This window comes from Gopherus evgoodei, chromosome 4, assembly GCF_007399415.2.
Source record: "Gopherus evgoodei ecotype Sinaloan lineage chromosome 4, rGopEvg1_v1.p, whole genome shotgun sequence".
Classification (NCBI taxonomy): Eukaryota; Metazoa; Chordata; order Testudines; family Testudinidae; genus Gopherus; species Gopherus evgoodei.
The window spans coordinates 155476886-155545161 of record NC_044325.1 but is presented as its reverse complement, the minus strand read 5'-3'; the positions used below and the strand labels follow the sequence as shown (position 1 = coordinate 155545161).

Genomic DNA, 68276 nt, shown 5'->3' with positions numbered 1-68276 from the left:
GTTATTACTAAAGGATCAAAGCCACAGCCTCAGTTGCTCCCACCTCCCCACCTGCGGAGGGACCCACTTCAGGCATGAAACCGCCGGATGTTGGCATCACTAGAGATCCATGCATGGAGCCCTGGCACCAGCAAAATCCCAGGCCACAGCAGGATGCGCAAAGCAGCCACAGACTCTCACCCAGTGCAAAATCAGGGACCATAAACTAGGCGTGAAAATTGGAAAGTGCAAAGACAAAGAAGGATGACAGTGGAAATTCCACTAGCAACTTGCTAGACCAGTGATTTTCAAACTGTGGGTCACGACCCAGCACTGAGTCACAGAATGGAAGGCAGTGGGTCACGGCGGCTCTCGTCAGCACTGCCCACTGGGCCATTAAAAGTCCCGTCGGCGGTGCCGCCTGGCTAAGGCAGGCTAGTCACTACGTGTTCTGACTCCGCGCTGCGTCCTGGAAGCAGCCAGCAGCAGGTCCAGCTCCAGGTGGCGGGGGCCATGGGGCTCCATGTGGTGCCCCCACCCCCAGCACAAGCTCCATACTCCCATTGCCAGGGAACCAGCTAATGGGAGAACAAGGGGTGGTGCCTGAGGGCGAGAGCTGCTTGCACACGTCTGCCTAGGAGCCAGACCTGCTGCTGGCTGCTTCGGGGGCACAGAGCAGTAAGCGGTACCAGGATAGGCAGGACGCCTGCTTTAGCACCCCCGCTGCGCCGCCGACCGAGAGCCGCCCAAGGTAAACCTGCACCCCAACTCTGTGCCCCCCAAACCCATAGCCCCCTCCTGTACCCCAAACCCCTCAGCCCAGCCCCACCCCAGAGTCTGCACCCCCAGCCCAAAGCCCTGACCCCCTCCTGCACCCCAACTCCCTGTCCCAGCCCTGAGTTCCCCTCAAACCCAGAACCCCCTCTTCCACCCCAAACCCCTCATCCCAGGATCTACCTCAGAACCTGCACCCCCAGTCCAGAGACCTAACCACCTCCCACACTTCAACTCCTTGGCCCAGCCCAGAGCCTCATCCCACACCCTGAACCCCTCATTCTCAGCCCATTCCACTGCCATCACCCCATACCCCAACCTTCTGCCCAAGCCCTCAGCCACTCGCACACCCCAAACCCCTCATCTCCAGCTCCATTGGGTCACGGGCATCAACAATTTTCTTCAACTGGGTTGCCAGAAAAAAAGTTTGAAAACCTCTGCACTAGACCGCTACAGCTCCGAGCACATCTGCAGAGCGAAATTTGCAAAGCAAAAGCAGGCTTTCTCCAAATGCAGAATCAGTGAGGGTAATATCCAAGAGGTAGAAATACGGGAGGCGTATGCCAGCAGCACACTAGATGGCTGCAAATCCATACGTACAACAATCATGCAAGCTGCACCACAGCAGGATCTGCCAAGATACCACAGGATCACACTGAATGCATGACAGGGATAAAGCAGGGGTGGGAACTGGACGGGTGAAAGGAGAGTCCAAAGCCCGAAGAGGAATGATGGTGGAAATTGGCTATTAATTGGCTCTCCTGCTATGGATCGATGCACAGAACAGACACGCTAACAGATTATCCAGCCACAGGAAGATGCACAACATTAAAACTATCTCCCACCCAATGCAAGATGAGGGACTTTAAAGGTTAGGGTTAAGGTTAGGGTTGGGGGTAGAGTACAGGTTATCTTCAGGTGTAGGGTGAGCATAACTGTTAACGTGTAGGTCAAGGGTGAGGGTTATTGGTGGGGGTGCAGCAAGATTTAGTGTTTGTGTTAGAGTTAAGGTGAGTTAAGTTTCATGGTTAATAGAGAAGGGTTAAAGTGTTAGTGTTAAGGTTGTGTTAGGGTTAGAGTTAAGGGTCAGGGTTCAATGTAAAGGTTTGATTTAGGTAGGTTTGGAAGGATTCAGTTTTGATCGGTAAATATCAATTTCACCAGGCACACACAAACTGAAGACAAAATATTTCCACTCAGGGCTGGCTCCAGGGGTTTTTCCACCCCAAGCAGACAAAAAACCCCCCCAAAAAAACGCAATCTGCGGCAATTCAGCAGGAGGTCCTTCGCTCCCACCGGGAGTGAGGGACCCTCCGCCAATTGCCACCGAATAGCTGGACGTGCCTCCCCTCTCTGGAGTGGCCGCCCCAAGCACCTGCTTGCTAAACTGGTACTTGGAGCCGGCCCTGTTTCCACTGGTAATCACTGAAATTTACATATAGGCAACATAAGAAAAGTGTAGCTTGAGAACTTGTTGTAGTCACACCTTAATGACTTAGGTCATAATGAATGCTGCATAAAGCATGTATTCACAGTGCTGCTAAACCAGCAGGTGCCTGCATTACCAGAGCACGTGCTGCTGATAATTATGCAGCTGTCATAAAGCTTTCACTTTTTGAATCTCATCATCTACTGGTCTTAAATTATTATTATCTGACTCTCCCCCTATAATTTCCCACAACTGTGAACATTGAAATTGATAAAATGCAGGGAAATGCTTAAAAATAAACTTTGATATCATCCATCTAAATTATAAAAAGTCAAATTCTGCCAAGCCTAAATGTGATCAGGGACCATTAAGATTAGGACTGGGGTTAGGGCAGAGCATTATCTTCAGCTGTAGGGTGAGCATAACTGTTAACCTGAAGTTTAATAAAGAGGGTTATTGGTAGGGTGTCAGGATTACCCTAACACTTGTTCAAGGTTAAGGTTGTGTTAGGGTGAGAATTCAGCGGTAGGGTTGAGTTTAAGGGTTAGATTCAGTATCAAAAGTTAAGATTAGTGGTTAGGGTTATATTTAAGGACTAGAGATAAGACTGAGGCTAAAGGTTAGGAGTAAGCATTGGTGTATAGTTTTATCTTAGTGTATAGTTTTATCTTTAGCAGTAGGGTGATCATTTACATTAAATTGAGGGTTAATTTTTAGGGTTGGGGCTGGGGTCAAGGAAATGTTTAGGGTTAAGGGTATATCGGGTAGAGAGCTAGCTTTTTATTTAGATTAGCATTGCAGTTAAAGTAGGGTTATGGTTACAGTTAGGATTAAGAATACAGCAGGAGTATAATGCTAGATTTTGATTTATGGTTGGTGTTGCAGTTAAAAATAAGGTTAGGGATAGGGGTATAGTGCTAGATTTTGACTTATGGTTAGCAATGCCGTTAACAGCAAGGTTAGGTTTATGGTTATGATTGACGTTATAGCAGGGGTACAATGCTAGATTTTGATTTAGGGCTAGCATTGCTGTTAACAGTAGGGATAGGGTTATGGGTTAGGGTTAAGAGTGTATCTGTGGTAAAATGTTAGCGTTTGATTTAGGGTTAAGGTTAACAGTTAAGTTTTATGGTTAATAGTTAAGGATTGCGTTAGTTTTAGAAATCAGGATTAAGGGTTGGGTTAAATTTAAAGGTTACATCAAGGACCATAAAGGTTAGGGTGGGGGTGGGAGTTAGAGTATGGTGTTATCTTTAAGTGTAGGGTGATCATAACTGTTAATCTTAATATTAAGAATAAGGGTTATTGGCAGGGGGAGGATAGGAGTAGGTTTAGTGTTGGGGTAGGGTTACGGGTGGGGGTTAAGGCAGTGATGAGCTGCCAAAATATTAACAGGTTCCCTTCTCCTCACCTCACTAGGGGGTCATGTCCCCCCAGGGGATCATGCCCCATCCAACCCCCCCCATGTTCCTTGACACCCCCCCTCTGGGACCCCTGAACCATCCCCCCCCTTTCCTGTCCCCTGACTGCCCCTTGATGCTCCATCCAACCCCTCCTCTCATTCTTGATGACCCCCAGGACCCCTGCCCCATCCAACCACCCCTTCTTTCTGTCCCTGACTGCCCCTCACCACCTCATCCAACCCCTGCTCCTTCCTGACTGCCCCCTGGGACCCTTGCCCCCATTCAATCCCCCTGTTCCCTGCCCTCAGACTGCCCCCTGACTCCTATCCACCACCACCCCCCACAACCCACTGAACACCGCCTCCCTGCTCCCTGCCCCCTTACCACACTGTCTGGAGCCGGGACCGTGACCGGCGCCAGGGGGCCCAACTCCCCGGGCCGGGCCGGAGCCACTCGACTGGGACCAGCCCAAGCCGGGGGTGCTTGGCCGGAACCAGGCTGTGGCGCTCAGCCGGGGTCAGGTGGAGCCGGACTGGGCCATGCGTGCCGCCCCCGCCCCCAGCCCAGCTTACCTTGTTTCAGGGTTCCCGCGAACATTTGATTTGCGGGAAGCAGGGGAGGAGGAGGAGAAGGAGGGCGGAGCGTTCAGGGGACAGGGGGAGGTGAGCTGGGGCCAGGGGATGGGTGGACAGCTGCCCGAACCTTTGTTAAATTTAAAAGCTTTTTAGAACCGGTTGTCCTGGAACAACCAGTTCTAAAAAGGCTTCTAAATTTAACAACTGGTTTCTGTGAACCGGTTGGAGCTCACCATTGGGTTAAGGTTGCGTAGGGTGAGAATTAAGGGTTAGGGTTGAGTCTAAGGGTCAGATTTATGGTTAAGTGTTAAGATTGAGTGGTTAGGGTTAAGGGACAGAGATAGGGTTCAGGTTAAAGATTAGGGTAAGCATACAGGTTCAGCTTTAGCTGTAGGGTGAGCATTTAAATGAAATGTAGAGTTAAGTTTTAGGTTGGGGATGGAGGTTAGGGCTCTGCTTCGGGTCTAGGTTATATCCGGGTCATTGTGCTCAATTTTGATTTAGGGTTATAGTTACAGTTCAAATTGAGTTAGGGTTCAGGTGAGTATTAGGAATTAGGGGTAGATTAGGGGTTAAGGTTAAGGTGATGGTAGAATTATGCCCCAAAGCTGTTTTCCGGTCACCATCTGGGGGACCCTAGAACCTCCTCCCCCATTAACCCCCAAAGTCCTACCATTTCCCAACAGCCCCTCATTCACCCTCTCACCTCCATAATGAGTGTCACCCCAGCCGGTCACCCAGCACTCCATGCTCGCGGGGAACTCCACAGAGGAGGCCGGAAGGCAGATGGGTTGATAACTTCGTTGAAGCTCACAGGGGTTTCCAGCTCCACCAGCGCGATGTCACCGCTGGACCCGATATCAGTGTAGCTTGGGTGGCAGTAAATCTCCTTGATGGGAAGAGATACCAGACTTTCAGAGGGGTTCAGGAGCTGATATTCCCCTAGGTTCCCATGATAGGCAGACTTGTCCTTGCAAGATACAAGAGGCATATAAAGGCAGTTCACCCAGTAATCAGATGCAGCCAACTCTGGGGTGGGGCCATTGCGTACCAACTGCACAACTGATGGGGATGGTTAGCCTGAGGCTGAGATGCAGCTGCCTCTGGGGCAGGGCAGCTGGGGAACAGCAGCCCATAACACCACACAGCTATGGCTCACCTGGCAATGAGATGCAGCCATCTCTGGGGTGGAACAGCTCGGTAATGGCTGTACAGTGACTCTGCAAGGGGATGGTTCACCTGGCACTGAGAAGCAGCTGCCTCTGGGACGTGGCAGTTGGGGAACAGCTGCACAGTGATGGCTCCTGCCTGGGTTACTCACCCATCCAAGCAATGAGCTGCTGATACCACCCAGCTCTCAGCAATGAGGGACCCTCCACAGATGTGGTTGCTGCCTTCACGGATGCTGACCTGCCAGGGCCAGGACCCATTCTTGGCATCATTACCCCCCACAATGCGGGGAGATCCCATAGACTTCTCAGAAGCTGAGGAGAAAGGTGGGGAGCACAGTGAATAGAACCCAGGAGTTCTGGCTCCCAGCCCCCCTGCTCTAACCCATTAGATGCCACTGCTCTCCCACACCCAGAGTTAGAACCCAGGAGTCCTGGCTCCTAGTGGCCTGGCACATAACCTCTATCCTGTCTTCCCTCCCCAACCTCTGTCTCCCCACCCATAGATTCACCTCTACTGCCCATCCCTGGGGTGGGGTGGGGGTAGGACTGTGAGGCCTTCCGCAGGGTCTGGTGCACACAGTCACAGCATAGTATTCCCTTAAAGGTATAACAGACTTAGTATATTTGCACTTTCCAGGAGAGGGCTGGGCAGCCCAGAACATACATTTCTGGGGGAAATCTGTGGCTGGGGGTATGTTGGGGTCACCCTATGGGACTCTTTCAGGCTGGTAAGAGCCCGGGTGTGGCTGGGTGGCTGCAGCCCACACAGAGACCTAGCTGGGAGTGACCTGCAAGTTGGAGGCTGTTTGTGAGCAGTCCAGACTGGAGGCTACAGCAGTAATGCATCGTAATGGGCACCCCAGGTTACAGGGCAAGGGTGACACAGCTACTCATTGGTCTGGATTGTGCCCTGGGTATGTCACAGACCTGTCTACTGTAAAACCAGCATGAAGTTGTTTTAACATAGGGTGAGGGAGAGAGACAAACTAAAGGCAATGACAGGATGTGGAAACATGAGGTTACAGGTAGAAGAAAAAAACACAGTCTTGTGCCTGTACCTGTTAGCAAGGTGCTGTCCTGTCTGATAGGGTGTTACTCACTCAGTGGTTAGTTCTTCCAGCCCTTATCCAGCCCATAAAGCTGGGATCTACCATTCCTGAGACCTCACCCCCCACTCTCTGCAGGTTCATTTGCTTTTGTGAATCTCCAGCCTGCACCTCAAACTGACAGTGCCCAGAGACTGTCTCCATGGGCGTCCAGTTTTCAGACGCCCCATCAGATCTGGAACACAACATCCTATGTCACTTAGCTCTAAACTCATTCCCCACATAAACATCTCACAATAATTTGACAATCAGCTGAGCCTCAGAGACCCCAGGAGGCCCTTTCAGTGTGCATGGTCGGACATAGACATAATGTCCCTGCCAGCATGTGGCTGGGTGAGTTTGGGGAAGTCTATGTTGCAAGCGCTTAGGGAGTGAATAAAGGGCAGGCAGGGCTGGGATTACTGGGGGTTCAGGCTACCATGGAGGCTAAGTTAAAGATATCATGGGACTGGGGACAAGGTCACAAATATAAAAGTGGCCAATTAAATAAATTAACACAAGCCATCTCAGTAAAACTTTAACACATCCTGTCTTCATTCTGGCACTCAGTGGGAAAGAAAGAAAGAAAAAAAGGTCCCTGTCTCCCATCTCCACTCCATCCCAAACTCACCCTGCACCAGGCTCGTTGCCAGCAATGCCGTGGCCAGGAGGGAGCAGAGATGCTCCATGATCCAGCCTCTCCTGGTCCTGTCTTGGCCAAACCCAGCTGGCTCCATCACTCCGACCAAAGCCCGGCTGGAGAATGAATGGGCCAGGGTGGGTTTTTATAGACAAGGCTCCTGTCTCCGCCCTCCCTAGATCTGGAGAGAACCGGTGTGACCCATCCCCTCATAAGCCATTCAAGGAAACAAGTGCTGCTAAATTCTGCAGGCAGGCAGGGTGCGACCATTCTCATTCTGCTCTGCCTGGAATTGCCCAATAGAGGCGCCCAGAAAAACCAACAAAAAAGTGCATTGGTCAAGGTTACGGTGGGGAGGCCCGTTTTGATTTTAACTTCCCTGTTTTGTTAGCAACTGACTATGCCAACAACAGCTGGCCAAGGACAGTGCCCTGGCAGAGCTCAGGTTGTAATGGGGGTAAGGTTAGCATCGGGGGGTCATAGAATCTAAAGTGAGCAGACACCATTGTGATCAGTCTCACTCCTGGTATAACACAGGCCAGAGACCTGCCCCCAAATAGTTCCTAGGGCAGAGCTTTTAGAAACACATCCAGTCTTGCTTTAAAAAATGTCACTGAGGGAGAACCCACCACAACCCTTGGTAAATTGTTCCAAACCTTAATTACTCTCACCGTTAAAAACTGACACTTTATTTCCAGTCTGCATTAGTCTAGCTTCAATTGCAGCAATAGGATCCGCCTGACTAGCGAGCCTATTATAAAATATGTGTCCCCTGGGTAGGTATTGATAGACTGGGGTGAAGTCACCCCTTCACCGTCTTAAGAGAAATAGACTGAGCTCCTTGAGTCTCTCACTCACAGTCAGGTTTTATAATTCTTGAATCATTCTCATGGCTCTTCTCTCACCCCGCTCCAATTTATCAACATTGTTCTTGAATTGTGGGCGCCAGCAATGGACACGGGATTCCAGCCGTGGTCGTACCAGTGCCAAATACAGAGATAAAATCAAATCTCTGCTCCCACTCAAGATTCCCGTTTATACATCCCAGCATCACATTAGCTGTTTTGGCCACAGCGTCACACTGGGAGCTCATGTTCACCCCGTTATCTTTTTCAGAGTCTCTTTTTCCCAGGAGCAAGTCCCCCATCCTGTAAGAATGGCCAACACTGGTTGTTCCTAGGTGGACACATTTTCATTTAGCCACGTTGAAACACACATCAGTGATTTGTCCTCTTCCTTATTTACCACTCCTCCAATTTTTGAGTCATGTGCAACCTTTATCAGTCATGTTTTCTTCCAGGTAATTGATAAAAATTTTAATAAAATTGTGATGCTACACTCCATATTCTTCATAGAAATAATGTTATAATATTATTATAGCATACTGAAGATGTATTTTATACAAGATGGGTCTTGTGAGATATAATTAGAAAGGTTATGATTTGCTGAATACGATTATCCTATTTGTATGCAAGTATCATTCCTGTATCTGAAGTTAGGAATATTGACTATGTAACAGTTATAAGTGGCTTTACACCTGGGGAACGCTCACCGGACAGAATGCAATCAGCCTGGATGGGCCATTAGGGGAGCAATAGGCCTTTGAAGATGTTAATCTCCCACCTTCCTGAGAAACTTCCTGGGATGCTAGAAACAACCTTTGACTCATGGCTGCTTTGACGCTGCAGAGTCATGTGATCAAGTCACCTGGTACTGGATTCCATGATAGAATACCAGTATTTTTCCACTGGGGCTGGAGGGGAACCACACTGGCAAACAAAGGGTTCCCACCATATGCAAAACCTATTTAAGACAGGAGAGTGATTTAATCAGTCTTCACTCTTCACTGAATCCCCGCCCACGGTGACTGCTGGAAACATCTAAGAAACAAAGACAAAAGTGAGGAGAACAGCCGAGCCCAGACTAGAAAAGGAGTCTGGCCTGTGAAAGAAATACCTAAAACAACATTTAGGGTGAGACATTGCTACTTGTAACCAGTTTCTTTACTGTATTAAGCTTAGTTTGTGTGCTTGTTTTATTTGTTCAGTGATCTGCTTTGATCTGTTTGCCATCCCTTATAATCACGTAAAATCTATCCTTTGTCATTAATAAATTTGTTTTTGCTTTCTCTAAAACCAGTTTCTGGAATTCATAACTGGAGGGGGGGAAATCTGTGCAAATCTTCCTCCACACTGAGGGAGGGGGTGAATTCCATGAGCTTACGCTGTACAATTCTCTGTGCAGAGAAAGACAATACAGTTCCCTAGCTGAGTCTTCCCACGCAGAGCTGATCTCAGTGTCTGTATCTTTCTGCAGCCAGGTGTGTCCCTACCTGTGTGTTCGTTGGAGGAGGCTTGAGGGCCTGGCTCAGCAGGACGGTGTAAGGGAGCCCAGGCTGGTGGAACAGGCAGGATCAGTGGTACCCCAGTACCTCAGGTGGCACCCCGGAGTGGGGAGTAACACCCGGGCTTACCATGCAGTGTAGACATCCCCAAAGACCGAGGAGCTGCATAACCATCACTGGGACTTTGGCATGAATCACTCTGAAGCAAATCCAGATGTGTCCCCCTCCCCGCAAGTGAGCCAAAAAAACCCATGTGCATAGAACTCGCAATGAGGCAGAGGGAGGTGACTATTTATTAGGCTCATATCATCTGGTCCAACTTAAAGTTAGGATCTTTAGAGTTTCCATGCTGGTTCCCACGGCCAGAGAAACTTATCTGAAGTTGAAGCAAGAGTCCCTCAAGTTGCCACGATATCGGTCACAGGAGGTGAGCAGGGATTTGAGCTCAGATTGTCACCCGTCCCAAGGGCATCCTGGAAACTGCAGCCCACAAACTCAGGGGGGATTTATTGCAGTGCTTCAGAGGTGACATGGTCTATCTACATCAAGGGCAAGGAATGGTTGCTGTGGGATAGGAACCCAGTCTAGGTGGGGGACAGATGACTTGGGAGTGCAAATCCAGACTAGTGATGGGCTGTGTCACTGCCTGACCTGTAACCTTTGATGTGGTTGTAGCGCCCAACTTGGGCTGCGCACATCCATCCTACCAGCTGGCAGGTCACACCCTGAATGTCCATGTGCTAAGCAGCCCTGGCTGAGCAGCACTCTTCCTAGCAGCCTGTCTACACCCCACAGCCCCACGCTGCTTTCCACCAATCTTGGTTTCAACCAGCAAGGGTGACCCCAACACACCCCTACTCTCAAATGTCCCTCAAACTGAGGTGCCCAGCCTTCTCCTGGATAACTCAGAGAAATCGTAAGGTTAATTTGTTCTTTTAAAGACACAAAAGCACATCACAGCTTATTAACTTAACGGCGGGGCGGGGGGGGGGGTAGATACACCCTTCCCGGCAAACACAGCACTGAGCTGGTGGGTGATAAAATAAAAGGCATTTATAACAATAGGAGAGAGGGAAAGTGATGTGAATGGAAAAGGACTAAACTTAGGAAGAGTTACAAGGAAATAAAAGTGAAAACAAACATGTAAAAGTCTAAAACTTAATCTAGCAAAATGCAGGCTTCCTATCCTGTTATGCATAAATGAGGCTTCCATTGTTTTCATCCCACCAGGCTTAATTTACCTAAGAGACAGGAACTGCTCTTTCCTTTGTCTGGCCACAGACTTTCAAACATAATATCATGGAGTGTCCATAATTCCCCCATAGCGTTACTACCGACATTTCACAAAGATATTAATCACCAGCATGTCGTTAGCTCTCAGAAAAGACCTCACTCTGTACACACTTCTAATGCAGGAATATCACATGCAATCAGTTGATTCAGTTACTTGAGGTTCAGCCCCCCCTGTCTTTATAGCCCAGTAAATCTTTGCAATGGATCCTTCTGAAAAGTAAAATCTGGACGGAGCTTCTCCCTCCTGCTGGGTGTAGACACCAGGCTGTCTTCTCCCTGACTTGTCAGTGTGAGGTTTGCCTCCGCCCCTAGTTAGGTCAATGGGTCTGTGTGCTGCTTCTATGGAAATAGAGAGAAACATACATACCTTAGTTTGGGAGAGAGTATTATTTACACTGGCCAATTAAATTAACACAAACCATCTTGGTAAAACTTTTAACTCATCCTATCTTGGTTCTGCCGAAAGAAAGAAAGAAAGAAAGAAAGAAAGAAAGAAAGAAAGAAAGAAAGAAAGAAATCTATATTTCAACCCTCACCCTAATCCTCATGACAAACTTTGTCATAACCCCATGATACTCTTAACCCTAATCAAATGATAACCTTAACCCTTATCCCTAACCCCAATAATACCACCTTCTTCCTGTGCTCTAACCTGCTAGATCCCACTTCCTTCCCACAGCTGGGTATAGGACCCAGGAGTCCTGGTTCCCAACCTCATTCTCATTCCACATGCCTAGGGCAGATAAGGCTGGGGTTTCTCTGTGGTTGTCTTACCTGCCTGATTCCAACTTCCCTGGGCACCTAGGAAGAGAAGGGAAGGATATTACTCTGTGTGGAGGCGGGGGAGGTGTGGGTTCTACACAGATATTTCACTGTGTATCTGGGGGAATGGCTGCCAGTAGCTCCACCCACAGTTCCCAAGCTCCACCCACTCTCCTGAAACAGCCCTGCTATCCTCAGCAACAGTTAAAAATATTAGAACTGTTGCTATTCAAGTTGTCATCTGTAGGTTCCAGAGTTAACAATCCCCACTGACCTGAATGGAGGTGGCTCAGGACTGAATGCAGAAATCCAGGCTAAATGGGCAGGGTGATCAAAGAAGGGCAAAAGGGTTGCAAGCCCCAGTATTCACTAGCCCAATTCCCTCCCCACATCAGACCGTATCTCTTTCCCCTCCCCATGGAAGGTAGGGGCCCGTTCCTACATCCCCACTTCACCCTCACTCACCAGAGTCATCACCAGAAATGATAAGGGCAGTGGGCAGTGGAGACAACCCATGATCCAGCCTCACCTCATCCCGTCTTGGCCAACCCCAGCTGTCTCCATTGCACTGACTGAACCCTGAGTGGAGGCTTTTAGAGACACCATCACCACGTCCCAGGAGCTGGCGGATCGGAAGCTGGTGGGAGCCACCCAGCCTACTCTGGCAAATGCCTCTCTGTGATGTGGGAGCCGGGGCACCGGCTGGCTACCCGACAGCCCTCCCTACCCTGCTCCTCGAGCCAGGCCACCTCTACAAAGTCCAGGTGCTACCCAGGCAGGGCGGGTGGCACAGCTCCGAGCTGCACCCCTGACATGCTCCAGGCTCTGCTGCTGCAGGTCCCTGGATGGCGAGCTGCTGAGAGGCAGATGCCCAAGTAGGGATGAGCACAGCAGGGAGCACCTCGGGGAGCATCGCATGACAGCCAGGGTCGGCTCCAGCAGGCATCGCCAGCCAGTGCTGGCCTCCGTCAGGGCAGAGGCAAGAGCTCATCAAGGCAGCCAACCAGCACCAGAGCTCCCACAGCATGGAGAGCGTGGGGCCCGAGTGAGCCGGGCAGCTCCCACCAGCCTCTGATCTGCTGGCAAAAATTTGAAAATCTCTGTGCTCGATGGAAGGCAGAAATTTGGTCCCCTCCATTTGTCGCCTCTAGGGAGTGTAAATATGCTTGCTCACCCCAGGCGCTGCAATGCCTAGTTACGGCTCTGCTTCCAAATTCAACACGCGAGTAGGGCGTGACCGTTCTCATTCTGCTGCGCCTGTAATTGCCCCAGCGCAGGCATCCTATAAAACCAAATAAAAAAGTGCAACCTCCCAGTTTACTGGGGGGAAGCCCAGAGTGATTATCATTTCCCTCTTTTGTTAGCAGCTGAATGGCCAAGGACAGTGCCCCGGCAGAGCTCAGGTTGCAATGGGGGTACGGTTATCCTGGGGGGTTCATAGATTCTGAGGTCAGAAGGCACCCCTGTGATCAGCTAATCTGACCCCTGGTATTATACAGGCCAGAGACCTGCCCCCAAATAACTCCCAGAGCAGAGCTTTCAGAACAACTGCCAGTCTTGATGCAAAACTTGTCAATGGGGTGGAGAATCCACCACGACCCTCGATGAATTGTTCCAATGGTTAATTACACTGACTGTGAAAAATGTATACTTTCTTTCCAGTCTGCAGTAGTCTCCCTTTAACTTGCAGCCATTGGAGCTGCTCGACTGAAGAGCCCATTATTAAATATTTGTTCCCCGTGTAGGTATTTAAAGACGGTGGCCAGGAGACCCCATAACCTTCTCTTTCTTAAGCCACATCGATGGAGCTCTCCGAGTCCATTACTCTCAGGCAGGTTTTCTAATCCTTCTGTCATTGCCATGCCTCTTCTCTGACCCCTCTCCAATGTATCAACATAATTCTTGAATTGTGGGCACCAGAACTGGATACAGTAGTTCAGCAGTGGTCGCACCAGTGTCAAAGACAGAGATAAAACAACTTCTCTGCTTCCACTGTATTTCAATGGGATGGAAAAGTCTCTTTTTCAGTTTCTCTTCCAAACATGTGGGAAACCTCTCTTCCCTGAGCTGGGGATAGAACCCAGGAGTCCTGACTCCCAGCAGCCTCTCTCGCTCTAACCACTAGATCTCACTGCCACTCCCAGAACACCATTGTGGCATTATGAATACTTTCAGGGTAGGGGGACTCTACCAATTCCACCAGATCTGTTTCTGAACCAACACCGCTGAATCTGCAAAATCTGTGTATAACATACCTCTGTCTTTCTGCACGGTCTTTCCTTTTTAGTTTTTGGTTTTTTAAAACCTGTTCTCAAGATATAAAATAGCTATAAATCCCCTGACCCTTTTCCCAGGAGCCAGGGTTTGAAACCCTGTGTCCGGGCCAAATTGTGATTCACTCATTCCCACTTTGAGTCCCTTGCTCCATCCCAGTGTTGGGTGAGCCATTCCCGTGAGGCCTTGCTGTGTGGCTGTTCTCCAGCTGCTCGTCCCAGAGGTGGCTTCTTCTTGGTGCCAGATGGGGATCTCTGTACAGATGGTGGACATTTCTGAGGGGTGTATCCCCACACACCCTTCTGCCCCTCACACCTCCTCCTCCCCTGGGCTCTTCTCTTTCCCCAGGTACCCAGGGATTGTTTCTCCCTATGTGTCTCTGCAGTGCCCAGCCCGACGGGGGGTCCCCCATCTCCATCAGTACCAGAGAAGCCCAATACACACATCAGATATATTGTGCGGGCAGAGTGCTTTTCATTCCACACTTTTTAATCTTTCCATTTCGATTAACACCTTAGGAGCATTAATCTCTGGGGGAAATTCCTATGTGGGGGAAGTGCATTGATTCTCTGTCACTTGGAGTATTGAAATGAAGAGTCAATTCCCCTTCTAAACCACAGGCCAGCTCAACTATCAGATATGGGCTGGATGGGGAACCCCTCAATTCTCTTGGTAAGTGACCCATGCTAGCCCAGCTGCTGCGGGCGGCCTAGGGGTTAGCACGGGCCATGGCCAGAGGAACCAGGCCAGGCTGGAATGCCAGGAGTGAGAATCTAGAGAGAAAGCAATGGCAGGGATCAAGGGTCTGTTACCAAGAACACCAGGAGGTCAGGTTCAGAGAGCCGCAGCCGAATCAGGCGCCGTAGCGATCTCGCTGAGAGAGCGCAGGGGCGGAGCTTGTACCCCCGTCGGGGTTCATGGCCCCCAGTCCTAGTGCTCGCTGCAAGCTACTTGCTGGAAGACTGGAGTGTGACTGTTCCCAGCCCCTCAGCGGACTGGGGTTCAAGACCCCTATGACCTGACAGTTACCAGATATGGGTGGTATGTTCCCTTTGTAACAGACAGACTAGCAGGTAGGGCTTAGATGGAGGATTCCCTTTGTCAGGATCCCGCAACTCTGAACTCTGGGGTACAAATGTGGGGATCTGCATGAAAGACCCTGTAGCGGGGTGGTCACCCTGCTCTGGCCCTGAAGGGGTTAACACAGCACTGGGGAGCCAATAGGAGAAGCCGCCACAGCTGGGGCCATGCCAATCAGAGGCCCAGCTGGCCCTGATAAAAGGGCTGTGGGGCCAGGAGACAGAGGACTCTCTCTCCAGCCTTGGAGGGAGAAGGACCTGGCTGCCAGTGAGCTCAGGGAATGGAGCAGGGCTGGGGAGCTCCAGCCTGGTAAATTCTCAGGCCGTGGGCCTTGCTGAACGGGCCAAAACAGGCACTGGGGTTGCAGATGCTGCAGCCCAGTCTTAGACAGAGGCAGCTAGTCCTACTCTCTTGCTAATGATGAATGGCCTTTACAGTCTGCAGTTTATGCCAGTGAGTGGGGGGCTAGATGATGACTGGCAGTAGCCACTGAGACAAGGAGGGTAGAGGGTCCCCTGCGAGGGGAGACCCAGAGCATGATGAGGTTGCTGCTGGGAGCAGGCATTGGGATTGGGGAGGGACACAGGGGGCCAGAGGCAGATGAACCATCTGCCAGTAGAGGATGCTCTAAGCTGGAATGGAGCTAATTCCCAGGACAACAGCAAGAGGCACCATACCAGTGAGTCTCACTTTGCTACAGACCCCCTAAACTTATATTCTACCAGCTTAGGTTAAAAACTTCCCCAAGGCACAAATTCCTTTCCTTGTCCTTGGATGGTATTGCTGCCACCACCAAGTGATTTAAACAAACATTCAGGGAAGGGTAAGTTGGAGCCCTAATCCCCCCACTCCAAAAATATCCCCCCAAGCCTCTACACCCCCTTTCCTGGGCAGGCTTGAGAATAATATGCCAATGAATTGGTTAGCAAAGTGAGCACAGACCAGACCCTTTGTCTTCTGGACACTGAAAATCAATCAGGTTCTTAAAAGAAGAACTTTATTTATAAAGAAAAAGTAAAAGAATCACACCAACAAAATCAGGATGGAAAGTAACTTTACAGGGTAAATAAAAAGATTTAAAGCACAGGGGATTCCCCTCTGGCTCAGCTTCACAGCTACAGAAATAGGAATAAAACAACCTCTGTAGCATAGGAAAATTCACAAGCTAAACCAAAAGATAACCTAATGCATTTCCTTGCCTTACTTACAATTCCTGTGATTTTAAATGGATTATTCCAGATATATGTTTCAGGAGATGTTGTACCTGCTTGGGTTCTCCCTCTGCCCAGAGAGGGAACAACACAGAGAAAACACAAACAAAACCTTTCCCCCACCCAGCTTTGAAAGTATTTTCTTTCCTCATTGGTCCTTCTGGTCAGGTGTCAATTAGGTTAATTGACCTACTTAACCCCTTACAGGTAAGGCAGTTCAGAACAGCTGCCAAGAAGGGGTTTTATGCTACTCTTCTCTCTATATTTATGACACCCTTTCTAAGAGTCATGTGCTAGCTCTGCCATCACCCCCTATTCTCCCAGGCGCAAGCCTATTGCATCAGAGGCTTGATGGGGCAATGGGGCAGCAGCTGATGCAGCAGCACACATGGTAGTGAGGCTCTGAGGATGGAGGCCTTTGCAAGCCAATGCAGTGCCGGTGTCTTGGAGAGTGTTCAGGTGTATGGTGGGGAAACTGAGGCAGAGAAGGTGGAAAGGGAAAAACAGTCCAGAGAAGTGGAGCTTCAGAGGTAACAGGCCAGGGGAGATAATTAAAGGGAGTGAAGGAAAAGGAAATAACAGACCCTTCCTGAAAGCAGAGAGATTTTGGCACCCAGAAGAGGAGGGTAAAGAGGCTTTGAAGGAGGCCATGGGGTAGCTGGCAAAAAGCCCAAGAGATGGATTGGGGGGGCAGACAATGGAAGGGTAGAGGGACACAATTGGGCATTGAAACAGGTGGGAGAGGGAGGCTACGGCGTGTGTGTGTGTGTGTGTGTGTGTGTGTGTGTGTGTGTGTGTGTGTGTGTGTGTGTGTGTGTGTGTGTGTGTGTGTGTGTGTGTGTGTGTGTGTGTGTCCCTGCTCCCCCTGCTGGAGGAAATCAGGGCCCTTTTCACCCTGGTTACCATCAGCAGTGGTTGCACAGGCCCAGTTGGGATCCGGGCTGTGCACCCCTCAGAGGCAGTGGTGAACTGAACCCCCATCTGGAGGGGGCTTTGATGGGGGCCTGGAGGGATGCGCTGGGGCATGGGGGGTGCATTTCACAGGATCATGGGGACAGCTGCAGCTAGGAGAAGCATGGCAGGCAGAGCCGGCACTAGGCACAAGCAGACTAGGCAATGATTTAGGGCCCTGAGCAGCCCAAGGGGGCCCCCTATCCTCTTTGCCTGTTTTAGTGTAGTGTGGGTGGGGGAGGCCCCCAAAATATTCCTTAGGGCCCCCAATGGGCTAGCACCGGCACTGTTGGGCTGCATGACGGACATGCTATGCACGATGAAGGGTACGGTGGGGATGTAGCCCTGGATCCAGTCAGCGTAGGGGGGCAGCAGGATGTAGACCCCCGGGCGGTTGGGGCGTGCGCATTCCACGCCCCAGCTCACCACCCCGGCCAAGAGCCAGGCGCTGTCCCATTCGCAGACCAAGGGTCCCCCAGAGTCACCCTGCAGACAGCAGAACCATGGAGTCAATTCCTAGTGTGTCCCCTGGTGGCACCAGCTCTGATCCAGCCCCAGTGCTAGGGACTAGCTGGCTCAGGGGGGCAGGGAATGGGGTGTGGGGCCTTTCTCTTCTAGGGGGCACCAACTCTGATCCATCCCCAGGGTGGGGAACTGGCGGTCTCAGGGTGAGCTGGGAATGGGACACGGGGCCTGTTTCCTGCTGGGGGGCACTGGCTCTGATCTGGGATGACTTGGTGTGGGGGAGGGAGTCAGGGAGTAGGATACAGGGTCTCACCTGACACGCATCTTTCTCCCCTTGTGGATACCCTGCACAGATCATATCCTGCTTGATGGGATCAATCCCCTGAGGGTCGTCTGGGTATGAGCCGGTGTTGAAGAGGCTGTTGCAGGTGTCTCTGTCTATCAGGGGAACCTGCACCTCTTGCAGGGTTTTGGGGGCTGTCAGGCTCCCTGAGGACAGACAGACGAACAGGGCCGAGTCACCCCCATGGAGACAAGCCGGTGCACAGCTGCAGAGATCGATCCACGGAGCATTGCTGGACAGCTCATCCCCAGGCACTGATGGGACTCTGGCACCAGCACTGCTCTGTGCTGACCAGCAGGGGGAGCCCTTGACCCTCACACTTCCACAGGTTCCCAGGGGGCAAGTTGTGGGTCAGTCCAGCTCCCCACATTCCCACAGAACCATCATGGAATGGGAAAGGTCTCTCCCTGCCTCAGTTTCCACAGCTGTAAAATGGGGATAACAATCCTGACCTCCTTTGTAAAGTGCTTGGAGAGCTATGGGATGGACAGAACTCGGTATGAGCCCCTGATTTGTTATTACTAAAAGATCAAAGCCATAGCCTCACTTGCTTCCACTTCCCGCTTCGGGCATGAAACCGCCGGATGTTGGCATCACTGGAGATCCATGCATGGAGCCCTGGCACCAGCAAAATCCCAGGCCGCAGCAGGATGCGCAAAGCCGCCACAGACTCTCACCCAGTGCAAAATCAGGGACCGTAAACTAGGGGTGGAAATTGGAGGGTGCAAAACCAATGAAGGATGGCAGTGGAGACGGCACTAAACTCTCCAGATCAGTGGTTTTCAAAGTGCAGGTCATGACCCAGTACTGGGTGGCGGAATGGAAGGCACTGGGTCGCGGCGGCTCTGGTCAGCACCGCTGACCGGGCCGTTAAAAGTCCCATTGGGGGTGCTGCCCGGCTAAGGCAGGCAAGTCCCTACCTGTTCTGACACCGCGCTGTGCCCCGGAGGCGGCCAGCAGTGGGTCGGGATCCTAGGCGGAGGGGCCACGGGGCTCCATGTGCCACTCCACCCTGATCACCGGCTCCACACTCTGGCCATTGGGAGATGGGGGGGTGCCTGTGAGTGAGAGCTGCTTGCGTGCCTCCACCTGGACCTGCTGCTGGCCACTTCTGGGGAGCAGCGTGATCCCTGGTGCCAGGACAGGCAGGAAGCCTGCCTTGGCACCCCCCTGCACCGCTGACCGGGAGCTGCCCAAGGTAAACCTGCACCCCAACCCTCTGTGCCAATCCCCTGTCTCAGCCCTGAGCCATCCCAAATCCCTCATCCCCAGCTGCACCTCAGAGCCCTCACCCCTACCCCGGAGCCCTGACCCCTTCCTGCACCCCAAGCCTCTGTCCCAACCCTGAGCTCCCCCCAAATCCAGAGCCCCCTCCTGTACCCCAAATCCCTCATCCCTGGACCCACCTCAGAGTCTGGACACCCAGCCCAGAGCCCTGACCTCCTCCTACACCCCAACCTCCTGTCCCAGCCCTGAGCTCCCCCCAAACCCAGAGCCCCCTCCTGCACCCCAAATCCCTCATCCCTGGACCCACCTCAGAGTCTGGACACCCAGCCCAGAGACCTGACCCTCTCCCACACACCAACCCCCTGGCCCTGCCCAAAGCCACCTCCCACACTCTGAACCCCTCCTTCCTGGCCCCACCCCACTGCCCTCACCCCTGCACTCCAACCCTCTGTCCCAGCCCTCAGCCACTCCCACACCCCAAACCCCTCATCCCAGCTCCGTTGGGTCGTGGACATCAACAATTTTCTTGAACTAGGTCACCAGAAAAAAAATTAAAAACCCCTGCACTAGACCACTACAGCTCCAGGGTATGCATGCAGAGTGAAATTTGCAAAGCAAAAGCAGGCTTTCTCCAAATGCAGAATCAGTGGAGGTAAGATCCAAAAGGTAGAAATACCGGAGGCATACGCCAGCAGCACACTAGATGGCTGCAAATCCATCCATACAACGATCATGCGAGCAGCACCACAGCAGGACCTGCCAAGATACCGCAGAGTCACACTGGATGCATGACAGGGATAAAGCAGGGGTGGGAACTGGACGGGTGAAAGGAGACTCCAAAGCCCGAAGAGGAATGATGGTGGAAATTGGCTAGCAGTTGGCTCACCTGCTATGGATCGATGCACAGAACAGACATGCTAACAGGTTATCCAGCCACAGGAAGATGCACAAAACTAAAACAATCTCTCACCCAATGGAAGATTAGGGACTTTAAGGTTAGGGTTCAGGTTAGCGTTGGGGGTAAAGTATAGGTTATCTTCAGGTGTAGAGCATAACTGTTAAGTTGAAGGCCAAGGATAAGGGTTATTGGTGGGGGTACAGCAAGATTTAGTGTTTGTGTTAGGATTAAGGCAGGGGTAGACAAGGTGGCACGCGAACTGATTTTCAGTGGCACTCACACTGCCCAGGTCCTGGCCACCGGTCCAAGGGGCTCTGCATTTTAATTTAATTTTAAATGAAGCTTCTTAAACATTTTAAAAACCTTGTTTAGTTATATATTATAGACTTCTAGAAAGAGACCTTCTAAAAAGGTTAAAATGTATGACTTATGCAAAACCTTAAATTAGAGTGAATAAATGAAGACTCGGCACATCACTTCTGAAAGATTGCCGACATCTGCCTTAGAGACTAACACATTTATTTGGGCATAAGCTTTCGTGGGCTAAAACCCACTTCAGCAGATGCGTGGAGTTTAAAATACAGTAGAGAGGTATAAATACACAGCATATGAAAAGATGGGAGATGCCTTACCAAGTGGGGGCTCAGTGCTAACAAGCCAATTCAATTAAGGTGGAAGTGGGCTATTTTCAACAGCTGACAAGAAGGGAGGGGTTAAAAATCACTTTTGTAGTGCTAATGAGTTCAAATGAATCAAGGTGGCCCATTTCAAACAGCTGACAAGAACTCAAGTGCCACAAGGACTCCTTGTTGTTTTTTCAGGTGAACAGTTACGCTCACCCTACACCTAAAGATAACACTATGCCCTAACCCTAACCCCAGTAACTTTATGGTTCCTGGTCGTTTAGGCTTGGGAGAATTTGATTTTTTTTGATAATTTAGATCAGAGGTCGGCAGCTTTTCAGAAGTGCTGTGCCGAATCTTCATTTATTCACTCTGATTTAAGGTTTCGCGTAACAGTCATACATTTTAACCTTTTTAGAAGGTCTCTTTCTAGAAGTCTGTAATATATAACTAAACCAGGGGTAGGCACTTATGGCACGGGTGCTGAAGTCAACATGCGAGCTGATTTTCAGCGGCACTCACACTGCCCGGGTCCTGGCCACCAATCCAGGGGGCTCTGCATTTTAATTTAATTTTAAATTAAGCTTCTTAAACATTTTAAAAGCCTTATTTACTTTACATACAACAATAATTTAGTTATATATTATCGACTTCTAGAAAGAGACCTTCTAAAAAGGTTAAAATGTATGACTGGCGCACAAAACCTTAAATCAGAGTGAATAAATGAAGACTCAGCACAGCGCTTCTGAAAGGTTGCCGATCCCTGAACTAAACTATTGTTGTATGTAAAGTAAATAAGGGTTTTTAAATGTTTTAAGAAGCTTCATTTAAAATTAAATTAAAATGAAGAGCCCCCCGGACCAGTGGCCAGGACCCGGGCACTGTGAGTGCCACTGAAAATCCGCTCACATGCCGCCTTTGGCACCCGTGCTATAGGTTGCCTACCCCTGCTCTAAGGTGCCACAAGGACTCCTTGTTGCTTTTGCTGATACAGACTAACAAGGCTACCGCTCTGAAACCTGTTAACCTGAAGTTTAAGAAAGGGTTATTGGTAGGGGGTAAGGTTAGGGTAAGTGTTAGGATTACCCTAACACTTGTCCAAGGTTAAGGTTGTGTTAGGGTGAGAATTCAGCGGTAGGGTTGAGTTTAAGGGTTAGAGTCAGTGTCGAAAGTTAAGATTAGTGGTTAGGGTGAGGGTTAAATTTAAGGGCTAGGGTTAAGATCGAGGCTAAAGGTTAGGAGTAAGGGTTAGTGTATAGTTTTAGCTTTAGCAGTAGGGTGAGCATTTACATTAAATGTAGGGTTAATTTTTAGGGTTGGGGCTGGTGTCAGGGATATGTTTAGGGTTAAGGGTATATCGGGGTAGAGAGCTAGATTTTTATTTAGATTAGCATTGCAGTTAAAGTAAGGTTAGGAAGGATTAAGAGTATGGCAGGGGTATAATGCTAGATTTTGATTTACAGTTAGTGTTGCCGTTAAAATGTTAGGGATAGGGGTATAACAGGGTATAGCGCTAGATTTTGACTTACAGTTAGTAATGCCATTAACAGCAAGGTTAGGTTTATGGTTATGATTGACATTATAGCAGGGGTACAGTGCTAGATTTTGATTTAGGGCTAGCATTGTTGTTAACAGTAGGGATAGGGTTATGGGTTAGGGTTAAGCGTGTATCTGTGGTAAAATGTTAGTTTGATTTGGTGTTAGCATTGAAGTCAATAGTAGGGTTATGGTTAGGGTTAAGGGTATAGCAGGGGTATAGTGATAGATTTTGATTTAGGGTTAAGGTCAAGAGTTAAGTTTTCTGGTTAATAGCTAAGGATTAATAGGTTTAAGGATTATGTTGGAGATAAGGTTGTGTTAGGTTAGAATTAAGGGTTAAGGTTAAATTTAAAGATTAGATCAGGGACCATAAAAGTGAGGGTTGGGGTGGGAGTTAGATTATGGTGTTATCTTTAAGTGTAGGGTGATCATATCTGTTAATATGAATTTTAAGGATAAGGGTTATTGGCAAGGGAAAAGGAGAGGGGTAGGTTTAGTGTTGGGGTAGGGTTAAGGGTTAGGGGTTAAGGTTAAGATTATGGTAGAATTATGCCCCACAGCTGTTTTCCAGTCACCATCTGGGGGACCCCTAGAACCTCCTCGCCCATTAACCCCCAAAGTCCTACCATTTCCCAACAGCCTCCCATTCACCCTCTCACCTCCATAATGAGTGTCACCCCAGCCGGTCACCCAGCACTCCATGCCCGCGGGGAACTCCACAGAGGAGGCCGGAAGGCAGATGGGATGAATAACACTGTTGAAGTTCACAGGGGTTTCCAGCTCCACCAGCGCGATGTCACCGCTGGACCCGATATCAGTGTAGCTGGGGTGGCGGTAAATCTCCTTGATGGGAAAAGATACCAGACGTTCAGAGGGGTTCAGGAGCTGATATTCCCCTAGGTTCACATGATAGGCAGACTTGTCCCTGCAAGACACAAGAGGAATATAAAGGTGGTTCACCCAGCAATTAGATGCAGCCAACTCTGGGGTGGGGCCGTTGGGTACCAGCTGCATAATGACAACTGATGGGGATGGCTAGCCTGAGGCTGAGATGCAGCTGCCTCTGGGGCAGGGCAGCTGGGGAACAGCAGCCCATAACACCACACAGCTATGGCTCACCTGGCAATGAGATGCAGCCATCTCTGGGGTGGAACAGCTCGGTAATGGCTGTACAGTGACGCTGCAAGGGGATGGTTCACCTGGCACTGAGAAGCAGCTGCCTCTAGGACGTGGCAGTTGGGGAACAGCCGCACAGTGATGGTTCCCACCTGGGTTACTCACCCATCGAAGCAATGAGCTGCTGATACCACCCAGCTCTCAGCAATGAGGGACCCTCCACAGACGTGGTTGCTGCCTTCACGGATGCTGACTTGCCAGGGCCAGGACCCATTCTTGGCATCATTACCCCCCACAATGCGGGGAGATCCCTTTGGCTGCTCACAAGCTGAGGAGAAAAGTGGGGAGCAGAGTGAATAGAACCCAGGAGTCCTGACTCCCAGCCACTGCTGCTCTAACCCACTAGACCCCACTCCCCTCCCAGAGTTGGAGAGAAAACCCAGGAGTTCTGGCTCCCAGCCCCCCCTACTCTAACCCATTAGATGCCACTGCTCTCCCACACCCAGGGTTAGAACCCAGGAGTCCGGGCTCCTGGTGGCCTGGCACATAACCTCTATCCTGTCTTCTCTCCCCAACCTCTGTCTCCCCACCCATGAGGTCTCAATTCTAAGGGCTGTTTCCCAGATGTCCAGCCAACCACTCACCTTCCAGCAAGGGCAGCAGTCGAATGGCCAGCAGACAGCTTAGACCTCTGATGCCCCACATTTCTCCAGAGGCACCTGGCTCCAGTGGTGTCTGGGACAGAATCCTGAATGTGAAAGGGAAAGCTGAGGGGGGAGAAAATACAGATACCTCGGCAGTTTCGTAAACAGAGTTATAAAAATAAAGAGCAGGTGGTGAAAGGTGACAAAGGGAACGCCCCTTCCGAGAGCTGGGGAGAGAACCCAGGTGTCCTGGCTCCCAGCGTCCCCTCCTCTAGCCCACTAGACTTCATTCCCCTCACAGAGAGGGGCAGAGAACCCAAAAGTCCTGGCTTCCCCCCTGTTCTAATCCACCAGACCTCCCAGAGGTCATTCATTGGGGTATTTCCTGGTTTCATTCTCATGCCATTAAGCCTGAAACAGTTTCCTGTTCAAAGCAGATACAAGGTTTAATATTTAAACCCAGATGGAGTTGAATATGTATGTTAGCCATGAGCTCTGCTCAGTCCTGTCCCGCAGCCCCCTGCTATCCCAGCCCGGGGCTTCCAGTCATGTGATCTCCGGCTGGATCTATTCAATGACCCTTTGCTACTTCTATCTGGTCTCCTCACTTTGGTTGGTTCTTCCCCCACAGCCAGAAAGCCAGCCACTGCGTGTCTGTGCTCACCTGTTCAATACTGTTAATCCTATAGGACAGAAGTGGGGCCTAGTGGGTTGGAGAGGGGGGTGCTGGAATTCAGGACTCCTGGGTTCTATCCCAGCTTGGGGAGGGGCTGCCATCTGCACCTCTCAGAACTTACCTGCCTCATGGTTTTATTGCTCTCTTTATTAACGTGATACGTAGCCTGTAAATTGCAGCCAGTGACTTTGCCTTCCCGGTCTGGGCTTTGGTCGCAGCCCTCAGAGGAGTTGGCTGGAGTTGCGGGAGCCGGTATCATGGGTGTTCTCAGCTGCCCGCTGCCCGCTCTGATTCTGGTCCTCATGCTGCCCCTGCTGGAGGGTGAGTGCGGACTCTGTGGGGATCCTGGCATTTGACACCTGTGGGAGTGTGCAGGCATGAAGGATGAGGATTGGAAAGGACTAGAACAGGGATGGGGGGGGGACTGGGAGCCAGGACTCCTGGATTCTCTCCCCAGCTCTGGGAAGGGAGTGGGTTTCTGTCCCTCATACCTTCAAGCCCATAAGGAATGATTTGCTCTGTAGTAACCTGTGGCACTCCCTGCTGGAGGACTCTGTCCTCTGTGGGTTTAGAGAGGAAAAGGCCAAGGGTGGGGTTCTCAGCATTTACACTTGGCAGGGGAGGATGGAAGTGAGGGGTAGAGGAAAAGGGAGATGGTTTTGGATGGGCTGAATGAGGGTCTGCGGGAAGGTTAGGTGGTAGATTGCAAAGGAAGGACAGAGAGATGTAGGACTTAGGGGGCAGAGAGGGGATGGATAAATGGGGTTGGCGTGGATGTGTGGGGCATGGGGCAGGGAATAGCTCATTGAGGTTGAGCAGGGGATGCACAACCATGACTGAGAGAATGGGCCCTTCCCCCATCACCCATTGGGGGGAAGTTATGGGGCAGAGTACCTGGATTTAGGGTCCAGGCTGTCTGTGGAGAATCTCAGTCAGAGGGGAATAGCCTGTATCAGACTATGTCCCCCTACTTGCCCCACTTCCTGGGTGGTGAAATCCGAGGCCAGAGAACCACTCCTACCCCCGTGGGAGGAGGTTGGGGACCCATGGGAGACATGGGGGCAGGCTATGGCTGTCAGGGAACCTGGTGGAGTTGTGATGTAACTCTTCTGCCTCTCTGAGTTGGTAGCAACAAGGGCCAGGTTCAGTATCCAGGGGTTCCATTTCAATAACACAATGCAAAACCGGCTCGAGCCCCCACCCAGTGACCTGGGACAATTACATACCACCTCTTCCCCGGGCACCTCTAGGAGGCAATAACTCTCCTTTCGCAAGCACAGAGTCTGAGTGTAGCAAAATCCTTTTAATAAAGGAGAGAAACAATGTGGCATCACATTGAGAAAACACCACAAACAGGATTCATAACACAAACCATGAGCAAAAGACCCACCCCCAAGCTAGTTTGGTAGTGTCCTTTTCCCCTCAGGTTCTTAAGCCCAATCACCCCAAAGTCCAACAACCCAAAAGTCTCTGTCCTTGGTCAGTGCTGTCCCAGAGTTCAAAAGTTTATCTGCCGAGTTCTACACCCCACCCCCAACTGGGTGGAAATGGAGCAGGGGGAGAAAGGGGCACACGGGGTGTTAAGGGGCACCTTACGTGATCCAATGCCCACTGCCCCGCCTCTCTGTGGGGTTCTGCTGCCGCCTTCACCACAAGCCGCTCCACTCCACCAGCCGTCCCATGAGCTGCTCCTGCCGTCCCACAAACTTCTCCATTCTGCCCCACTTTGCTCCACTCGCCATCCCATGGGCTGCTCCAACCATCCCACAAATTGCTCTGCTCTGCCAGCTGCTTCAGACTCCTCCACTAATTAACACACACTCCGTGATCGCAACTTTTAGTGATTTCTGCTTGTAGTAGAAAAGCCCCAGTGCCCGTGCGCCTTTGGCCCAAAGTGAATTCAGCTCAGCAGCTTCTAGCTAGACCTGTAATGGAAGCAAAATTAGCTCTGCTGTTCAACAGCAGAGAGAGAAGAGAGTACAATTGGTGTGTCACGCCTCAAGCACGGCCCATATCATCAGAAACAAATACCTGCCCCCAACCTAATCTCAATTCACTGGGTTTTGGAACCCATGTCCGGAGAGTGCTACTTAGTTGATGCCGAGTCCCTCTGTCATAAAACAGTTCCACTGGCCTTGATTCACATAATCAGGTTAACAATACTTTATTCTTCCTGCCCCAATAACAGAGAAACTGGGGACCCCACAGCAGCCAAAGTGACCATTTGGGCTGCTGTGGGCTCACGCTAGATGGGGTGGGTGTGCCTATGCAAACAAGACCAGCCCCTGAAGTGCTTTTCCACAACTCACCAAAATTCAACACCAGATGTTAGGGTAAAGCTCATCCTGACTCTGCTTACAGTAAAAAGAGGAATTTCTGGGATCTGCCTGTGAAAATCATGTGTGTGTGTGTGTGTGTGTGTGTGTATGTGTCTGTGTGTCTGTGTGTGTATGTACCTGGGTGCAGCACTGCCCCCTGCTGGAGGGGTCTGGGCCGTGTGCAGTTTTCACTCCTGACTCATCCCTCTCTTTCTCTTCCAGGGGCTGCGGAGTTCCAGTCAAGTAAGAAATCTGGGCAATTTCTGTCCCCAGCTCTGGGAGGGGAGTGGGGGCTGGTGGGTTAGAGCAGGGGGGCTGGGAGCCAGGACTCCTGGGTTCCATCTCTGGCTCTGGGAGGGGAGTGGGGGCTGGTGGCTCAGAGGAGGGGGGGCTGGGAGCCAGGTCTCCTGGGTTCTCTGCCCGGCTCTGGGAGGGGAGTGGGGGCTGGTGGGTCAGAGGAGGGGGGGCTGGGAGCCAGGACTCCTGGGTTCTATTCGCACCCCTCCCCACTTTTCTCCCCAGCCTGCGGGCAGTCGGTGGCCTCCAGCCGCATTGTAGGAGGGCAGGATGCCGAGAACGGGGCTTGGCCCTGGCAGGCCAGCATCCGCTACAACGGCGTCCACATCTGCGGAGGGTCCCTCATCACAGGGGAATGGGTGGTGTCTGCGGCTCATTGCTTCAATCAGTGAGTTCGCCAGGCTTTTTCTTAGCTGTCCCACCCCAGAGGTGGCTGCATCTCAGAGCGGGCGGAGGGGAGGCATCCCTGTGTGGTCTCACTGTTCAGCTATAGCTCAGCTTTTAAACAATCCCCTGGAGGAACCCTTCAGTGTGCCAGGCCCCCGGGGGGTCCCACTCTGCCTTCGGGCTCAGCCCCATGGCCCCACCCGCTCTATGACTGAGCCTCTGGGCTCCAGGCCTCCTGCTTCAATTCATGAGCTCTGCCCAGCGAGTCCAAGGGAGACAGCCCTGGTGGAGGCTTGTCTGCTCTGCAGGGGCCAGTGCACCTCAGCCAGGATTTGCAGTGACGTCAGGCAGCGTTGTCAGACCAGGCTCTGGTTAATTAATCAACTGGACTACGACTCCAGGAAATCCTTAGGTTGGCCTAGAGAAACCACGGTGGAGATAGAGCCCATCTGGCCAAGCCAGCGCTCCCCAGCCTGCTCTGGGCTCCATTTCAGCCGCTGTCTCTCGGGGTACGTTTACCCTGCAATGTGAGACCCGTGGCACGGCCGCAGTTGGCCTGGGGCAGCTAGCCCAGGCTTCAAGACCCGGCACTGCAGGGTTTTTTAGTGCAGTGTAGACATATCCATTGTGCCTCTCCCAGAGGTGTAAGTAAGCCGGTCCAGTCCAGTCTGGTGTACCGGCAAGAGCCAGTGTGCCGTGCCGGACTGGACCAGCTTCACCAGGCTGGCGATTTAAAGGGCCTGGGGCTCCCTTAGCAGCCAGAGCCCCAGCCCTTTAAATCACCGCAGAGCCCTGCTGCTGCTACCCCAGGGCTCTGGCAGTGGGATTCGGGAGGCACTTTAAAGGACCAGGTAAATCACCACCTTAGCCCAGCTGCTGGAGCCCCGGGGTAGCAGTGGCAGGGCTCTGTCGGAGATTTAAATGGCCCAGAGCTCCACTGTGGTAGCAGCAGCCAGAGCCCTGGGCCCTTTAAATGGCACCTGAGCCCCCGGGCTCCCAGGTCTCACTTCACCACAGACTGTTCCCCAGCTGCCCCACCCCAGCGGTGGCTGCATCTCAGCCCTAGGCAAGCTATTCTATGTGATGTTTTGTGCAACTGGTCCCCAGATGCTCCACCCCAGAGGTGGCTGCATTTCTGCTCTGTGTTAGCAACTATCATAACAAACTTCTGCCCATTGTCTCCCCCTTTTCTAGGAGTCTGCCCCTCACTGGTTACTCTGTTTCCCTTGGGAGATTCCAGCTGAATATCCAGAATGCAAACACTTTCACCTCTGCTGTGTCTCAAGTCATAATCCACAGTGACTACAACCCCAGAAGCTTTGCCTCAGACATAGCCATGGTGCGCCTATGCACCCCTGTTCTGTACACTGCCTACATCCTCCCCGTCTGCCTTCCGGACCGCAATGATTCCATCGCGAATGGCACCCTATGCTGGGTCACCGGCTGGGGGGCTGTCCGGACGGGTGGTAAGATGCCTGGAGGGCCTGCGTGGGGTGCAGGGTCCCCCAAAGGTGACATGGGAGAAACCGTTGAGCCAGGGCTGTGTCTGCTGCTGGGGAGGGGAACCCCCAAAGGAGACATGGGAGAACCCTTGTGCCAGGGCTGTATCTGCTGCTGGGTGGGGGTCCCTCCAAGGAGACATGGGAGAACCCGTGCACCAGGGCTGTGTCTGCTGCTGGGATGGGTGGTCCTCCAAAGGAGACATAGGAGAAACCCTTGAGCCAGGGCTGTGTCTGCTGCTGGGGTGGGGAACCCCCAAAGGAGACATTGGAGAACCCTTGTGCCAGGGCTGTGTCTGCTGCTGGGGTGGGGGTCCCTCCAAGGAGACATGGGAGAAGCCATGCACCAGGGTTGTGTCTGCTGCTGGGATGGGTGGTCCCCCAAAGGAGACATAGGAGAAACACTTGAGCCAGGGCTGTGTCTACTGCTGGGGTGGGGGTCATCCAAAGGAGACATGGGAGAACCCTTGAGCCAGGGCTGTGTCTGCTGCTGGGGTGGGGAACCCCCAAAGGTGACATGGGAGAACCCGTGCACCAGGGCTGTATCTGCAGCATGAATCATGTCACCATCTAGCGGCCACAGCCCAAACAGGCAAAGCAAAGCCCAGCGGCTGCTGAAGAGACGAGATCGTCCAATGGGAGACAGGATGAGGCTGGGAGGGGAGTGGGGTCTAATGGTTAGAGCTGGGGGGCTGGGAGCCAGGACTCCTGGGTTCTATCTCCAGCTTGAGGAGGGAAGTGGGGTGTGCTGGGTTAGAGCGGGTTGGCTGGGAGCCAGGACCCCTCAAATGCTTAAAAACTCCTATTCTCACCTGACCTGCCTAGGTGGGCCCAGATGGGGCATCTCCATCTCTGCAGGGGAACAGACAGTCAGGGATGATCCTGCCCCGGGTGGAGATGGCTGAGGTGGGCCCTGATGAGGTGTATTTTTTCTCCACAGAAAGTCTCCCTGCTCCCCGCACTCTGCAGGAGGTTCAGGTCTCACTCATAGATGTCGAGACGTGCAATGACCTCTATAGCAAACCCATCACAGGGTTCCCGGGGTCGCATCCCATCAAAGACGGCATGGTGTGTGCTGGCTACCCCGAAGGAGGGAAGGACTCCTGCCAGGTGAATGGATTCAGGGACATCCCAGGAGATCCAGGGCTGCGATTGGAGGGGGCTATGGGTCGGGCTTGAGGGACATGGGCAGAGCTTGTGGGGGACTGGTATGTAGTCCTTTGGAACTGCAGGTCAGGACTGAGGGGAACCAGTCTAACTAATTATCCTTCTCTCTCTAGGGGGATTCTGGGGGACCCCTCGTTTGCTCGCAGGCTGGCTCCTGGTTCCTGATCGGCATCGTGAGCTGGGGAATTGAGTGTGGCCTCCCCTACCGTCCTGGGGTCTATACCCAGGTGTCAGCCTACTCTGACTGGATCCAGCAGCAGCTCCCCAGTGTGGAATTTGGGGTGGTTAATGTCACCATTAGCCCTCAGCCTAATGCCGGCTACGATCCAGCACCCACCCCCCTGCTTCTCGGCACCCTCCTGCTGGCCAGCGCTGCCCTAGGGATGGGGCCACCGTTTTCTAAGCTGCTAATTTAACAATCAACCTTGCCATGGAAAAGACAAGCCACCAGAATTACAACCCATGATTATAGGGCTGGGAGGGGAGTGGGATCTAGTGGGTTAGTGACTGGGGGAGGGGACTGGGTGTCAGGACTCCTGGGTTCTATCATTGGCTTTGGGAGGGAATTGAAATCTGGTGGGTTAGAGCAGGGGTTGGGAGCAGGACTCCTGGGTTCTTTCCTTGGCTCTGCCACAGACTCCCTGTGTGACCTTCAGCAAGTCCCAGGTCTCTCTGAGTCTCAGTTCCAGTAGATGTGAGAGGGGGAGAATAAACTTGCCTTGGTTTGTTTAGAAAGTGAGCCCTTCGGGGCAGGGACTGGCACCCACTGTGGGTCTGGGCAGTGCCAGCACAATGGGGCACTGATCTCAGTTGTAGTCTTTGCAACACCTGGTACAAAGGATTCCTGGCCCATGTTCAGGTGTCGTAGGTCCTACAGTAACACAGAGAATACTAGTAATAAACAAAATGTCTATCTGTCTAGACTGCATCTGTCTGTCTAGACTGTATATGCCTGGCTGTCTAGTTTGCCTTGTCTGTCTGTCAAAATTGTTACTGCTCCTCTGTCTAAATTCTGCCTGTCTAGGCTGTCTGTCTCTTAATATCAGAGGGGTAGCCGTGTTAGTCTGGATCTGTAAAAGCAGCAAAGAATCCTGTGGCACCTTACAGACTAACAGACGTATTGGAGCATGAGCTTTCGTGGGTGAATACCCACTTGGTTGGATGCATGTCTAGACTGTGTCTGTCTGTACCATCACCATCTGTCTATATTGTGTCTGTCTGTCTAGGATGGGTCCATCTCTCATTACCCACAATGATACAAAATAAATAACCCCAAGAATACTGTGAATTTCCTTGGGCTGTTCTATCCTTTGTGATTTACACAACAACGATAACACAAAGGACCCTGTGTGCAGTTCTGGTCTCCCATGTTTAAGAAGGATGAATTCAAACTGGAACAGGTCCAGAGACGGACTACTAGGATGATCCGAGGAATGGAAAACCTGTCTTATGAAAGGAGACTCAAAGAGCTTGGCTTGTTTAGCCTAGCCAAAAGAAGGCTGAGGGGGGATATGATTGCTCTTTATAAATATATCAGAGGGATTAATATCAGGGAGGGAGAGGAATTATTTAAGCTTAGTACCAACGTAGACACAAGAACAAATGGGTATAAACTGGACGCTAGGAAGTTTAGACTTGAAATTAGATGAAGTTTTCTAACCATTAGAGGAGTGAAGTTCTGGAACAGCCTTCCAAGGGGAGTAGTGGGGGCAAAAGAAATATCTGGCTTCAAGACTAAGCTTGATAAGTTTATGGAAGGGATGGTATGATGGGATAGCCTAATTTTGGCAATTAATTTGGCAATTGATCTTTGATTATCAGCAGGTAAGTATGCCCAGTGGTCGGTGATGGGATGTTAGATGGGTTGGGATCTGAGTTACTACAGAGAATTCTTTCCTGGGTGTCTGGCTGGTGAGTCTTACCCACATGCTCAGGGTTTAACTGATCACCATATTTGGGATCAGGAAGGAATTTTCCTCCAGGGCAGATTGGCAGAGGCCCTGGAGATTTTTCGCCTTCCTCTGCAGCATGAGGCACGGGTCACTTGCTGGAGGATTCTCTGCAGCTTGAAATCTTCAAATCACAATTTGAGGACTTGAGTAAGTCAGACATAGGTTAGGGGTTTGTTACAGGAGTGGATGAGTGAGATTCTGTGGCCTGCATTGTGCAGGAGGTCAGACAAGATGATCATAATGGTCCCTTCTGACCTTAAAGTCTATGAGTCTATGATACCCACACACCCCTGAGGTACACACACAGACACTCTGGAGTTTAGCCACACACACACACATGCAGACGCACACAGCAGAACCAGGCGAGTCCCCTTGGGGAGGCTTCCTTGTCATTTCTGGAGACATCCCCCCATTCTGCCCTGCCAGCAGCATCAAATTGTGGAAACACAAGGGGGAGGTGTCAGATGCATGGGACCCAGGAAAGACGTGAGGGGCCAGTACAGCTAGGACGGGGGCAGGCTGGATACAGGGAGAGTGCAAACAGTGGTCGGGGTAGAGGCCCAAGAAGCAGTTTCCCTAGAAGGGTGAGAAGAGGCAGGCGATGGGGCAACTGGCGGGTGACATTTCCTGGCCAGGCAGACAGCTGATACCAGGGATTGGGGTCACTGGAGCAGCTCACTGATCGCCTAGTCCCCTGCGGAAGCAGAGCTGGGAGCTGCAGTGCCATGTACAAGCAGGGTCTGAATGGGCTCTCCCCTGACAGCTAGGAGGGGGAGAGATGTCAGGAGCAAATTGTATTTACATGGCTACACCCACTCTGCCAAGGTATCCAGCAGACAGGAGCTGTGCTGCTCAAAGTGGCCAACTTTAGCCGCTGTTGGGATAGAAATCACTTTAGTAAGTACTGAATGCAGGGGTATTGACATGTTATCAATGTTGTTGCCCTTATTGTATGAATAAAGGGGAGCAGAACCGTGCTTAACCTGTCCCAGATGAGGGGACCACCCTCCGCTGAAAGGACCTCATTAAGCCAGGGGCTCGAATGCCAAAGCCCTGTGAAAGTAAAAGGGGTAGGGACAGGTGTCCCCGCTAGGAGGTGCAGTTTCTCCCTCCATGTTCTCAGTCTAGCTTAACCTGTTCCTCCTTACTGTTCAAAGTTCATTAGGAGCCTTTTGTTATTTTAAAGTGCTCAAATGAGAGCTGAAATCACGGGCAGTGGGGCAGTGTGTTTGTCCAGCCTGCAAAGAGCTGCAATCCCTAAGAGATTGACCTGCAGAGGTCACAGCCGAGAGGCAGGTGGCAGCAGAAGGTGACTGACAGTCAGCTGGGGGGCGAGTGACTGGCGGGGTGGCCGAAGGAGAGGAACAGCAGCTGGCAAGGCAGCCAGCCAGAGAGAGGACTCAGATGGCAGAGCAAGCTCGGTACCTTCTTCCCCGGGTGGGAGGTGAACTCCCACAGATGCACCTCTGAATCCTGGGTCCTCTCTGACCAAGGACAACTACGGTGAGTGGGGTGTGGTGAGGGAGCAAAGCGGGGCACAGTAAAGGAACTTTGGGTTGAAGAACGTGAGGCGGAAGGCACTGCCCCATGCAGTCTGGGGTGGGCATCCTGCTCATGCCTTTATGATTATGAATCCTGCTTGTGGCATTTTCCCTAATTAATGTCAGGAGATTTCTCTCCTTTCATTAGAAGTTTCTTTTCTACACCCAGACTGGGTGCTTGTGAGTGAGGGACTGTTGCCTCTCAGAGGCGCCCAGGAGTGGAGCGTAAATGTCCCAGGTCACTGGCTGGTGGCTCAAGCCGGTTCGGTGTTGTATCGTTGAAAAGGAACCCTACATACTGAACCCGACCCCGGTTGCTGCTGGCTCCAGCTGGCAGAACCATTACACATGAGAGCACCCTGTGAACCCATAACCATCCTTTTCCTACGACCCATGCGGCAAAGTGGGGGGCTGGGAGCCAGGACGCCTGGGTCCTATGGGAGAGGAGTAGAGGCTAGCAGGTTGCATTCCTGGGCTCACTTGCAAGAAGAGTGTGGTCTACTAGGTTAGAGAGATGGGAGCGGGGCTGGGAGTCAGGACGCCTGGGTTCTATCCCAACTCTGGGCGGAGGGAGCTGCCATCAGCACCTCTCATGAACTTACCTGCCTTGTGGTTTTATAGCTCTGTTTGTGAATGTGACGTGTAGCTTGTAAATTGCAGCCAGTGACTTTCCCTTCCCGGTCTGGGTTTTGGTCCCAGCCCTCGGAGGAGCCAGCTGGAGTTGCGGGAGACGGTATCATGGGTGTTCTCAGCTGCCCGCTGTCCACCCTGCTGCTGCTCCAGCTGCTGCTGCAACTGCTGGAGGGTCAGTGAGGGGTCTGCTGAGGTCCTGACCTTGGGAATCTGCTGGGATGAGGATTGGAAAGGGACAGAACAGGGACTGTGGGGATGGAGAGTGGGGGCTAGTGGGTTAGAGAAGGTGGTGCTGGGAGCCAGGACACCTGGGGTCTATCCCAGCTCTGAGAGGGGAGTGGGGCCTGGTGGGTTAGAGCAGGAGGGAGGGGATGGAAACCAGGACTCCTGGGTTCCATCTCCAGCTCTTGGAAGGGAGTGGGTTTCTGTCTCTCACGCCTTCAAGTACAACTGGACTGGAACTGTCCATGAGGAATTACTCCCTCTGCCAAACTTTTGGCACTCCCTGCAGGAGGACTCTGCCCTCTGTAGGTTTCAGGAGGAAAAGGCCAGGGGTGGAGTTCTCAGCACCGGGCAGGATGAATATGGGAAAGGGGAGAAGGTTTTGGGGGGGCAGGTTGAGGGCCTGTGGGAAGGGTAGGTTGTAGGTGGCAAAGGAAGGGGAGAGAGATGTAGGGCTTAGGGAGCAGAGAGGGGATGGATAAGTGGGGCTGGGGTGGATGTGTGGGGCAGAGAATAGCTCATCCAAGTTGAGCAGGGGATGCACAACCTGGCTGAGAGAATGGGCCCTTCCCCCGGCATCCACAGGGGGAAGTTATGGGGCAGAGACCCTGGATCTAGGTTCTGGACTGTCTGTGGAGAATCTCAGCCAGAGGGGGAAAGCCTGTATCAGACTATGTCCCCCTACATACCTCACTTCCTGGGGTGGGGGTCACACCCCAGGCCAGAGAACCGCTCCCACCCCATGGGAGAGGGTCAGGGCAGGCCATGGGGGAAAAGGGGCCAGGAAGGGTTGTGCGAGGAGAAATTTCTGGGATCTGCTTGTGGAAATCGTGTGTGTGCATGTGGCTGCAGCGCTGCCCCCTGCTGGAGGGGTCTGGGCCGTGTGCAGTTTTCACTCCTGACTCATCCCTTTCTTTCTCTTCCAGGGGCTGCGGAGTTCCAGTCAAGTAAGAAATCTGGGCAATTTCTGTCCCCAGCTCTGGGAGGGGAGTGGGGTCTAGTGGTTAGAGCAGAGGGTCTGGGAGCCAGGACTCTTGGGTTCTCTCCCTGGCTCTGGGGGGGAGTGGGGGCTGGTGGGTTAGAGCAGGGGGGGCTGGGAGCCAGGACTCCTGGGTTCTCTCCCCAGCTCTGGGAGGAGGGTGGGGGCTGGGAGCCAGGACTCCTGGGTTCCATCTCTGGCTCTGAGAGGGGAGTGGGGGCTGGTGGGTCAGAGGAGGGGGGGCTGGGAGCCAGGACTCCTGAGTTCTATTCACACCCCTCCCCACTTTTCTCCCCAGCCTGCGGGCAGTCGGTGGCCTCCAGCCGCATTGTAGGAGGGCAGGATGCCGAGAACGGGGCTTGGCCCTGGCAGGCCAGCATCCGCTACAAAGGAGTCCACATCTGCGGAGGGTCCCTCATCACAGGGGAATGGGTGGTGTCTGCGGCTCATTGCTTCAGTCTGTGAGTGCCCCCAACCTGTTCCCTAGTCGTCCCACCCCAGAGGTGGCTGCATCTCAGAGTGGGAGGAGGGGGAGGCATCACCATGCAGCTATAGCCCAGGTTTTAAACAATCCCCTGGAGGAAACCTTCAGTGTGCCAGGCCCCCGGGGGGTCCCACTCTGCCTTCGGGCTCGGCCCCGTGGCCCCACCCGCTCCATGACTGAGCCTCTGGGCTCCAGGCCTCCTGCTTCAATTCATGAGCTCTGCCCAGCGAGTCCAAGGGAGACAGCCCTGGTGGAGGCTTGTCTGCTCTGCAGGGGCCAGTGCACCTCAGCCAGGATTTGCAGTGACGTCAGGCAGCGTTGTCAGACCAGGCTCTGGTTAATTAATCAACTGGACTACGACTCCAGGAAATCCTTAGGTTGGCCTAGAGAAACCACGGTGGAGATAGAGCCCATCTGGCCAAGCCAGCGCTCCCCAGCCTGCTCTGGGCTCCATTTCAGCCGCTGTCTCTCGGGGTATGTTTACCCTGCAATGAGAGCCCCGTGGCACGGCCGCAGTTGGCCTGGGGCAGCTAGCCTGGGCTTCAAGTCTGGCACCGCAGGGTTTTTTAGTGCAGTGTAGACGTATCCATTGTGCCTCTCTCAAACCTTATCCTCCAGCTGTCAGCTCTCAGTCCTTTCTTCTCGGCTACCTTCTGCTCAGCTTCCCTGTGGAGACGCGGAAGGAATCCAACTTCCTCCAGGCCTTTGGCTGCTGGGTCTCAATGTTCTGGCCACTGCGCTTTTCATTCTCTTCTCATCTTCCCCAGTGGTATGTGGTCGGCCTCAGGCGGCCCTGTAAGGACCTCTTCAGTCCACACCAGAGAGCAATGTAACATAACCCCTCTGCCCAGTTCCCTGTGCTGCCCCACTGAGAGACTTAACAGTTTTGCACCCAATAGGGAAACTGAGGCACGTAGCGGCTTAATAAAAATATTACAGAAAAGTCCCACTTCACCACAGGCTGTTCCCCAGCTGCCCCACTCCAGCGGTGGCTGCATCTCAGCCCTAGGCAAGCTATTCTATGTGGTGTTTTGTGCAACTGTTCCCCAGATGCTCCACCCCAGAGGTGGCTGCATTTCTGCTCTGTGATAGCAACTATCATAACAAACTTCTGCCCAATGTCTCCCCCTTTTCTAGGAGTCTGCCCCTCACTGGTTACTCTGTTTCCCTTGGGAAATTCCAGCTGAATATCCAGAATGCAAACACCTTCACCTCTGCTGTGTCACAAGTCATAATCCACAGTGACTACAACCCCAGCAGCTTTGCCTCAGACATAGCCCTGGTGCGCCTATGCACCCCTGTTCTGTACACTGCCTACATCCTCCCCATCTGCCTTCCGGACCGCAATGATTCCATCGCGAATGGCACCCTATGCTGGGTCACCGGCTGGGGGGACATCCGGACGGGTGGTAAGACGCCTGGAGGGCCTGCGTGGGGTGCGGGGTCCCCCAAAGGTGACATGGGAGAACCCTTGCACCAGGGCTGTGTCTGCTGCTGGGGTGGGGGTCCCCCAAAGGTGACATGGGAGAACCCTTGCACCAGGGCTGTGTCTGCTGCTGGGGTGGGGGTCCCCCAAAGGTGACATGGGAGAACCCTTGCACCAGGGCTGTATCTGCAGCATGAGTCTTGTCACCATCTAGCAGCCACAGCCCAAACAGGCAAAGCAAAGCCCAGGGGCTGCTGAAGAGACGAGATCGTCCAATGGGAGACAGGATGAGGCTGGGAGGGGAGTGGGGTCTAATGGTTAGAGCTGGGGGGGCTGGGAGCCAGGACTCCTGGGTTCTATCTCCAGTTTGGGGAGGGAAGTGGGGTTAGAGCGGGTTGGCTGGGAGCCAGGACCCCTCAAATGCTTAAAAACTCCTATTCTCACCTGACCTGCCTAGGTGGGCCCAGATGGGGCAGCTCCACTCTGCAGGGGAACAGACAGTCAGGGATGATCCTGCCCCGGGTGGAGATGGCTGAGGTGGGCCCTGATGAGGTGTATTTTTTCTCCACAGAAAGTCTCCCTGCTCCCCGCACTCTGCAGGAGGTTCAGGTCTCACTCATAGATGTCGAGACGTGCAATGACCTCTATAGCAAACCCATCACAGGGTCCCCGGGGTCGCGTCCCATCAAAGACGGCATGGTGTGCGCTGGCTACCCCGAAGGAGGGAAGGACTCCTGCCAGGTGAATGGATTCAGGGACATCCCAGGAGATCCAGGGCTGCGATTGGAGGGGACTGCGGGTCGGGCTTGAGGGACACGGGCAGAGCTGGTGGGAGTCAGGTATGTAGTCCCTCGGGGTTGCAGATAGGGATTGCAGGGCCCTGGTCTAACTGGTTCTTCTTCGCTCTCTAGGGGGATTCTGGAGGACCCCTCGTTTGCTCGCAGGCTGGCTCCTGGTTCCTAATCGGCATCGTGAGCTGGGGAGACGGCTGTGCCCTCCCCTACCGTCCTGGGGTCTATACTCAGGTCTCGGCCTACTCCGACTGGATCCAGCAGCAGCTCCCCAGTGTGGAATCCGGGGTGGTGAATGTCACCATTAGGAGTCATCCCAACACCAGCTACACTCCAGTGCCCACCCTTCTGCTTCTCGGCACCCTCCTGCTGGCCAGCGCTGCCCCTGGGATGGGGCCACTGCTTGGTTTCTGAGCTGCTAATTTAACAACCAGCCCTGCCATGGAGGAGACAAGGCGTGATGATGGGGCTGGGAGGGGAGTGGGGTCTAATGGGTTAGCACAGGGGGAGCTGGGAGCCCAGACTCCTGGGTTCTCTTCCCAGCTCTGGGAGGGGAGTGGGGTCTGGGTTGGAGTGGGGGGGGCTGAGAGCCAGGACTCCTGGTTTCTATCTCTGGCTCAACAGATTCCCTGTGTGACCTTGAGCGTCTCTCAGAGTCTCCTGTTCCTTAGGTGTAAAAGCAGGAGAATGAACCTGCGTTTGTTTGAACCAGGTGTCCTGACAACAATTTTTTTGGTGGCCTCAGAGTGCGGCCACCAAATCTTGCTAGTGGCTGCTCTGACATTTTTTCCTAAAATACTTAATTTATTTTAAGAAAAACAAATAAATCTGCACAGATCCATGTCCAAATCATTGTCATTTATTTACGTAGGAGTTGTTTTGTGGTTGTTAGTGTGTTTTGGTTTTTTTTTTGCAGACTCAATAATAAAATTAATGTAGAGATGTCTCTTCTTTCCGCCCCGCCCCCCCCATCTCCTCCCAGGTTGCTGGTGGCCATATGCAGCCACGGTGGCCACATTTGAGAAATGCTGGTTTGAGTTGTGAGCCCTTCGGGGCAGGGACTGGCTCCCACGGTGGGTCTGGGCAGCGCCTGGCACCACAAGGCCTTGATCTGGGCTGGAGTCTGGGCAGCACCTGGTACAATGGACACCTGGCCCATGTTGGGGTGTCACATGTCCCACAATAATACAGAGAATACTAGTAACAAAATATATGTCTGCCTCAGCTGCATCGGTCTGTGTCAATTATGTACGCCCACTTGTCGAGATTGCGTCTGGCTGTCAAGATGGTGTCTGCCCCTCTGTCTAAATTCTGCCTGTCTAGGCTGGCGATCTCTTAATGGGTGCGATCCAACTATCTGTCTCTGTTGTGTCTGGCTGGCTGTTTAGATTGTGTCTATCTAGATTGTGTCTGTCTGTACTGTCTCCATCTGTCTATATTGTGTCTGTCTGTTTGGGATGGGTCTATCACTCATTACTCACAATGATACAAAATAAATAACCCCAAGAATACTGTGAAATTCCTTGGGCAGTTCTGTCCTTGGCCATTTACACAACAAAGACAACACAAGGGACCCCACGCACCCCTGAAGTCACACACACACACACCCCAGAGTCCAGCTATATACACACAAACACCCTGGGGTTTAGCTATAGACACACACGCACCGTGGAGTTGAGCTGCACACACAAACACACTGCGGAACCCACTGAGTCCCCTTGGGAAAGCTCCCCGGCCATTTCGGGACACATCCCCCCATTCTGCATATGACTGCAGCCCCGTGTCACAGAAATTGACAAGAAGGTATGAGTAACAGTAGGGGGAACAGTTCTACTTTGTGTAATGATCCATTCACTCCCAGTCGTCATTCAGCCTCAGCCACATGGGACCCGGGGATGGACTGAGGGGCCAATGCGCCTGGGGCAGGCTGGGAATGTGGAGGGTGAACAGGTGGGGAGGTGGGGTTGGTGGCACATAAAACAGATTCCCTGGAAGGGTGAGAAGAGGTAAGTGATGCGCGGACTGGCTGGGCCACATTCCCCGGCCAGGCACACAGCTGACACGGGGCAGTGGGGTCACTGGGGCAGCTCACCGACCTCCTAGTCACCTGTGGAAACCGAGCTGGGAGCCGCCAGGCCATGGGAGCGCCCTGCACCCCAATAACCATCCTTCTCCTGCTGCCCATGCTGCAGGATGAGTGGGGGCTGGGATCCAGGACGCCTGGATCCTACGGGAGGGGAGTGGGGGCTAGTGGGTTAGCACAGAGGGATGGCCAAGAGCCAGGACTCCTGGGTTCTATCCCAGATTCTGCCACAGACTCCTTGTGTGACCTTCAGCAAGTCATGGATCTCTCTGAGTCTCAGTTTCCCTGAGTGGAAAAGGGGGAGAATGTTCCTGCCTTTGTCTGTTAAGACTGTGAGTCCTTCAGAGCAAGGACTGGCTCTCATGGTGGATCTGAGCAGCACCCGGCACTACGGGGCCCTGATCTCGGCTGGAGTCTAGGCAGCACCTGGCACAAAGGATTCCTGCCTCATGTTATGGTATTGTAGGACCTACAATAATACGGGGAATATTAGTAACCAAAAATATGTCTATCTGTCTCAACTGCATCTGACTGTCTGCATCGTATATGCCTATCTGTGTAGTTTGCCTTGTCTGTCTAGATTGTGTCTTCCCCTCTGTGTAAATTCTGCCATCTAGGCTGTCTCTTTCCGTGTTGAATACGAACATCTGTGCATCTGTCTATCTGGGACGGGTCCATCTCTCATTACCCACAGCGATTCAAAATAAATAACCCCAAGAATACCGTGAAACTCCTTGGACGGTTCTGTCCTTGGCCATTTGCCCAACAAAGACAACCCAAGGAACCCCACAAAACCTGGAGGTACAAATACACACAAACACACAGCAGAACCTAGTGAGTCCCCTTGGGAAAGCTCCCCGGCCATTTTGGGACACATCCCCCATTCAGCATATGACACAGAAACACGATTGGGGGAGTTCTCAGTCACACAGGACCTGGGGACAGAGTGAGGGGCCAATGTGCCTGGGGTGGGAGGGAGGTTGAGAAGGGGGAGGGTGAATCTTGTGGGGCGGGGGGTTGATGGCACATAAAGCGGATTCCCTGGAAGAGTGAGAAGAGGCAGCCACAGGGACCGGCTGGGCCACATTTCCCGACCAGGCAGACAGCTGACACCAGGCAGTGGGGTCACTGGGGCAGCTCACCGACCTCCTAGTCACCTGTGGAAGCCAAGCTGGGAGCTGCTGGGCCATGGGCGCACCCTGCACCCCAATAACCATCCTTCTCCTGCTGCGCATTGTGCAAGGTAAGTGGGGGCTGGGAGCCAGGACACCTGGGTTCTATCCCTGGCTCTGGGAGGGCAGTGGGGGCTAGTGGGTTAGCGTCGGGGGGAGCTGGGAGCCAGGACGCCTGGGTTTTATCCCTGGTTTTGCCACAGACTGCCTGTCTGACGTTGAGCAAGTCCCGGGTCTCACTTTCCATAGATGGAAAAGGGGGAGAATGTTCCTGCCTTTGTCCGGTTAGACTATGAGCCCTTCAGGGTACGGGTTGGCTCCCATGGTGGGTCTGGGTAGCATCTGGCACCACGGAGTCCTGATCTCGGCTGGAGTCTGAGCAGCCCCTGGCACAAAGGACTCCCGGCCCATGTTGGGGCATCATAGGTCCTATAATAATACAGAGAATACTAGTAACAAAACATATGTCTGTCTGTCTCAACTGCAACTGACTGTCTACATTGTATATGCCCCTCAGCCTAGATTGTGTCTGCCCGTCTCTCTAAATTCTGTCCAGGCTGTCTGCCTTTTAATGTATTACATCCGACCACCTGTCTCTATTGTGTCTGGCTGGCTGTTTAGATTGTGTCTATCTAGATTGTGTCTGTCTGTCCTGTCACCATCTGTCTATATTGTGTCTGTCTGTCTAGGATGGGTCCATCGCTCATTACCCACAATGATGCAAAATAAATAACCCCGAGAATGCTGTGAATTTCCTTGGGCGGTTCTGTCCTTGGCCATTTACCCAGCAAAGGCCATACCAGTGTCCCATACAACCCTGAGGTTCGCATGCACACTCACAAATACACACACAGATGCACACAGCCCCGGAGTCTAGCTATAGATCCACACACACTGTGGAGTTTAGCTGCACAAACACACACAAACACAGAAGAACCTGGGAAAGCTCCCTGGCCATTTCGGAACACATCCCCCCATCCATGTAGGCCCCATGTCACAGAAACACGGGTGGGGGAGTTCTCAGCCGCACGGGACCTGGGGATGGAGCAGGAGGCCAGAGCAGCTGGGACAGGGGGGAGGGTGAACATGGGGGGGTGGGGGTTGGTGGCACATAATGCAGTTTTCCTGGAAGGGTGAGAAGAAGCAGCCGATGCAGGGACTGGCTGGGCAACATTCCCCGGCCAGGCACACAGCTGACACCGGGCAGTGGGGTCACTGGGGCAGCTCACCGACCTCCTAGTCACCTGTGGAAACCAAGCTGGGAGCCGACGGGCCATGGGAGCCCCCTGCACCCCAATAACCATCCTTCTCCTGCTGCCCATGCTGCAGGGTGAGTGGGGGCTGGGAACCAGGACGCCTGGGTCCTATTGGAGAGGAGTAGGGGCTAGTGGGTTAGAGCAGGGGGCACTGGGAGCCAGGACTCCTGGGTTCGATTCTCATTCTCAGCCACAGACACCCTCTCTCGTCCCCACCCTCTGAGCCAGCACCAAAAATGTACTGTAGCGCTCTTGAAGATGCTCTAAATATTCTAATAACTCAGGGAGGAGGCTTCAGCAGGGAAGTGGTTAACAAGATAGGAAGTGCAACTGTGTTTGTGTCCCGTGGGCGGGGCAGGGTGAGAAAGACTCAGCTGTTATCCCAGAGTCAAGGAGGAACCCAGGAGTCCTGGCTCCCAGCCCCCACTGCTCTTACCACTAAACTACCCTCCCTTGACCTCCCCTGGCTGGGGAGAGGGACCAGGTGTCCTGAGAGCTTTGTGTTACTTTGCACACTTTACTTTTAGTGAGTGTGTCTTTCTGTCTTTCTTCTGCTGTCTTCCTGATTCCTGGTCATTTCTGAAACCGGTTCCCCCGCTTTGCGCCATCTGTGACTCCTTCTCCTGTCTCCCTCAGCTGCACGGGACAATGGAATCCAGACAGGTATGTAAATTATCGCTGAAATCATATCACCTATCACTTCAATCAGCCTTTGCACCAGGTGACTGGAGGGTAGCTAATGTGATACCGATTTTTTTAAAAAGCTCCAGAGGCGATCCCGGCAATTACAGGCTGATAAGCCTAACTTCTGTATTGAGCAAAGTGCTTGAAACTATAGTAAAGAACAGAATTGTCAGACACGTAGATGAACACGATTTGTTGGAGAAGAGTCAACATGGTTTTTGTAAAGGGAAATCATGCCTCACCAATCGACTAGATGGCTCTGAGTGTGTCAACAACCATGTGCGCAAGGGTGATCCAGTGGACTTGGACTTTCAGACAGTCTTTGACAGGGTCCCTCCCCAAAGGCTCTGAAGCAATGTAAGCAGTCATGGGATAAGAGGGAAGGTCTCTTCATGAGTCAGCATCTGGTTAAAAGTCAGGAAACAAAGGGTAGGAATAAATGGTCAGTTTTCGCAATGGAGAGAGGTGAATAGTGGTGTCTCCCAGGGGCCTTTACTGGGATTACTGCAGTTCAACACACTCATAAATCATCCGGAAAAAGCGAGTTGGCAAAATTGGCAGATGTTACAAAATACCTTGTTAGTTAAGTCCCAGGCAAACAGTGAAGAGTTACAAAAGGATCTCACAAAACTGGGTGACTGGGCAATAAAATGGCAGATGAAATTCAATGTTGATAAACGCAAAGTAATGCACCTTGGACAACATAATCCCAACTATACATATAAAACGATGGGGTCTAAATTAGCTGTGACCACTCAAGAACGAGATCTTGGAGTCATTGTGGGTAGTTCTCTGAAAACATCCACGCAACGTGCAGCGGCAGCCAAAAAAGCCAACAGCATGTTGGGAATCATTAGGAAAGGGATAGAGAATAAGACAGAAAATATCATATTGCCTCTATATAAATCCACGGTATGCCCACATCTTGAATACTGCGTGCAGCTGTGGTCGCCCCATCTCAAAAAAGATCTATTAGAATTGGGAAAAGTACAAAGGGCCAAAAAAATGATTAGGGGTTTGGAACGACTTCTGTATGAGGAGATATTAAAAAGACAGGGATTTTTCATCTTGGAAAAGACATGGCTAAGGGGCGATATGATTGAGGTCTATAAAATAATAAATGGTTGGAGAAAGTGGATAAGAAAGTGTTGTTTACTCCTTTTCATAATAGAAGAACCAGGGGTCACCTAATTAGATTAAGAGGCGGCAGGTTTAAAACAAACAAAAGGAAGTATTTTTTCACACAATGCAGAGTCAACCTTTGGAACTTGTTGCCAGGGGATGTTGTAAAGGCCAAAATTATAACTGGGCTAAAAAAACCAGTTAGGTAAATTCATGGAGGGCAGGTCCATCTTTGGTTATTAGCCAAGATGGGCAGGGACATAACCCCAGGCTCTGAGTGTCCCTAAACCTCTGTTTGCCAGAAGCTGGGAATGGGCGCAGGGGATGGATCACTTGATGATTCCCTGTACCGTTCATTCCCTCTGGGGCACCTGGCACTGGCCGCGGTCGGCAGACAGGACGCTGGGCTCGATGGACCTTTGATCTGACCCAATATGGCCGTTCTCATGTTCTTGTATATGAATCACAATGCCCCAGGGTGGCGCTAGGGGCGCTGCGCTGCAGGGAGAGGCAGCGCCCTCCTCAGGCAATGAAAGCTGGTGCCGATGCCCCAGGGCGGCACTAGGGGGCGCTGTGCTGCAGGGAGAGGGGGCGCCCTCCCCAGGCAATGAAAGCTGGCGCTGATGCCCCAGGGCGGCACTAGGGGGCGCTGTGCTGCAGGGAGAGGGAGGCGCCCTCCTCAGGCAATGAAAGCTGGCGCCAATACCCCAGGGCGGCACTAGGGGGCGCTGTGCTGAAGGGAGAGGGGGGCGCCCTCCTCAGGCAATGAAAGCTGGTGCCGATGCCCCAGGGCGGCACTAGGGGGCACTGTGCTGCAGGGAGAGGGGGCGCCCTCTCCAGGCAATGAAAGCTGGTGCTGATGCCCCAGGGCGGCACTAGGGGGCACTGTGCTGCAGGGAGAGGGGGCGCCCTCTCCAGGCAATGAAAGCTGGCGCCGATGCCCCAGGGCGGCACTAGGGGGCGCTGTGCTGAAGGGAGAGGGGGCGCCCTACCCAGGCAATGAAAGCTGGTGCTGATGCCCCAGGGCGGCACTAGGGGGCACTGTGCTGCAGGGAGAGGGGGCGCCCTCTCCAGGCAATGAAAGCTGGTGCTGATGCCCCAGGGCGGCACTAGGGGGCACTGTGCTGCAGGGAGAGGGGGCGCCCTCTCCAGGCAATGAAAGCTGGCGCCGATGCCCCAGGGCGGCACTAGGGGGCGCTGTGCTGAAGGGAGAGGGGGCGCCCTACCCAGGCAATGAAAGCTGGTGCCGATGCCCCAGGGCGGCACTAGGGGGCACTGTGCTGCAGGGAGAGGGGGCGCCCTCTCCAGGCAATGAAAGCTGGTGCCGATGCCCCAGGGCGGCACTAGGGGGCGCTGTGCTGAAGGGAGAGGGGGCGCCCTACCCAGGCAATGAAAGCTGGTGCCGATGCCCCAGGGCGGCACTAGGGGGCGCTGTGCTGCAGGGAGAGGGGGCGCCCTCCCCAGGCAATGAAAGCTGGCGCCGATGCCCCAGGGCGGCACTAGGGGGCGCTGTGTGGCACCAAGCACCCCACAGGAGGCTGCATTGCAGCTCGGCACAGCTCCAGTCCCCTCCACCAGGGAGCACCGCGTGTGCTCCATTCTGTCACGGTTCTCTCCCTCCGCCCGCAGTGTGTGGCCAGGGGGGCCCCCAGGACCGGATCGTGGCGGGGGAGGACGCCCCACTTGGGGCCTGGCCCTGGCAGGTCAGTCTGCAGTATGAGAACCGCCACGTCTGCGGGGCGACCCTCATCAACTCGGAGTGGGTGCTCAGCGCTGCACATTGCTTTCCCAAGTGAGTGACCGGGGCTGGGCCAGCAGGGGCTATGGGTCGTGAGTGAGGGGCACCGGCAGAGCTGCGGGGTGCAAGGCTGGGCCAGTAAGGGGCTGCGGGTCGGGAGTGAGGGGCACCGCTGTGGGTCTCTGGGCGCTGACCCCTCTCTCGCCCCAGGCACATGGAGCTGTCTCGGTACCGAGCCGTCCTGGGCTCCCACCAGCTGTCGATCCCAGAGCCCGGCTCCCTGCAGCTGCCCCTGTCCCGCACTGTGGGCCACGCGCTCTACTCTGGGGAAGGCTCCAGCGGAGACATCGCCCTGGTCCAGCTGGGCCGCCCCGTCACCTTCACCTGGCAGGTGCTGCCCGCCTGCCTCCCAGACGCCGGGGTCCACTTCCCCGCCGGGACCCTCTGCTGGGTTACTGGCTGGGGGTCGCCACAAGAGGGAGGTGAGGAGGAGGGAGGGGGCAGGAGGAAAGGGGGAGGGGAGGAAAGGGGAGGGGAACGCAGAGGAGGAGGGGCAAGGAGGGGGGAGCAGAGGGGAGCATTGGAGCGGGCAGAGAGGGGGGCATTGTGTTCTCCTCCCCCACTCAGGGTCCCAACTCCCACCCAGGCAGTGTTAACCCTTCCTTCCCCCCGCCAGCCCTGCTCCCAGCCCCCATGACGCTGCAGCAGCTGCAGGTGCCCCTGATCGACCCTCTGCCCTGTGACGCCCTTTATCGGCACCGGAGCTCCATGCGGGAGATCCAGGACGACATGGTGTGTGCCGGCTATGCCGAGGGACAGAGAGACGCCTGCCAGGTGAGAGCAGGGGGCTGCGGGTTGGGAGTGAGGGGCACCAGCAGAGTTGGGGATCTCAGGGCTGGGCTAGCAGGGGCTGCGGGTTGGGAGTGAGGGGCACCGGTAGAGCTGGGGGGGCAGGGCTGCGCTGGCAGGGGCTGCGGGTTGGGAGTGAGGGGCACCGGCAGAGCTGGGGGGAGCCCCGGGCTGGGCTGGCAGGGGCTGCAGGTCAGGAGTGAGGGGCACTGGCAGAGCTGGGGGGAGCCCCGGGCTGGGCTGGCAGGGGCTGCGGGTTGGGAGTGAGGGGCACCGGCAGAGCGGGGGGGGCCGGGTTGGGCTGGCAGGGGCTGCAGGTCAGGAGTGAGGGGCACTGGCAGAGCTGGGGGGAGCCCAGGGCTGGGCTGGCAGGGGTTGCGGGTCAGGACTGAGGCTGGTGTCACCAATTCTCTCTCCCCAGGGCGATTCAGGGGGCCCCCTGGTCTGCCAGAAGGCTGGGCTGTGGTTCGTGACCGGCGTCATCAGCTGGGGCGAGGGCTGCGCCCTCCCCAACCGCCCTGGGGTCTACATCCGGGTCGGCGCCTACCTGGACTGGATCGGGCAGCACGTGCCCAACGCCACCTTCGGGGTGGTCAATATCACCTCCTACAGCCTGCCCGGGGGCGTGCCCCCCAGCCCTGCCCCCACTGCCCTCCTTCTAGCCACCTGGCTGCTCAGCATCCTCTGAAGCCCCGCCCCTTTTCAGCTAAAGCCACGCCCACCCGGATAGGCCAGGCCCCAAGAGGAGAGGGCCATGGAACAGCTCTCCAGTGACTTCGCCCCCTTCCAGCCACACCCACCCCGCCACGACTGTGCCGTGGAATCCCCTCCGCCCCGTGGACTCTCCCTTGTGGCCAATGGATGCGTCCTGCCTATCCCATGTCAAGTGACTCCGCCCCCTTCTGGCCACACCCACCCAGGCACAAGCCCTGCCCCTGTGGTGGAAAAGGACTGTGGCTTCCCCGTGACATGGGTGGTCACAGCCACCAGGCTTCGGCCTGCCAGAAATATTCTCCTCCACGGGACCAAGCATGGGGCTGAGCCGGGGCAACGGGGAGGAGACGGGAGACCGGGCTAGATGGGCCCATGGGTCTGATCCAGCCAGGTCCTTTGTGCAATGTTTTAATTTAAACACAAAAGAATAGAATAATAATTAATAAATAATGCAGGCCACAAAAGTGCTTTACAAACAGGAATAAAAGAAACCTTAGAATAATTCCAGGGAGGGTGGAAGGGGGGAATTGGACTGCTATTGTACATGGGGAAACTGAGGCACCAAGTGAGGAAAGAACAGAACTGGGGACAGAACCCAGGAGTCCTGCCTCCCAGCATCCCGTGCTCTAACTCACTGACCCCACTGCCCTCCCAGACATAGAAGCCAGGAGTCCTGGCTCTCAGATGAGGTGCAGGGCACAAGCCACAAGAAGCAGGGTGTTGGCTAGCACTATGGGCGCATGACTGGAGCTGCCATCTTTGATTTTTTCCCTGCGATTCCTGTTAGCCACAGATCTGTGGACTGTTCCATTCGTGGTGCCCTGGACAAACGCCAGGCCTGGGACGGTCTCTTGGAGCCAGCCGTGGTAACTGGTGACTCGGACGTAAACGCCGGGGCGGTTTTTCTGAGCACAGCCTTCTCCCCAGCTCACCACTCCTGCCTGGACCCAGCTCTGTCCCATTTTACACACCAGCGGCCCACCGGAGTCACCCTAGTGGTCAAAGAGACAGACAAGGGGTTACTGAGATGCAGCCACCTCTGGGGTGAGACGTGGCAGCTGGTTATACAGGGACCCCCTTGCCCAGCGCCAAGATGCGGGCCCTCTGAGTTGGGGCACAGGGGAAGTTAACAGATGGACCCCTCACCCAGTGCTGAGACATGGCCCCTCTGGGTGTGAGGTGGGGGCTGGTTATGTGTGGACACCTTGCCCGGCGCTGAGATGCAGCCCACCTCTGGGGTGGGATGTGGGAGCTGTTTATCTGGGAACCCCCCCCACCCAGCACCGAGACACAGATGGCTCTGGGGCAGGGCTCTCACCTGACAGGCGTCCTTGCCCCCTTCGGTGTACCCGGCGCACAGCATGTCCTCCTGGATGTTCTGCCTTTTGCCCCTGCGGTAGAGGGCATCGCACGTTGCCTGGGCGATGATGGGCACCTCCAGCTTCTGCAGCATCTCTAGGGCTTTGCCATCCTCTGTTGTGGGAGGGGGCAGGGTGAGAGCCACACCCACCGCCGCTCTCCCTGCCTGGCGGGGTGAGGGGCCACCCCAAATGGGGCAGCATGGACTGGAGGGGGCACAATCCCTTCCCCCACCCACACCAACTTGCAGGGGCGGCTCTAGACATTTGGCCGCCCCAAGCAGGGCAGCATGCCGCGGGGGGCGCTCTGCCGGTGCCTGCAGAGGGTCCGCTGGTCCCGCGGCTTTGATGGACCTTCCGCAGGCATCCACCGGAGCCACGGGACCAGCGGGCCCTCCGCAGGCACCGGCAGAGCACCCCCCGCGGCATGTCGCCCCAAGCACACGCTTGGCATGCTGGGGCCTGGAGCCACCCCTGCCAACTTGTATCTCCTGCTCCTGTCTGCCCTGCATGCTGCATTGCCTCCTCCTGGTCACATCTACCCACCACCTTCCTTCCTTTCCTCTTCCCTCCATCTCTCGCTTTTCCGTCTTTCCTATTCGTTCTTCTTTCTCTTTCTTTCTTTCTTTCGTTCTTATGCCATTCATTCATTTCTTTCCTTCTTATTCTATTCACTAATTTCTTTCTTTCTTTTTCCATTTCTTTCTTTCTTATTCTATTCATTCATTTTCTTTCTTTCTTATTACATTCCTTTCTTTCTTGCTTTTCTTCCATTCACTCTTTCTTTCTTATTCCATTTCTTTCTTTCTTTCTTTCCAGGACACCAATGCCCTGGATTTTCTATGTCCTCCCTCCCCACTGCAGGATCAGGGCCCTGTCTCCCCGCTCCCCCAACCCCAGCCACACTGTTCACTCACCTCTATCATTGACTTCCCCCCAGCCAGTGACCCAGCACTTGGTCTCTGGCAGGAACTGGACCTGGGCGTCCGGGAGGCAGATGGGGACGATGCGGTTGGTGAGGTTCACAGGCCTCTCTAGCTGGACCAGGGCGATATCCCCACTGGAGACTTTGCCCCCGTAGCGGGGGTTGGGGACAATCTGCCCCACGGAGGCTGTGACAGCAGGCGGGCTGGGGTGCAGCTGCTTGTGGGTCCCAAGTAGCACTGAGAACTGGGAGGGGTTCCTGGTCCTAGAGACAGAGAACAGCAGTGAGAGGAGCCTGGGGCTGGGCTAGCCGGGGGCTGCGGGTTGGGAATGAGGGGCACTGGCAGAGTTGGGGGGGCCGGGTTGCGCTAGCAGGGGCTGCAGGTTGGGAATGAGGGGCACTGGCACAGTTGGGGGGGCAGGGCTGGGCTAGCAGGGGCTGCGGGTCGGGAATGTGGGGCACTGGCAGAGCTGGGGGGGCAGGGCTGGGCTAGCAGGGGCTGCGGGTCGGGAATGAGGGGCACTGGCAGAGCTGGGGGGGGCAGGGCTGGGCTAGCAGGGGCTGCGGGTCGGGAGTGAGGGGCACCGGCAGAGCTGGGGGGGGCAGGGCTGGGCTGGCAGGGGCTGCAGGTTGGGAGTGAGGGGCACCGGCAGGGCTGGGGGGGGGGAACCTGGAGCTGGGCTAGCAGGGGCTGTGGGTCGGGAGTGAAGGGCACCAGCAGAGCTGGGGGGGGCAGGACTGGGCTAGCAGGGGCTGCGGGTCGGGAGTGAGGGGCACAGGCAGAGTTGGGGGGGCACAGGACTGGGCTAGCAGAGGCTGCAGGTCGGGAGTGAGGGGCACTGGCAGAGCTGGGGGGGGCTGGGCTGGCAGGGGCTGCAGGTTGGGAGTGAGGGGCACCGGCAGAGCTGGTAGGGGGGAACCTGGAGCTGGGCTGGGAGGGGCTGTGGGTCGCGAGTGAGGGGCACCGGCAGAGCTGAGGGGGCAGGGCTGGGCTAGCAGGGGCTGCGGGTCGGGCGTGAGGGGCACCGGCAGAGTTGGGGGGGCCCAGGACTGGGCTAGCAGAGGCTGCGGGTCGGGAGTGAGGGGCACTGGCAAAGCTGGGGGGGCAGGGCTGGGCTGGCAGGGGCTGCAGGTTGGGAGTGAGGGGCACCGGCAGGGCTGGTAGGGGGGAACCTGGAGCTGGGCTGGCAGGGGCTGCGGGTCAGGAGTGAAGGGCACCAGCAGAGCTGGGGGGCACCCCAGGACTGGACTAGCAGGGGCTGCGGGTTGGGCGTGAGGGGCACAGGCAGAGTTGGGGGAGCCCAGGACTGGGCTAGCAGGGGCTGCGGGTCGGGAGTGAGGGGCACAGGCAGAGTTGGGGGGGCAGGGATGGTCTGGCAGGGGCTGCGGGTCGGGAGTGAGGGGCACAGGCAGAGTTGGGGGGGGCCCAGGACTGGGCTAGCAGGGGCTGCGGGTCAGGCGTGAGGGGCACAGGCAGAGTTGGAGGGGGGCCCAGGACTGGGCTAGCAGGGGCTGCGGGTCGGGAGTGAGGGGCACAGGCAGAGTTGGGGGGGGGGGCCAGGACTGGGCTAGCAGGGGCTGCGGGTCGGGAGTGAGGGGCACAGGCAGAGTTGGAGGGGGGCCCAGGACTGGGCTAGCAGGGGCTGCGGGTCGGGAGTGAGGGGCACAGGCAGAGTTGGGGGGGGCCCAGGACTGGGCTAGCAGGGGCTGCGGGTCGGGAGTGAGGGGCACCCTGATACTCACTTTCTGAAGCAGTGAGCTGCCGTCAGCACCCACTGTGGGGCGATGAGGGACCCCCCGCAGTGGTGGGTGCCATTGAGTCGCAGGCTGACCTGCCAGGGCCACTCCCCATCCTGCACCTCCGAGCCCCCAACGATTCGCTTCGTAGGGCCCTGGCGCCCGCAGACTGTGGAGAGAACAGGGGGGAGTTGGAACCGGCTGGGATGGGGGGTGGGAGGAGCTGTTATGGGCTGTATGGACCAGCCTCTCGCCTCCAGCAATGCGCTGTGCCGGCTGCCAGACACAGAGAGACACAGAGAGCTCAGGCCCCAGCCCTGACCCCACTGGCGTCAGTGGGGCACTCCGGATTTACACCAGAACTCAGCGAGCCAGGCCCCAGCCCTGACCCCACTGGCGTCAGTGGGGCACTCCGGATTTACACCAGAACTCAGCGAGCCAGGACCCAGCCCTGACCCCACTGGCGTCAGTGGGGCACTCCGGATTTACACCAGAACTCACCGAGCCAGGACCCAGCCCTGGTTCCATTGGCGCTAGTGGGGTCACTCCGGATCTACACCAGAATTCACTGAGCCAGGACCCAGCCCTGACCCCACTGGTGTCAGTGGGGTCACTCCAGATTTACACCAGGGGTCACTGAGCCAGGACCCAGCCCTGACCCCACTGGTGTCAGTGGTGTCACTCCAGATTTACACCAGGGGTCACTGAGCCAGGACCCAGCCCTGACCCCATTGGTGTCAGTGGTGTCACTCCAGATTTACACCAGAACTCACCGAGCCAGGACCCAGTCCTGGTTCCATTGGCGCTAGTGGGGTCACTCCGGATTTACACTGGGGGTTGCAGAGCTCATAATGCAGCCCTGATGCCATAGACTTCATCCCAACACAAGTAAATATAATCACCAAAGTGAATCTTAGAGTCCAGTGAAAAGCCCAGAATTGTAACGAGGCAGGAGAAGTCGGACCTTGTTGTACTAAGAATCCCAGGTAAGTACAACACTGCGAACAGGACATTAATAAACCAATAATTGAAAATTCAGTTAATCACCTAACAAAGCAATTCTATTAACTAAGGCTGGTGGTTAGAGCAGTGGGGGCTGGGAGACAGGACTCCTGGGTTCTATCCCAAGCTCTGGGAGGGGAGTGGTGTCTAGTGGTTAGAGCAGGGGGAAGCTGGGAGCCAGGACTCCTGGGTTCTCTCCCCAGCTCTGGGAGGGGTTGGGGGGGTCTAGTGGTTAGAGCAGGGGGCACTGGTAGCCAGGACTCTTGGGTTCTCTCCCCAGCTCTGGGAGGGGAGTGGGGTCTAGTGGTTAGAGCAGGGTGACATTGGGCAAGCTCCCATGCCTCAGTTTCCAAAGGATGATAATAATCCTGCCCCCCTTTGTAAAGTGCTTTGCAATCTGCTGCTGGAAGGAAAGGGGGTTATCAGTAATAACCCTAATTCCCTGCTAATCAGCTGTAAAATCGATTCCATTTCATAGATTCATATTTCACTGCTTATCCGTCAATAAAGCAGTTCTACTTCTTGCAGTAACATGATCACACAGCGATACCAGGCAAGAGATTTGATCAAACGATTCATTGCTAATTAACTAACAACAGTACAACAGTTTCTAATAATTAGTAGAATCTCACCACTCAAGAGTTAATAAAAGCCATGTTATTAGAATGATAGCTATAATCTTAAAAGCACTAAAAACATTAAGGGATAGACAGATAGATGGATAGATTGGGTGTATGGGGATAGAGAGATAGAGAGATAAGATGCAGAACGAAAGAGAGATGGGTGTCTATGCATAGAGCAACAGATAAATAGATTAGATTATAAGGCTGTAGAAAGACGCCTCCCAGTTCCATTCACACTGGATATTGGCTTTCACCCACCCACTCAGCTGGCCAATTTTTCTCACCAGATTGTGCCAGGCAACTCCCTGCCTGGGGTCCATCCCCTAGGAGCCCTGCCAGGATCAGCAGCACCAGCAGAGTCCCTCTGCCCATCACCCATCTCCTCTGGGCTCCCCGTTGCCGCTCCCCCATGCCACTCATCCTGGGATACAAGCAGAATGTGAGGGGGCCCTGTGGCACAGCTGGTTCCTATATACTCAGCCCTGGCAGGGTGTGGGGCTGGGAATGTCACCCGACTTGTTGGGCCAACGTTGGCAAACGCCTCTCTACTTCCTTCCTTCCTAGCAAGCTCCCTTCCCTGTCTCTGCCCGGGGCAGGCCATCTCGGGAGCTGCTCCCCTCCCGCATCCCGGCCTGCACTCTGTCCACTGCCCCCCTCGCCCTCCATCCACCCCCTCGCCACCCACCTCCCCTGCTGCCAGGATCCCTCCCCAGTATGTCCACTCTGCGCACCTCTCTCCTCTTCCCAAATTCCATCCCCCTTCTACCCGTCTTCCCTCCACCAGCCGTCCCGTCCCAAGCCTGCTTAGCTGGCGAGACCCCCATGCCACCAACCCATTGGGAAACAGGGGAGAGGCCCCGGCTTGGCCTGGGAGGGGCAAGTTTGTAAAAGACCCAAAGGAAACGTCTGTTAGGAAAGACCCGGGGATGAGGACACTCAAGGAAACAGGGCGCCGGGTGACTCAGGCGCATTACCCCACCCCTGCCTCGCGCATGATAAGCCACGGTCCTGGGCGGAAGCCAAGGGCAGAAAGGTTCACCCGAGGTGTCTTGGGCATTGGCTGCTGGGTGACTAACGAGGAGTGGGGGAAGTTAGGGGACATCTTTGCTCCGTTGAAGTTGTTAGCCAAATTCCCCTTGGCTAAGGATTCCCACCAGGGGTGTGATGCTGGCCCCAACCTGGCCAGCCAGCCCCATGGGCTGCCACCTCCAAGAAGCAGAAAGTCCAGTCCTGCCTGACCTTGCTGTGACAAAGCGGGAATTTTCAGTTCTATTTTTGGGACACCGGTGCCTGCCTCAGTTTCCCTCTGTGATGCACATCGCTACCCAGGGGAGGGGAAGGATTAAGAAAGTTGCTCTTGGGTCAGATCAGGAAATGGGGCCTGTGTGGGTGACGCTGCTGCCTGGGGTAAGGTGACTGAGTCGTTACGGGACTGGCTGACCCGTATCAGTGGTGGGCTGAGATCCACAGGGATCTCCGGTGGGCGGCTCGTGGGAGCCTGCAGATTGGCTCAAATTCTGAGCTCAGCTGTAAGAAATCCAGGACCGTTCATGGGATGTCCCAGTAATGTAGGGCCTGAAAGCCTGAATTAGTCCAAACGAAAAGACCTACCGATATAACTCAAGGACCGTGTTACCATGAACCCTGGTAAACAAGAGACAAGTGAAAATTGGTGAGTCGAAAAGTAGACCTCACAGGTGGGCTGCTCCACCCATCACATAAAGAGCAAGATCTTGAGGGGGAATTGACTTCACCATCTCGGTGCCACCGCCATTCTCGCCTGGGAACTCAGGTCTGGAGAGAGGGATCCAGAAAACATCGCCACCGGCCCCAGGGGAATCCCAGCCACCGCCAGGGATGAAAAAGGATCAAACATTAACAGCAGCTCCTGCCCATCTCAGCTGCCTTCTCCTCCAGTTACCACATCTTGGATATCACCGAAGAGACAATCAAAGAAGGTGGCTTTTCCTGCTAAAACCTCTCTCCCGTTCACGGGCTGGGGACCAAGCACCGGAGAGGAAATGAAAGCCTTGGTTCCTGCGTTACACTTCAAGGCTTTCGCCAGTTTTTCCCTTCTTTTCCAGGCCTAGAAGGAAAGGATTTTTCCGGGGGTGTTGGCCTCAGGAGGGAAGCAGGTGGAGGTCCCCGGGTGCCACCCCTCGGGCCTGGTTCAGGGCCGTTCATTGGCAGACCGCGACATGGTTAGAGCAACCCCTTTCGCTCTTTGACCCGTGCGGTCAGAGCAACAGGGGAGACCAACGGGCTGCTGACGCGACAGAGCAGACAGCAGCCAGGACCTGGAGCCTCCCTAAAAGTGGGGGAGCCACCAGTCCCAAACCGTGGCCCTGCCCCCTGTGCCTCCCCTTCCCCCAAGGCTCCACCCTCTGCATCACCCCTTCCCCCTGAGGCCCTGCCCTCATGCTGCCCCTTCTCCCTGAACGCCTGCCCTGCCCCCACGAGGCTGCCCCCACACCACCCCTTCCCCCGAGGCCCCGTTCCTGCATCACCTCTTTCCCCCAAGACCCTGTCCCCCAATCGCTCCTCTCCATCCCCCCCCCCTTGTGCGCCCTTACGGCCTGTTAAAAGTGGGAGGGCTGTATTTAAAACTGATGGGGCCATGTCCTCCCCCTTCCCCCCCCCTCCACCACCACGTTCTGGCACCCCTGGCTGGGACTGGCAGAGAGTCCGTAGCAGCTTGGCTGGGTCGAGTCCGTCCTCACCTTTCCTTCTGTGGGCTAACCTAAGGGTAGTAAGATGAAGCCTTGAAACACAAACCTTGTATCAGAGGCCTGGTATGAGGCCTGAGGCTAGGGTGACCAGATGTCCTGAGTTTATAGGGACAGTCCTGATTTTGGGGTCTTTTTCTTATATAGGCTCCTATTACCCCCCATGCCCTGTCCCGATTTTTCACATTTGCTGTCTGGTCACCCTGCCTGAGGCCTGAGCTAAAGTAATGGTCACGACTTTGCTAACATAGAGCAAAGTGAAGCTGTGAGCCAGAGGCAGGCCCTGCTCACAGGAGCTAGCAAGGAAAGGGCTGATACTCCACAAAGAGACACACCTAAAAGGTACTGGACACCAGAGATATAAACATGTGCGAGGATGGTACCAGAGCACTCGATACTTGCACATTGCACAAAGGTAACAAGGAACAGGCTGGCCCATCCTAAAGACAGAGGCAAAAGGGTAACATGATGGATAGAGTTGTTTTCTCCGAACCCACATGTACAAGGTGAGAGGCGGCACCGTACTGCGTAGAGGGGTTGTACCTTGCTACGTGGGGGAGCTGCACCTCAGTATGTCAGGAGTGATGTGTAACCTGTTTGTACCTGTGTATAAGAATGCACCCCTGGGGCAGTGTCTTGTCCAGCCGAGGGGGCAATGGAGAGTCTCGCCACTGAGCTGCATCCATTGTCAAGGAGCACATATGTACTAGCAGAACTGCAGACATCTGATCTGGGGAGCTAGAGACTGTTTTAGATTGACCAGATGTCCCAATTTTATAGGGACAGTCCCGATTTTGGGGCCTTTTTCTTAAACAGGCTCCTATTACCCCCCACCCCCTGTCCTGATTTTTCACATTTGTTGTCTGGTCACCCTACTGTGTTTCGTTTGACAATAAACCTGGCCGGGTGCCTTCGTACCTTATCAGAGTCTGTGATCATTTGGGGTCTTTTGGGATCTGCTGTGTCAGCGATCTGCGCAGCACACAGAGGGAACACGCACGCAGTTGACTGATATCAACATTGGACAGAACAGAGCACCATATCGGTGGCATCTGACAACACTAAGGACTCCCGTGCTGTGGTCTGGGCTGATAAATCAAATTTACTCTCCTACAACAGGCTGCCGGGCATCACTGCAAATCCCAGCTGAGGGGGATTGGTCCCTACGGCCCGGGCAGGCCTCCATCTCAGCTGGATTCATTGGGCATAGCTTGTGGGGTTGAAGGGCTGGAGCCCAGAGCCTCAGTCTTGGAGACTTTGAGTCCGGGGTTAAGATGGGGCCTCTGAGTGGCTGTTGCAAAGCGGGGCCATAGCACTGATCCTGTGCACCCGGGGCACCCTGTGATGGGGCACTGTGAAAAACCAGCCAGGCTGCTTCAAAGCTGGCCAGATGGCAACCATAACAATGCCTCATGCTAGTTTCAATTGCCCGAGATCAGGTGTTCTCAAACTGGGGGTCAGAACCCCTCAGAGGTATCACAAGGTAATTACGTGGGGTCATGAGTACATGCAGGAAACAGAGAGAAACGGCTCTAAAATATATCATTTAAATCTAGCCTTTTAGAAAGTCACACACACCTTTCCATCGCAATGTAGTATATTTACATCAGAAAGTTTCGTAAACGTATAACACAGCGATCATTGTCCCTAAACAAAATACATCCGGTGTTATCACTGCCCAGCTCTGACGGCAGGGTTGCTGCCAGCAGCAGTGCAGAAGTAAGGGTGGCAAATTGGCCACAGGACGCTGAATCTGCTGCTCAAGGTGATATTGACAATGTTTCTTCACGCCCTCCCCCCCCACCTCAGGATTAAAGAGCAACTATTTTAAAAACGAACTGTTCTGCTCACAAGAATCCTTTGATAAAACTGAGTTTTATCATCTTAATTTAAAAGCCATGAGAAAAGGAAAATTCGTTTTAAACAATAGGGGTATAAGTTTTAGCATAGAAAATAGCGTTAAATATATAAAATGTTTGTCATTTATACAGAGGTTTGCATCCCGAGGCGCGCTGTCTGAACGGGATCGTCAGTACAAGAACTTTGAGTCGCGGGAAACGGGAGGAATCTGGAGTCAGGTTAAAAAAACACCACCACATTCACCACCTGGAGTCTCCATCTTTGGGTGGCTTCCAAAGCTGCCTGGAAGCCAGTTAATACGAGACAATCCTGAGCACTAACGGGCTTTTGGATCAGGAAGAGAACGGCAGAGTAAGAACCAACGGCCTGACGTTAAAGCCAGGTAAATTCCCACCTTTGATTCTAAACAGCTCAGGTGATTAAGCCTTGGAACAAACTCCGAAGGGAAGAGGGAAGGGAAGGTTTCACCATTTCTGGTTAGCTTCCAATGAAGACAGGAGACCTTCCTAGAAGACACTTTAACCAAACACAAGTTACGGGGCGAAGTACAAGAGGAAGTGGGTGAAATGTGATGCCCTGGGCTCCACAGGATGGTCTAATGGTGACTTCTTGCCCTTAGAATCTGTGACTCATCCGTCGGTGGAAATGTACGATCCACAGAGCAGCTAGGACAATTCGCTGCAGAGAACAAGACCCCCCGCCCAGAAACACTAAAGGATGGAAGTGGTAGCCCAGAAAGAATTTCAACCACTGAGAATCTAAATGGCAACTAACAAATCACTAGCACAGGGGCAGGCAACCTATGGCACGGGTGCCAAGGCCGGCACGTGAGCTGCTTTTCAGTGGCACTCCCACTGCCTGGGTCCTGGCCACCGGTCCGGGGGGCTCTGCATTTTAATTTAATTTTAAATGAAGCTTCTTAAATATTTTTAAAACCTTATTTACTTTACATACAACAATCATTTAGTTCTGCAGGGGGTTGGACTAGATGATCTCCTGAGGTCCCTTCCAACACTAATAATCTAAGATACTCATCTATATTATAGACTTATAGAAAGAGACCTTCTAAAAACATTAAAATGTATTACCGCATGCAAAACCTTAAACCAGAGTGAATAAATGAAGACTCAGCACAGCACTTCTGAAAGGTTGCTGACCCCTGCCCTAGCACGTAACAAGCATAACGAATACATTACAATTAATATAACCATTAATAATCATTTCTGTCAATTTTATCTAGCGCTTTCCATCAGTCGGTCTCAAAGTACATTACAAAGGAGGCCAGAACAATTATCAAATAGACATTCATTAATTATTTAATAATATAATATAACAATAATAATAATAATAATAAATAACCGCATCTAGGAATGAATAGATCTGGTTGAAAATCTTCCAACGTGACATTTTTGTTGTCTGTTGGAAAACACCATTTTGTTGCAGCCGACTATGGGTTGTCCCTATTTCCATAACGTTTTGCTTTGAACGGCACATCAAAAGGCAGCGAACAAGCTCAGAATCTGCCACGTACGAGATTTCGGAGGGAAGTTTTTTGTTTGGTTTTTTCATTTCATTTTGAAATATTGTCGATGGTATTTGTTTCAAGTCCATCGAAATGGCTTGTTCCCATGTTGACTCTTTAAGGAATGTGACAAGAATTGTAAAAAGAAATAGAAAACGCTAGATAAATATAAACCAGTAATGACGGCAAGTAACCTATGAAGCAATAAATAATTGGGAAATAAACTATGCAAATCATGGAACAACAGATGCTAATAATGGGCAACTAACGCGTAACTTACAATATAATAAATAACTGGGAAATACAAATAATAGAAAAATATAAACCAATAACCGACAACTAATAAACTTTGTCTTTATGCTTCTACACCTGTAGGTGATTGGAGCATCCGCCAGTTTCCACCTATTCTTCCAGTCTTGCTCTGGTCTGCTCAAGCATCTGAGCATCGTGTGGATGGATTTGGGTTTTTCCTCTATTGATCGCCCTCTTTTTCTGTTTCCGGGGGTGTCCAGATTAGCCCTTGCCATGGAAATTGGGTTGATGGTCCTCAATATACCCACTCCTTCTTCTTCCTTTGTCTGATACTTCACAGGGGTTTGCTCTGCTTAGAATTTTGGATGCGGCAAGAATCTCTCTCTTTCCAATGGTCTTTGACGATCTTACAAACCAACCAATAGCTGGAAAATAACCAATCCAAAACATAGCCCAGAATCTACTAATAACTGACAACTAATTCATGTGAATGCAATACATAATTAGGAAAAAACCCATAGAAGTTAGAGGCACATTCAAACTAATAAATACATGTAGGTAAGATATAGAGATACATACTTATCTCATAGAGCTGGAAGAAACCTTGAGAAGTAATTGAATCCAGTCCTAGGTTTGTCTGTCTCCAGACCCCAAAGTGGCCCCCTCAAGGACTGAATTCACAACCCTAGGTTTAGCAGGCCAGAGCTCAAACCACTGAGCTACCTCCTTCCCTGTGAAGAGTTAGGAAGTAACCAATACAAGTTACAGAGAACTAGGAACCAATCTGTAATATTGAATAAATCTATTACAAACCATAAAAAACTATGAACTAAGAAATATGAACACCAGATAAATACAAAATTATAACTGACAGCTAATCAATATATTAAAAACAATCAACAGCTAGGATATAAGAAACACAGATGACAGATAAATAGAAACCAGTAAATGACAGCTAAGTCTGCTACAAAAATAACTAAGAAATGATCAGTGCAAATAATAAATAAATGTAAACTAACAACTGACAACTAATAGATATATTACAAAATGATAAATAGCTCGGAAATTAAAAAAAAAGATAGATAAACGTAAACGAATAAATGAGAGCTAATAAATATATTACCAAATAATAAATAACTAGGAAATAAATAATTGTTAAATATTACCTAATAACTGATAACCAATTCATACATTATTAAAAAATCAAATATAAATAACAAATAACCATAAACTAATACAGTACAACTAATAAAGACATTACAAAATAATAAAACCACTAGGAAATAATCAACGCAAATAATAGACAAAATTAATAAATGACAATTGCTGAATGAATTACAAACCGATAACTAGCTCTGTACTAAGAAATACATTTCACAGACAAAGCATTAGCTAATACACATCGAGCTAGAATCGAATACAGTGGCTTTCAATCTTTTTTTATTTGCAGACCCCTACACAATTTCAAAAGGACGTGTCTTTGGGAATCGTAGACAGAGTCAGCGGACCCCCAGGGGTCTGCAGATCACAGGCTGAAAACCACTACTCTGTGTAATGACAACTTTTCGCAGACCCCTTAGACATAGTCTGCAGACCCCAAGGAGTCTGCGGATGATGGGCTGAAATCATTTCCATGTTCCTAGATAATCATACGCCACACAGCATTCGTATAGTGCCTGGGGAAATGCATTATGTCCAACCAGGGATGTAGTTATCTAATTACTGGTATCTCAGCCACACACTTGATGTCTGAGCACAAAATAAGCCAGAGTGGTGGGACCCCAACAGAGAGCTACAAAACAAAGGTGCAAAAAGAATAGAGAGTGCTACTAAAGAAAGATCGGCTGAGAAATAGCTATCGAATAGAAAAAAAACAATAGCTAGCTTGTCTTTCGTTGGAAGCACTAAGAAATCAAACATTGCAACAACAATATGCAGTGCTATTGACAAAATATCGGCGAAGAAATACAAATGCCACAAAACAGGAAAATCAATAGCAAGCTTTTACTAGGAAAGCTCAGCGAAGAAACAAAGTGCGAATAAAGAATGGACAGCTAAGAAGTAAAATAAACTAACCGTCACATAACAAAAACCCTAGCTAGTGCTGGTAAAGAAGGAACCGCTAGTAAAGAAAAAAAAATAACTCTCAGACAAACAATGCCATCGATGTGCTAAGAAAGATAACAAACAAAAAAATCACCAACAAATAGCAAATATAGACAAACAACTAGATAACCAGAAATGAAAAGAAATTGTCAAAAAAGGAAATACAGTAACCAGCAAATAATAATCAGGGCCGGCGCAAGTCATTTTGGCGACCTAGGTGGTCGCCCAGGGCGCTGACATTTGGGGGGCGGTGACTGTGGCAGCCAAACATCCAGCCGCCCCAGTCGTCGGCAGTATTTCAGGGACAGGACCTTCCACTGCCTCTGTCGGGGCACCATTTTGGGGGTGGGACCTTCCACCGCCTCTGTCAGGGGCACCATTTTGGGGGCGGGACCTTCCACCGCCTCTGTCAGGGGCGCCATTTGGGGGGCGGGACCTTTCACCAGCTCTGTCGGGGGCACCATTTTGGGGGCAAGACCTTCCACCGCCTCTGTCGGGGGCGCCATTTGGGGGGCGGGACCTTCCACTGCCTCTGTCGGGGGCGCCATTTCTAGGGCAGGACCTTCCACTGCCTAGGGCACCACAAAGGCTGCTGGCGCTCCAGATAATAATTAATAAAAATACAAAATAACAAAAAACAAAGAAGAAATGGAAATGATAACTCGATGTAAGCTAACCGACAAGGGGCAAGTATAGAAGACAAGAGCTAATGTGTCTCCATGTCCCAAAAGTAACCGATACATTTACAGAACAGTGGCTAATACATTAATGTCACACACAAAAACAAACAAATCAATAGGAAACACATGGGTCAAGCTATTGACAAATCAATAACTTTCACAAGGGTAAATAAATAAGAAAACCAGTAGGCTTTCTTAACAAAGAATGACCATCTAATAAATAAATGCAATTTTAAATCCCGAATGGCAAAACCAGACAAGAACGCCGAGCCATAACTAACTAGACATTAAAACAAAACCTAGAAAACCGCAAATAACGATTAACTATTAAATACATTTCACAGTAACAAATAAATAACAAAAATTGATAGGGCTAATAAAGAAAGACCAACTGATAAATAAACAACAAAAAATACCCTTCAAAGAGCAATCATGGGAAAAAATTAAGTAATACGTTACTAGAAAGAAAAAACTAATCAAAAATATACACATAGCAAACTTATAAATACCTAAGAAGTAAAAACAGACAAACTAAGAAGTAAGTATGTAGCTAATAAAAATAAATATTTCATTCTTATCTTGTAGATACAAGCCAAGGATTCATCAGTAGATCTCAAAGCACATTTTATTAAATAAAATCATATCTTCAAATATAACAACGAGAGAGGTAACAGCACCAAATAACTAGCAAATAAACATTGGCAACCGAGACCTCCAGAGGTGGCTTGACTGGAGGTGTGTAAGTAATCACCATGTTGTACATCAATAATCTAGAACAATCTTATTCCTCATTAGGTGTATTCCGGTAATACCAACCATGGAGGCAGGACCCCCTTGTGTCAGGCGTGGAGCATTATGTATTAGGTTATTACGGTTGCACCTAAAAGCAGCAGTCACAGACCATGGCCCCATTGTGCCAGGCGCTGTACAGTATTTATTAGGTGTATTATAGTAGCACCTAGGCCGCAAGCCCATTGTGCCAGGGGCTGTACACACACACCATCCCTGCCCCAGCCTGTGTATATGACAAGAGACACCAGATGGAGGCAGACGGACAGAGGACCACAAGGAAACCATGGTCAAGTGTGAGCTGTGGTCACCACCAGCCTTGCACACAGGTGAGTTTTGAAGAGGGATTTGGAGGCGGAGATCGGGGCAGGTGTGTGTCTGTTCATGGGCGCTCCAGCCATTGTGTGGGAAGAGGCCAGGACTACAGCAGGAGGCCAGCAAAGATGGAAGACACCCCCAACCGGGCTACAAACGATGCAGACTGTGTCACTGGCAACAACCAAATCAGAGGCAATTAACAAAGCAGGTAATGAACTGCTAATAAGAAATACATTATTTTTCATTATTTATTTGCCACAATTAATGTATTATCTAGTTCCTCTTCTTTATTACGGAGAGAAGGAAGAAACAATAGATCACACATGAACTGCAGCAGAGAAATAGCAAAGAAACGAGATGCAGGGTAGGAGACCCACAAAAAATGAAAACCACTCATCGAGGCATCTTCAATTACGATTTGAGTAGAGTGGATATAGGTTTAAGATACAGCGCTACCTCGATATAACGCACCCGATCTAACATGAATTCGGCTATAACGCAGTAAAGCAGCACTCTGGGAGGCGGGGCTGTGCACTCTGGCGGAGCAAAGCAAGTTCGATATAACGCGGTTTCGCCTACAACGCAGTAAGATTTTTTGGCTCCCAAGGCCAGCGTTCTGTCAGGGTAGAGGTGTATGATAATCAGTTATAAAAGAAGAACTGGTGCCTGAAAGGGAAAACAAACACACAGCAAAGAGCAAGAGGCTATAATGTATCAACCCCGTCTCTATGTTTAAGTTCTAACACTATCGTCGAACCAAAAACTGAGAAATGCACGAAAAGAAAAACAAGATACCAAAGTCACACGCGACAACGAACTGGAAATTCGAGTTGATTATTAAAGTGTGTGAGGTGGAATATTGAATTATAAACAAACAAGGCCAAACCACAAAGCTAAGCGCCGCTGGAAACAGGTGAACAAATAAAAGTCAAGACATATGCAAGAAAAGCAAATGGCGACACTGCAAACGGGTGTGCGTGGACCCGCGGGCCTGTCGCAAGGCCCTGCCTGATTTCACTTCCAAAGCATCTCAGCCTTGCAACAGCTTCCTGCCGGGGGTTGACTTGCCCGGCCTGCTCAGGGCACCGTCAGACGGATGATTACAGGGAAGTTTAGTGCCTCCAGGGCTCCGTGCCCAGAAAACACTGCTGGGGGGGTGCGGTAACCAGGCAGACTGGCACACGCCGGACCACAAGCAGGGCATGAGCTGAGGCACAAAGGGCAACGATGTTTGTATGATTGGACTGGGGGAGTTATGTAGAGATGAGTATTTGCCTCTGCTGAATGTGGATAGGTTTAAAGCAGTGGGAGCAGCATTGCCCCCTGCTGGCCTTCAATAGAACCCAGGAGTCCTGGCTCCCAGCCCCCCTGCTCTAACCCACCAGACCCCACTCCCCTCCCAGAGCTGGGCAGAGAACCCAGGAGACCGGCTCCCAGCCCCCCTGCTCTAACCCACCAGCCTCCACTCCCCTCCCAGAGCTGGGATGAGAACCCAGGCTGGAGTCCTGGCTCCCAGACCCCGCTGTAACCCACCAGACCCCACTCCCCTCTCAGAGCAGAGATAGAACCTAGGAGACTGGCTCCCAGCCCCCCTGCTCTAACCCACCCACCAGAGCCCACTGCCCTCCCAGAGCTGGGGAGACAACCCAGGAGTCCTGGCTCCCAGCACCCCCTCTAACCACTGGACCCCACTCCCCTCCCAGAGCAGGCAATAGAACCCAGGTGTCCTGGCTCCCAGGCCCCAGTGCTGTTATCACTAGACACCATTCCTCTCCTGGAGCTGGGGCTAAAACCCAGGAGTCCTGGCTCCCCCTGCTCTAACCACTAGACCCCACTCCACTCCCAGTGCTGGGGAGAGAACCCAGGAGTCCTGGCTCCCAACTCTAACCACTGGCTACCACAGCTTGACATCAGCCAGTCTCTTTTCATCTTACTCCCATAGACTCGGTACTGGGGTCAGGGTAAGAGGTGATTTGTGTCAGCCAGAAAGAAAAGCAATAGTCACTAATAACAGCAATGAAACATGAGGTGTATTAAAATGGACAGCCCCAGTTCTTCCCCGGTGACTTACCCCCTCCAAGGCGTGCAGCCTGGCTGACTCATCAAACAGAGCTTTTAAATTCCCCTGGGGATTAGTATGAGAGCTCACACTCGTGTTCATCATAGCGCTGTCTGGAGACCACTGCCACAGGCACCGCACAGACCCTCTGACCGACGGGACTGCTGAGGTGTCAGCTGCAGGGTGTGAAAGGGAGATGGGACTAGCTCCAGGTCTGGGAGAGGAGTGGGAGCTATGGGTTAGAGCAGGCGGGATGGGGGCAGGACTCCTGGGGTCCATCTCCAGCTCTGGGAGGGGAGTGAGAGTTGATGGGTTAGAGCAGGGAGGGCTGGGAGCCAGGACTCCTGGGTTCTCTCCCCAGCTCTGGGAGGGGAGTGGGATCTAGTGGGTTAGAGCAGGGACCAGGACTCCTGGGTTCTCTCCCCAGCCCTGGGAGGGGGGTGAGATCTAGTGGGTTAGAGCAGGGACCAGGACTTCTGGGTTCTCTCCCAGCTCTGGGAGGGGACTGGGATCTAGTGGGTTAGAGCAGGGACCAGGACTCCTGGGTTCTCTCCCCAGCTCTGGGAGGGGAGTGGGATTTAGTGGGTTAGAGCAGGGACCAGGACTCCTGGGTTCTCTCCCAGCTCTGGGAGGGGAGTGGGATCTAGTGGGTTAGAGCAGGGGGTGCAGAGATCAGAACTCCTGGGTTCCTTCCCCAGCTCTGAGTGGGGTCTAGTGGGTTAGAGCGGGGGGCGGGGCTGGGAGCCAGGACTCCTGGGTTCCATCCCTGGCCAAGACAGGGAGATCAGCTGACTTAGCACTCCAGCCCGGGGGCTGGGTACCGAGGTAAATTCTCTCTGTTCCCCAGTGCCGGAGCTATTCCCAACCGATGCAGTGCGGGTACTGAGACACAAGGGGGCAGACAAGGCCCAGCAATGGGAACAAGTGGCTCCCGGTTGGCTGAACTGGACGGGCTCCCTAGAACTTCCCTGGCGCTGAGATGCAGCCACCTCTGGGGAAGAGCAGCTGGGGAACAGCTGCACATAACACTGCATGGGGAGGGCTCCCCTGGCGCTGAGATGCAGCCACCTCTGCATTCCAATCTGAATTCCAGCTAGGACTCCTGGGTTCACACCCTCACCTTAAATGGCTTCTGTCCCACACAATTAGGGCTATCAAAATGCATTTACAGAGTTATTCGTGTGTTCGTCTAAACCTGCGAGCCTGCCCGGGGCACAGCCATAAAACCTCAGTAATAAAACAATCAGCAACAGAAAATAAGTGGGAGCATCCTTGAGACAAATTGTGTCTGTTTCTCTGAGGCGTCAATGAGGTTACTGGGCAGGGAAGGGGAGCTTGGAGGCAGGATGCTTGGATTCTAGTCAGCTGCCACATTTCACCATTAAATCAGTAAAGTTTGCATTCTTGGCTCCCAGCTCCCCCTCTAACCACTAGACCCCACTCCCCCCACCCAGAGCTGGGGAGAGAACCCAAGAGTCCTGGCTCCCAGCCCCCTACTAGAGCCCTGCATGAGTCTTGTTTTAATCTCACTCGTGCAAACCTTAGAGCCCACAAATCCCGCAAGAGGGACAGATTCCCCCACACTCGTATTTTATAGACATAAACAGAATTCAGACACATTGTTCACCACTGAAAGAATAAAACCACTCTTGCTTGAAAATAAACCACTTCCACTCCTGTTCTAAAAACAGACAAATCTCTTTCTACCCCTGGCTTCCAGTTAAGGATTGAACCTTTTATTTTAAAAAGGAAAAACGGGCTTTACGGGGCTGAAATTCTGTTTGTGACAAACTGACGACAGATTTCCCACCAATTCCTGCCGTCTGGGGCGGGTTTTGCCCACCCAGTCCCGCCGGCAACAAAGTACATTTTACCTGTTCCCGCTGTTACTGCAGCAGGAGCCATAGGACCCCAGTCCCACCACCAGCTCGACGAGCCCCCTCTCCCCTCCCAGGGCCAGGGCTTTGCCTGACTCCCAGGGCCCTGCCGGCACTGCCCGTGAGCGGCTGTTAAATACTTCGCTCTGTTGAAATCGTAATGAAAGTAAAAGCCACGGAATCCAGTCGCTTCTCCAACAATTCCTAGTACAGCTGGACCAAGCCGACCTGGAAGTGTGACCAGGGCCGGTGCACTGGGCCGGCTTTAGGAAGTGCGGGGGCCAATTTGAACATTTTTGGCAGGGCCCTGGCAGGGATTACTAAAAAAAAAAAAGCCTTTTATTTCTTCCATGTATTATTTACTTTCCATAACTATATAAATAATACAATTATATATTATGTACATTGCATCATATATGCTGTTGATTACTTATTAATGACCGCCATTTCACATGTGTGGGTCCCTGCCACTCCCTGCAGGTGTGCACATGTCTGGGTCCCAGCTGCTCCCTGCCGGTGTGCACATGTGTGGGTCCCAGCTGCTCCCTGCCCTCCTCATTGAAGCAGGTGTGCAGGGTTACTGCTCTGGGAACTGCAGGGCAGCAGTGGACATGAGGCTGGTTGG

At 52.8% G+C, this 68276-nt stretch overlaps 6 protein-coding genes across 6 annotated transcripts in view; 3 read left to right on the top strand and 3 right to left on the bottom strand.

The window, feature by feature from the left end:
- Window positions 1-7106, bottom strand: part of LOC115651335 (prostasin-like) — a 10662-nt gene extending 3556 nt beyond the window's left edge. Inside the window, 4 exon segments of the mRNA XM_030562267.1 lie at window positions 4867-4965; window positions 4968-5130; window positions 5508-5644; window positions 7049-7106. Of these exon segments, the coding sequence (XP_030418127.1) occupies window positions 4867-4965; window positions 4968-5130; window positions 5508-5644; window positions 7049-7106 (457 nt within the window).
- An 8952-nt stretch (window positions 7107-16058) lies between these two features.
- LOC115651334 (prostasin-like) lies at window positions 16059-23888 on the bottom strand. Its single transcript, XM_030562266.1, has 6 exons — window positions 23828-23888; window positions 23349-23511; window positions 22727-22992; window positions 17751-17926; window positions 17303-17458; window positions 16059-16091 (listed from the first exon to the last, which is right to left on the bottom strand). Exons 1-6 carry the CDS (start codon window positions 23886-23888, stop codon window positions 16059-16061), a joined length of 855 nt encoding a protein of 284 aa, XP_030418126.1.
- Window positions 23889-24760: 872 nt separating this feature from the next.
- LOC115651137 (serine protease 33-like) lies at window positions 24761-30587 on the top strand. Its single transcript, XM_030562060.1, has 6 exons — window positions 24761-24824; window positions 27044-27064; window positions 27344-27506; window positions 28700-28971; window positions 29945-30114; window positions 30285-30587. The coding sequence occupies exons 1-6, from the start codon at window positions 24761-24763 to the stop codon at window positions 30585-30587; spliced, it is 993 nt and encodes a 330-aa protein (XP_030417920.1).
- Window positions 30588-34402: 3815 nt separating this feature from the next.
- Window positions 34403-38613, top strand: LOC115651333 (serine protease 33-like). Its single transcript, XM_030562265.1, has 6 exons — window positions 34403-34469; window positions 35446-35466; window positions 35797-35959; window positions 37120-37391; window positions 37980-38149; window positions 38320-38613. The coding sequence occupies exons 1-6, from the start codon at window positions 34403-34405 to the stop codon at window positions 38611-38613; spliced, it is 987 nt and encodes a 328-aa protein (XP_030418125.1).
- A 2857-nt stretch (window positions 38614-41470) lies between these two features.
- LOC115651332 (serine protease 27-like) lies at window positions 41471-48152 on the top strand. The gene is made up of 6 exons (XM_030562264.1): window positions 41471-41525; window positions 43347-43373; window positions 46146-46308; window positions 46465-46736; window positions 46931-47088; window positions 47525-48152. Exons 1-6 carry the CDS (start codon window positions 41471-41473, stop codon window positions 47789-47791), a joined length of 942 nt encoding a protein of 313 aa, XP_030418124.1. The 3' UTR covers window positions 47792-48152.
- A 345-nt stretch (window positions 48153-48497) lies between these two features.
- Window positions 48498-62476, bottom strand: LOC115651331 (serine protease 27-like). The gene is made up of 5 exons (XM_030562263.1): window positions 62323-62476; window positions 51844-52006; window positions 50093-50364; window positions 49136-49290; window positions 48498-48809 (listed from the first exon to the last, which is right to left on the bottom strand). Exons 1-5 carry the CDS (start codon window positions 62474-62476, stop codon window positions 48498-48500), a joined length of 1056 nt encoding a protein of 351 aa, XP_030418123.1.
- Window positions 62477-68276: the final 5800 nt, after the last annotated feature.

What these genes read in the sequence shown, in the direction of transcription:
- LOC115651331 (XM_030562263.1), bottom strand. Translation starts at nt 62,476, where the DNA reads ATGGCGCCCCCGACAGAGGCAGTGGAAGGTCCCGCCCCCCAAATGGCG. An exon ending in GGGGGAAGTCAATGATAGAG is followed by an intron (nt 49,291 to 50,092) that starts GTGAGTGAACAG and finishes CTCCCACAACAG; the next exon opens with AGGATGGCAAAGCCCTAGAG. An exon ending in GGGGCAAGGACGCCTGTCAG is followed by an intron (nt 48,810 to 49,135) that starts GTGAGAGCCCTG and finishes TTTGACCACTAG; the next exon opens with GGTGACTCCGGTGGGCCGCT.
- LOC115651334 (XM_030562266.1), bottom strand. Translation starts at nt 23,888, where the DNA reads ATGTGGGGCATCAGAGGTCTAAGCTGTCTGCTGGCCATTCGACTGCTG. An exon ending in ACTGCTGCCCTTGCTGGAAG is followed by an intron (nt 23,512 to 23,827) that starts GTGAGTGGTTGG and finishes TTTTCTCCTCAG; the next exon opens with CTTGTGAGCAGCCAAAGGGA. An exon ending in GGGTGACACTCATTATGGAG is followed by an intron (nt 17,927 to 22,726) that starts GTGAGAGGGTGA and finishes GTCTGTCCTCAG; the next exon opens with GGAGCCTGACAGCCCCCAAA.
- LOC115651333 (XM_030562265.1), top strand. Translation starts at nt 34,403, where the DNA reads ATGGGTGTTCTCAGCTGCCCGCTGTCCACCCTGCTGCTGCTCCAGCTG. An exon ending in GCTGCTGCAACTGCTGGAGG is followed by an intron (nt 34,470 to 35,445) that starts GTCAGTGAGGGG and finishes TTTCTCTTCCAG; the next exon opens with GGGCTGCGGAGTTCCAGTCA. An exon ending in GGCTGCGGAGTTCCAGTCAA is followed by an intron (nt 35,467 to 35,796) that starts GTAAGAAATCTG and finishes TTTTCTCCCCAG; the next exon opens with CCTGCGGGCAGTCGGTGGCC.
- LOC115651137 (XM_030562060.1), top strand. Translation starts at nt 24,761, where the DNA reads ATGGGTGTTCTCAGCTGCCCGCTGCCCGCTCTGATTCTGGTCCTCATG. An exon ending in GGGGGCTGTCCGGACGGGTG is followed by an intron (nt 28,972 to 29,944) that starts GTAAGATGCCTG and finishes TTTTCTCCACAG; the next exon opens with AAAGTCTCCCTGCTCCCCGC. An exon ending in GAGGGAAGGACTCCTGCCAG is followed by an intron (nt 30,115 to 30,284) that starts GTGAATGGATTC and finishes TTCTCTCTCTAG; the next exon opens with GGGGATTCTGGGGGACCCCT.
- LOC115651332 (XM_030562264.1), top strand. Translation starts at nt 41,471, where the DNA reads ATGGGCGCACCCTGCACCCCAATAACCATCCTTCTCCTGCTGCGCATT. An exon ending in GCTGCACATTGCTTTCCCAA is followed by an intron (nt 46,309 to 46,464) that starts GTGAGTGACCGG and finishes CTCTCGCCCCAG; the next exon opens with GCACATGGAGCTGTCTCGGT. An exon ending in GACAGAGAGACGCCTGCCAG is followed by an intron (nt 47,089 to 47,524) that starts GTGAGAGCAGGG and finishes CTCTCTCCCCAG; the next exon opens with GGCGATTCAGGGGGCCCCCT.